This window comes from Ascaphus truei, chromosome 4 (assembly GCF_040206685.1).
Source record: "Ascaphus truei isolate aAscTru1 chromosome 4, aAscTru1.hap1, whole genome shotgun sequence".
NCBI classification, from domain to species: Eukaryota; Metazoa; Chordata; class Amphibia; order Anura; family Ascaphidae; genus Ascaphus; species Ascaphus truei.
Genome location: NC_134486.1, coordinates 363,140,566 through 363,212,654, shown reverse-complemented (window position 1 = coordinate 363,212,654; position 72,089 = coordinate 363,140,566). Strand labels below are relative to the sequence as shown.

Below are 72,089 nucleotides of genomic sequence, written 5' to 3'. Positions count from 1 at the left end.
GGCAGTGGGGGAAGGGGATGGCGACTTCTCCCGGTGGGCGTCGCCATCTTGGTTGTGACGCGAGGTTCGCACAATGCGCAGAGGTTGGCAAGGGTAGCGGTGGCCATTACAAGTGTGCAGGAGCTCTGGGAAGTTGCGCAGGCGCAGTTAAGCGTAGCGGCGGACATTACAGCTTCGCACAGGCGCAGGAGAGATCGCGCACGTGGTTCCCATAGGAAAGTGGACTACATCTCCCAGCAGCCTCTGGGGAATGCCCTATGATCCCTGTCACCTGCAGCCAGCCAGCCACTGAGACTGCAGATTCTCTGCAGCAGGGAATTGGAAACAATGTTGTGTGCAGACAGGGATTGTTCAGTCAGACTGAGGATACAGAGGGGGAAAGAAGGGGGGCAGAGAGCTGCGAGCTTCTGCCCTAGGCCAGAAATCCCCAGGCTGGAGCTGAGGCTCTGACTCCCACTAGTGAGGGTGGGTGGTCACAGGGACAGGCCCTAGGATAGGGACCTGTCACATTAGAGAACGAGAAGGAGCTCTGCGTGTAGGGAGGCAAGTAGCCCCTACATTAGGCCCTATACCCCAGGCCCAGTTAGGCCCTGAGTCATTGAAAGGTTGGAGCTGCTACAGGGACATGCCCTAGATAGGGAACGGATCCCCTCAGCAGTCAGGTGTGTTATTAGATAGTCAGGGACACAGCTGTGTGCACGTGGCCTGGCAAGTTTGGTCTGGGAACAGACCTCTTCAGGAAAGAGACAGTCTTCACGGTGGCAGCGTCTGGCGGGACATCATCCCACGCGGGGGCAGATTTCATCGCAGGATCAGCGGATCCTTTGTGAAGATTCATTATACCGAGTGTGGACACACTCGGCAGGTACAGTCACCAAGTGCACCACCATTACCGGTACCACACAGGCACTGATCACGCCTAAGGTTGCATAACTCTTGGGACACTTGGGACTCAGGGAATAAGGTGTGGGGTACAAGGCCCTGCGAGGTGTTTGGCTAGTTGTGTCTTCAGTGGGTGGAGTGATAAGATATTATCATAGAGTTATAAGTCAGTACATTAGAGCGTTAAGATATATGTTATGTTCAGTAAAGCCCTTTGCTATTTCACATCCAGTGTATGTGTTCATTTGTATGTGTCCTGCGCGGAACAACTCCCGCTCTGCTGGGAGCCATCGCAGGTGGAGGCGCTGCACCATATAGTAGTAGTAAGAGTAATTCACCCTAGGTTCCCTGTGGCGGAAGCTCAGCCCTCCTGGTTGCCAAACAGGTATAGCACCACACTGATAAGTAGTCAGATACACCTATCCACCTCAATCTCACTTAGGCTGGGGGTAAGAGGGCTACATATGTATGTGTGTGTGTGTATGTGTGTATGTGTGTGTGTAAATATATTTATCAAAGTTGCACAATGTTAATAAATAATTTATTCTCGCAACATGTCTTTTTTTTTTTAAATGCAAAAATATTATATAATTTACACACACACACACACACACACACACACACACACACACACACACACACACACACACACACACACACACACACACACACACACACACACACACACACACACACACACACACACACACACACACACACACACACACACACACCACTTCAACGTGACACACACAGTAACCCAGTGACACACACACACAGACCACTTCAAAATGACACACACAGTTACCCAGTGACATACACAGACACTGACAGCTTCCCAAGTGACACACACACAGTGACTGCTTCCCAGTGACAAACACACACAGAGAGACAGCAACCCAGCAACACACACACAAGTACCCTTCCAAGCCTCTCGCTCACAGCAGCACGGACCGTACACACAAAAAGTGTGCGTCACGTGCACGAGCGTTCGCACAGGCGCGCGCACGCCCACTATATTACGGGCCTTAAGCAAAGAGTGTATTCTCAAAATGTGAAATGTGTTTCGGAAAATCTGTCAAAATGTTTAATCTCAATGATAATGTTGTATTGCAATGTTCCAATAAAATATATATATATATACAGTACATATTTATATATATATATATATATATATATATATATATATTTTTTTTTTAAAGAGTGCCTATTTTAATCAAGAGATAAATGCATTGGGACAGGTGCTGCACCCCGAACACTGAACGAGCCACCCCTGGGGTCATGTCACCAGACCCCTTACCCAGTCGGAGCGATAGGATCTCCCCCCAGGAAATCCATGCTCCCTGGGATACTGTAAATTGCTGCATTTGAGATATTCTACAATTCTTTCTTTCTTCCAACAGTGTTTCCATTCATTTCCCCAATGCTGACATCAGCCTCACTGCCCTGTAGTAACCTGTCTCTTCCTTGCGTCCACTTTTTGGATCGGAAATACTCTTTATGAGAAAAGTTAGTTCTCGACACAATGCGTTACTCAAAATGGCGTTGGATAGCGAAACGTTGTAAAGCGAAACACATTTTCCCATTCGAACACTGTTTAAATGAAAGGTTCCGTTCCTGAAGGCATTTTTAACACAAATATTTTATGCAGGCAATAAGATATGCAGCACACACATAAATGATATAGTGTATATACTGTATTATATTTATAATATAGTATAATATAATATTATATAGTATAATGTAATATATATATATATATATACACACGCTCTTACGACGCTTTGCAACGTTGTTTATGTGTATGTGTGTACGCACATACACAAACAACGTTGTAAGAGCGTTGGATAAGCCATTTTGGCGTTGGAAAAATGAATATAGGTATGCATTGCACAGCGTTGGATAAGCCATTCGTTGTAAAATGAAGCGTTGTAAAACAAGGACTGCCTGTATATTATGTAGCCCTTTTTCTGACACTCTAAGCGACTACGGGTAACTGCACGCACCTGTGGCTCCAGGAGATCTGAGCCTCCGCTAGCTGGGAGCCTGGGGTAACACTTATTAGCGCAGCGCCTCCACTTACCCAGGATCCCCGTGATGTTAGATTCCCCTGGGCAAGAAACATATACATACACGTGTGATGCAACCAACTTTACTGTACTCGCAACATTACATTAGCACTTCATCATATTAATTCACACCCAGCATATATCCTAACACATAACCTATAACGCAATATAACCTTATACGTGAGTGGCTCGGCCACGCTCTCAACGAGTATCGTCCTGTACAGTAGTGGCTCAGCCACGCTCTTATTGTCCCGTCACCGCGTGCCCCACACACCGTGTCTTTACACTAATAGGAAGGAGCGCTCCGTGTATTAGGCCTTTGGTCATTCACTAGTGTCCTCAAAGAGTTTAGCCTAAGGCGGGATCAGCGCCTGATGACCGGTGTTGGTGCACTTGTTGTTACAATATACCTTCCGGTCACGGCGGTGACCGGTACCTCTTCACAAAGGATCCGATGCCTCCGACCCTTGACCTCCAGATGTCGCGGTGTCCAGCCGTCTGATCCCAGATGACTGCAACCGGCCGCAACTCTGTGCTTTGTCCCTAACTAATGTATAGTAGGGTGACAATCACTTCCACTACAGGGCGTCCCTGCAGTACAGCAGCCTACTGTGACTCAGGGGATGCTCCTATGGGCCTGAGGGGATAGCTGGCCTATGCAGGCGGGTCACGGACCCCCTGCACTCATACTACCTCCTTCAGCTCCGTCCAGATCTCCTCTGACTAGCGTGGTCTCTCCCCCACGCTTCCCTTTCCTGCTCCCGTCATCCTATCCTTCTGATTGGTTCTTTACATCAGGTGACTGCCCAGGGTCTCATGGGAGTTGTAGTTTCTCCACGGAGCCTCTCTGCCTTAATCTGCACAGACACACAGCTATTGCATCAGCCACTGCCTGTCTAACTCTGCTCTGACACACTGCAACACTGTTGCAGAAACTCCACAGGCCTCTCACTGAACAGTCAAACACCAACTGAACACACATCCTTACAATTATATTCAATGTTGTTTCATTAAATGTGCATTCAATGTGAAATGTGCAAATAAATGTAAAGAAAATCAAGTGCATATATATGCAATGTTAGAAAGAAGAAAACTGATATAAAAAAAAAAGACAAAAACAATCAACATCAATAATCTCAAGAATAAACTCTGAGATTTTCAGCTAAATGGAAAAATCACTTCATTTACTCGAAATGGGGAGAGAAAGAAATAGAGGCGTCGCTAACACAAAACAGGTTAAGAAAATATCGGCTGGGATAAAGCAATTACTGAGAAGGTGCCAATAAATGAAGCAATCCCAAAACGCAAGAACAAGTATTGAATTGCTGAGCTGTGCAAGGAACACCGCAAACCTATAACTGAAGCTGTAAGGAAATGTAACTGCGATATGGTGTAGAAGTCTAAAGATGATAACTAAAGCTTAAAGAAGACAAAGGGATGACATGGTTGGGATAACGCAAATCATCACACTCAAACCAGACGATGGATCAACAATAAAAGGCTGTGCATTTATGATAAAGAGAGTTGAGGACTTCTACATGAAATTGGACGAAAACACAGATAACACCGCGCATAATCCAGCAGAGGAAGAGTGAGAAGGGACCACCATTGATGTTCCATACGTCCTTCCAGAAGAAGTGACAAAAGCAATAAAATCCATGAAGAATGGGAAGGTTCATGGGGAAGATGGAATTATTACTGAAATCTTGAACAAAAGCCAGGGAAGAAGTAAAAAAAAATAATTGCAAAGATTTTTACGAATATACTCACTAATCAGCTGCAACAGACCCTTGACTTTGCCCAGCGTAGAGAATAAGTGGGATTTCGCAGTGGATGCAACACAATAGACCACACCCAGGGTTGCCACCACTCCAGATTTGACCCGGAGTCTACGGATTTCGGCAATGTATCTCCGGGTAATGGGTTTACCTGTGAGAAGTCCGGGGCGGGGCCTCGGCTCTTAGCGGCAGCAGCGGTGGCGGCGGGTGCATCTACAGGGTCCCATCAGCATGGCTCCGCGACGTCAAATGGTGTCATGTTGCCATGACAACGAGATTGTCACACAGCATCACGTTGCCATGACAGCGGGACGTCACGTGAAGCCTCAACCCCATAAGGTGTCCCATTGTCATGACAACTTGACACCGCTTGGCGCCACGATGTCACATGACATCACATTGTCCTGGCAACGCCTCACCATTTGAAGATACAGAACCATATTTACTGGACCATACAGGAGGAGATGCCGCCGCCGGAGAAGGTAATTGAAGTAAATATATAAATTGTGACGGTAGGGGGTAACCAGTCTATACAATAAAGGTTGTATAGACTCCTCCTTTCAGCCTCCACCCCAGCCAGGGGAATCCTCACAAAGCTGATTAGCAATCACGTGATGACACAAGCCGTATGCGTTTAGTCAGCTGAAGCTGACTTCATCAGGGGTGTGTCCTAGGAAGTAGCCATGAATATTTAAAGACCAAATCGCAAGTCCTGATTGGTGAATCCTAATAGGACATAATTAAGATTCAATAGTGTGAATATAGACATGAAGACATAATAAATGGGTAATACAATTAACAAATATTACTAACCATCATAAGATAAATGGATAAACATAAAAAATAATATATATATATACAGTATATGTATTCTTTTTTTTATGTTTATCCATTTATTTTATGATGGTTAGTGATATTTGTTAATTGTATCACATATTTAACCTGGAGATTTATTTCCCGTTTTTGCAACATACAGTATGGTAATATACATTGAATAAGGTTTACAATCATTCTTAGTATGACAATTGATAAGGGTATTATTTCTTTATATGAAGTATGAGAAGCTAGAAGAGTGAATCATACAATTAAAAGCTTTGCAGATATGGCATTTCTAACAACTTTTTAATTGTGCTACTTTAAAAAATTGTATTACAACTCGGATTACTTTTTAGAAGGCTATGTGCCAACATATTTATTTTAATTAGTTGCTTTTTTTTGCATATGAGCTTTGGTTTATTATGTAGAAATGGTCCTAAAATCAGATCCAATTAAAAAATTATCCAATGTTTGAATAAACACTGGTATATCTGTTAATGGCACTGTCAGTAAGCTGAATTACAATTGGTATTTTTGTATTTTTTTTGCTTGTCACCATAATCCTCAAGAAACACCCTCCCCCCCCCCCCCCCCCCCCAGCAGGTCAGGTTTTCAGGATATCCCAGCTTCAGCACATGTGGCTTAAACAGTCCCAGCTTCAGCACAGGTGGCTCAATCAGTCTCTGCTTCAGCACAGGTGGTTCAATCAGAGGCTCAGTCGAACACTGAGCCACTGATTAAGCCACCTGTGCTGAAGCAGGGATATCCTTAAAAGCTGACTTGTTGGTGGCCCTTGAGGACTGGAGTTGGTTACCCCTGGCACAGAGTATGCAGCGTATGCAATGTGCTATTTTAATCACTGGCTCACACCGGAAGAAAACCTGCGGCCGCAATTCCAACACGTCTGAATTTCTCAGCAATTTCACTACAATTTCATCGTTTCCCTGAAATAGAAAACTACTAGGTAACCTTTACAAACGTATGTGCATAGGGTATAAAAGAAAAAGTATTTAAGAAAATGTTGAGAAAAGTACATTGCAGCAGTGTTTTCAGAAACACTCTATTAACAGATATCATCTTTAGGATTGTTTTTTCAAGTACAGTACAATGCAAAACCACTTCCACATAGTATGAAAGTCACAACGCCAACCCTACCCACTTCCCGGAAAACACTGCATTAGTGAAGCTAACCAAGCCATATGATGCAGCATCTTAAGAAAGTGTACTTGTCCCACCCTTGCGAATATACAGTATGACATAAAGTAGCAGTCCAAGCAGCCGTCCCCCCCACCCCCTTTAATATGTGCATCAATACAATCCACACAATGATAAGTAATTAGCTAAGTTGTCGATCGATCCGTTCTCCTGTGATCGATCGGCGAAGATTCGGCTCGGGGGTTCACTAAATGGCTGTCAGTGCAGCAGAAGAGGACCAAAGATGCAAAGTTCTGTGGGGAAGATCATGTGACCAGGCAGTCACTAGATACAATTGGTGCACTGCTAGAAATGGGGCAGGGCTCAAAAAGCGGTGTGCCAGAGCCTGTTTCAGAAGAAGAATGGGATGTGACTTTGTAAATGGTTGCTATAAAAACAAAAAAATGCTTGTTACATTATAATACATTAAAAATGTCATTAAAATTGTTTTGTTTTTTCTCAATAGTACAGAATTGATTTATTTAAAAGAAAACACACGTAGGATATTGCTTGAACTGCAGCTTTAAAGTGATTGTCTTACTTATTTGTATCTTGGGATAAAAATGAGCATGATTGCTTCTTTTCGGGGACATTCAAGAGTATCAGCTATTTATGTTTATCTCTTTGACTAATAAGGACATTATAACTACTTTGCAAACAAAAGACAGAGCAAATGTAACACGTTACATGGGACTTCGATGACAAGCAAACTTATCCTCCAAAATACACAAGATACAAATTGGTGCACTGCTAGAGAGGGGGCAGGGCTCAAAAAGGGGTGTGCCAATAACTGTTTCAGAAGAGGAAGGGGATGTGACTTTTTAAATGGTTGCTATAAAAACAAAAAAGGGTGGGGCTAAGGAGAGGATGAAACAGCATGGATCTGAGAGCAGAGAGGTGTGTGTCTCGGGCGTGCGTGTGTCGAGCGTGTGTCTGTTTCGAGCATGTCGCACCTTTCACCATTGTGTCCTGTATTTTTGGAAAAGCCACCTCGTAACCCTGGCACACAGCACGTGTGACCCTATTCAATGCTGTCTCACTGATTTGACACCTTCCAAGTTAACACCCCCGGTTAAATTTAACCCACTGTACATGCCATTGTTCTTTCTTAATTTTTTTCTAGGCAGGGCTTCTAATGGGCCTGCACGTTATTTGGTGTGTATGGGGCCTGCAGGATATTGGTGTGCATGGGGCCTGCAAGATATTGGTGTTTATGGGACCTGCAGGATATTGGTGTGCATGGGGCCTGCAGGATATTGGTGTGCATGGGACCTGCAGGATATTGGTGTGTATGGGGCCTGCAGGATATTGGTGTGTATGGGGCCTGCAGGATATTGGTGTGCACGGGGCCTGCAGGATATTGGTGTGCATGGAGCCTGCAGGATATTGGTGTGTATGGGGCCTGCAGGATATTGGTGTGTATGGGGCCTGCAGGGCATTGGTGTGTATGAGACCTGCAGGATATTGGTGTGTATGGGTCCTGCAGGACATTGGTGTGTATGGGTCCTGCGGGATATTGGTGTGCATGGGGCCTACAGGATATTGGTGTGTATGGGACCTGCAGGATATTGGTGTGTATGGGGCCTGCACGTTATTGTTGTGCATGGGACCTGCAGGATATTGGTGTGTATGGGGCCTGCAGGATATTGGTGTGTATGGGGCCTGCAGGATATTGGTGTATATGAGACCTGCAAGATATTGGTGTGTATGGGGCCTGCAGGATATTGGTGTGCATGTGGCCTGCAGGATATTGGTGTATATGAGACCTGCAAGATAACGTTGTGTATGGGGCCTGCAGGACATTGGTGTGTATGAGACCTGCAGAATATTGGTGTGTATGGGGCCTGCAGGACATTGGTGTGTATGAGACCTGCAGGATATTGGTGTGCATGGGGCCTGCAGGATATTGGTGTGTATGGGGCCTGCAGGACATTGGTGTGTATGAGACAAGCAGGATATTGGTGTGTATGAGACCTGCAGGATATTGGTGTGTATGAGACCTGCAGGATATTGGTGTGTATGGGGCCTGCAGGACATTGGTGTGTATGGGACCTGCAGGACATTGGTGTGTATGGGGCCTGCAGGATATTGGTGTGTATGAGACCTGCAGGATATTGGTGTGTATGGGGCCTGCAGGATATTGGTGTGTATGGAGCCTGCAGGACATTGGTGTGTATGAGACCTGCAGGATATTGGTGTGCATGAGACCTGCAGGATATTGGTGTGTATGAGACCTGCAGGATATTGGTGTGTATGGGGCCTGCAGGATATTGGTGTGTATGGAGCCTGCAGGACATTGGTGTGTATGAGACCTGCAGGATATTGGTGTGCATGGGGCCTGCAGGATATTGGTGTGTATGGGACCTGCAGGACATTGGTGTGTATGAGACCTGCAGGATATTGGTGTGTATGGGGCCTGCAGGAAATTGGTGTGTATGGGACCTGCAGGACATTGGTGTGTATGGGGCCTGCAGGATATTGGTGTGTATGGGGCCTGCAGGATATTGGTGTGTATGGGACCTGCAGGATATTGGTGTGTATGGGGCCTGCAGGATATTGGTGTGTATGGGGCCTGCAGGATATTGGTGTGTATGGGACCTGCAGGATATTGGTGTGTATGGGGCCTGCAGGATATTGGTGTGTATGGGGCCTGCAGGATATTGGTGTGTATGGGACCTGCAGGATATTGGTGTGTATGAGACCTGCAGGATATCGGTGTGTATGGGACCTGCAGGATATTGGTGTGTATGGGGCCTGCAGGATATTGGTGTGTATGGGGCCTGCAGGATATTGGTGTGTATGGGACCTGCAGGATATTGGTGTGTATGAGACCTGCAGGATATTGGTGTGTATGGGGCCTGCAGGATATTGGTGTGTATGGGGCCTGCAGGATATTGGTGTGCATGGAGCCTGCAGGATATTGGTGTGTATGGGACCTGCAGGACATTGGTGTGTATGGGACCTGCAGGACATTGGTGTGTATGGGGCCTGCAGGATATTGGTGTGTATGGGGCCTGCAGGATATTGGTGTGTATGGGACCTGCAGGATATTGGTGTGTATGGGGCCTGCAGGATATTGGTGTGCATGGGGCCTGCAGGATATTGGTGTGTATGGGGCCTGCAGGATATTGGTGTGTATGGGGCCTGCAGGATATTGGTGTGTATAATGTAACCCTCTCTGCGTGGCTTCTAGGGAGATTACATTGGTGTGTTATGTATGGCTACTCCACGTGGGTTACCTTGACTCAGGGGCTGAATTCAGAACCATTCAGCTTGTTTCCCTATGTTGAATACTGAGGTTAAACTCTAGGTGACGGCTGTCAAACGCTGGCCGCTGGCCCACTAAACATCATCAAACAGCCCGTTCAGCAACTTGCAGACAGCAAAACTCCAATCACCCACCCAATCGTTGCACCACCTCAATCCCCAGCCTGATTACCCCAGCACCAGAATCACCCCCACCCCCATCATCCGCCAGATTACACCATGACCCCAGTCACCCGTCTGATAGCTGCACAACCCCAATCACCTGCATGATTGCCCCACCACCACCCCAATCACCTCTACCCGATCGTCCCAACACCACAATCATCTCCACCCGATTGCCCCACTACCCCAATCTCCCATTCAAGCTCCAACCCACCAATCGCCCACTTTATCAATGACCACCTCAGAGAGGGGGGAGGATGGTGGTAAGAGAGGGGAGAGAGAGAAGGGGACTGAGGGGGCAGAGAGGGGAACTGGATGCTGAATGGGGGGGAGACAGGAGATGGAAGAGAGAGAGGGCAAGAGAGAGAGAGACAGGATATGGGAAGAGAGGTGAGATAGGAGAAAGAGAGGAGTGGGAGAGAAGGGGTTGCAGGGAAAGAGAGGGGATGGGGGAGGGAGGGAGTTGGGATGGGTGAGAGAGAGGGGGAATGTGGGATGAGAGAGGAGAGATGGGAGAGAGAGTGGAGATGGAGGAGAGGGAAAGGGGCTGGGAGAGTGGGAATGAGAAGAGGTGATGGGAGAGAGTGGGGATATGGAAAGAGAGAGGGGGAATTGGGAAAGAGACAGGATGGGGAGAGAGAGGAGATGGGGAGAGACAAAGAGGTGATGAGGGGATGGGGAGAGACAGAGGGAATGGGGGAGAGAGAGGATGGGGGAGAGACGGAATGGGGGGAGACGGGGGATATGGGGAGAGAGCAGAGGGATGGGGGAGAGTGAGGAGATGGGAGAGGGATGAGGGGATGGAGGAGAGGAAAAGAGGGGGAGAGAAATACCAGTGATGATTTTTTTTTCTTATGTAGCTAGGTTATTTTAGTATTCTTTAGATCAGGAGAGCGCAAACTTTAGGAGCTGTGCCACCCTGCCAGCTCGCTCTCACGGAACCTCTACCTGGTTTGGCAGCGTCAAATGATGCCGTGGGGTCACGAGACCCCATTGCCATGGAGATGGCATGTGACGTCACTCTGCATGACACTGCGGCGTCATTTGACGCCGCGTTGCCATGGCGACGCGTCACAGCAACACATCTAATCCCCGATAAGTGAGTTGCAGAGGACTCACGCGAGCCCCCGGCATTTAATTTCAAAGCCTCGGGGAAGAGCTCGGGGCTTCTGCAACCGCCTGCGCCACCCCAAAAAATCCCCCCACTTTGCGCCCCACCGCTGCTTTAGATGAGAGTTTAAGACTTTTTGCAAGCCCCTGGCATTTCCTATTGGTTTTTAAAGTGCGAGAGTGTCTGTGTCAAAATCGAAATCAACTAAAGGGAAACCTGAAGGTGAAAGGAAAGTCTTCCAAGAAAAATGGGAGCTCGTGTGTTTCTCCTGCGAAGTTAATCGAAATATCACTTGACTAATATGCTGAAAAACTATTGCTTCTCCGTAAGAAGCTAAGGCGGCATTATGAAATTCATTTAGATATGTATGACAGTAAGTAGACAAGTTGTCGAAGTGCCTGAGTCTGCAGGGAAAGCTAGCTTTGTTGTGTCACACTTAATTGCGCAGTCTTCCAAGCCGTTCAGTGGTGACGGTGCTTTTGTTACAGAATGCATAATGAAGGTGACTGATATCGTTTGCCCAGACAAAAGAAAATGTTTTGAGACCATTAGTCTCAATACAATCGCTAAGAGGATCAACGAAATTGCTGGAGATTTGAAATCTCAATTAGAAAACAACAGCACGCGAATTAGAAGCCTATTCTATTTCAATCAACAAAAATACAGCTATATGGGGCGCAGCTCGCTAACTACGTTCATAGATGCAACGAAGAACTACAGACTTAGCCGGGCTTACTGTCCTCGGTGCCGTAATTGTCACTGTGCCGATGCGGCAGCACTGCGGCTACAGATCTCCACCCCTGAGGACAGTAAGCTGCCCAGAAGGATTAACACTGCGGGGTTCCATGCTTCTGAATAGGACCCCGCAGGGTTAATCCTTTTGGGCCGTCCTGCAGGGAGAGAAAACCAATACAGTATTACCTTTTTAGACGAGGTGCGCAGCGACGTCCGGCCCCTGTCTGCAGCTGCCTCTAGATCCGTGTCTACGAGGAAGGTTAGAGATGCAAGCTGTATTTCCCTTCCCTTGATTGAGGTAGATGCCCTTATACAGGGTTCTACATCATGAGGGGGCTACATAGTCATATTTGGGCAACTACATAATCAAAGGGGCTATATAGGACAGAGGACACTGTCGAGCCCCCTTGATGATGTAGATGATCAAATATGGCCTTATAGCGAGCGGGGACACGTATCCAGATGGTTGCAGACAGGGGCCAGACAGGGCTGCTCAGCTCTTCTAAAAGGTGAGTATTCGTTGTCTCTCATTGGGTGGGCAACATTGAGATGCACTAGCTGATAAAAATTCTAGTGGCTAATTGCTCATACTGACTGTGCTATCCCTTTCCGATCAGCAAATCTAAGCCCTACTTAACTACAATTGCGCATGCGCGGGTGGCAACGTGACGTCACACGCATCGTGTTGCCATGGCAATGAGATGGCGTGGCGCTGGAGGATGAGGGCGGCACCAGGTAAGTGCCTACGGGTGATACGACAAAAAATAAATGCTGCACACCAATGTATAATAAAGAGATTGATACAGTTACCGGTGCTCCCATCGATGTACGATCGGCTGCGTCCAATCCACGGCATACAATGAAAATAGAAGGTAGGCCACACGGATTTCAAAAATAGAAAATATTTATTATAGCATTGTAGACGGACGTTCATGGAGGTACACAATTGGAGACTTTATAAGGTGAAATTATAATAGGCTTTATTGTGCCTTTTCCTTTTCATCAGGAAACCATCCAAACACAGGGGGGGGAACAAAGCTTCTATTCACTTGGGAGTAGTTCTAGTGAAATCCTATGCAATTAATTCACATCTCCCTTAGTAAAGCATGTCTCGCAGCCCCAAAACATATAGCATGAAATAAGCAGATATAAGCAGTCTCTTAATAATGAAAGTCTTATCTGTTTCTTGCTGTAGAGTAAGCTTCTCTGCTCTCCTGGAACCGCACCCGTGCGTGCACAGAAAATATCAGCATCCAGGTTTAGAAGTCTTATTTGGTGTCTTGCAATCAGCTATGCTGGGCAGAGCTCAAGACCGGTCAGCTCCAGAGATGTGTGTTCTCTTGGTCAGTCTCTCCTGGGAGACTCAAGAACACTCCTCTGTCTCCAAAGGTCAGCTCTCATTCAGAGCTAAGGAGTCACTTCCTGTCTCAACAGACAGGCTTTTGTAAGCAATCTAGATCAGGCAGGTGGTGTTTATTAATTGACTACCAGCAGTTAACCACCACACTGCTAGATTAAAGGCACATTACTTGAACAGGGATTACTCCCCTGTTACAAGCATACACAACGTTTCGACCTAATAGGTCTTTGTCATGTGCAAAAAAGTGGCTTAATAAACAAAATACCAGTGAACCTTTAAATAACACCCACAATTATCCACAATACTTCCTGCACAAAATACTTTGATATAACACATATGTGGAGATGCCTACTCTTAATTCATCGACTTTAAACTAGGCTCCTCCTCTCTTACTATCACTTTTTCTATGCATGAACCAATCAAATGTCACATCTTTAGAGAGTCACATGACTCCAGTGCCCCGTCGTATCAGCTCGTGGGATGCACCCAATGCGTGTCATCTTTCCTCCAATCATTGATCCGTCTCACTCCCACGTAGTCACGAAATACACTCCTCTTCCTGGCGTCTTCAGATCCTTGGCAACCAAGTCACAGCGCGTCTTGCCTCCTGGGTATGTAATCCAAAATTGGAATGATTGGAGGAAAGATGACACGCATTGGGTGCGTTCCAGGAGCTGATACGACGGGGGACTGGAGTCATGTGACTCTCTAAAGATGTGACATTTGATTGGTTCATGCATAGAAAAAGTGATAGTAAGAGAGGAGGAGCCTAGTTTAAAGTCGATGAATTATGAGTAGGCATCTCCACATACAGTCATGTGAAAAAGAAAGAATTCTATGGTTTTACATATCAGGACATAATAACAATCATATGTTCCTTAGCAGGTCTTAAAATTAGGTAAATACAACCTCAGATGAACAACAACACCTGACATATTACACCGCGTAATGATTTATTTAAAAAAAAATAACGCCAAAATGGAGAAGCCATGTGTGAAAAACGAAGTACACCTAATGATTCAATAGCTTGTAGAACCACCTTTAGCAGCAATAACTTGAAGTAATTGTTTTCTGTATGACTTTATCAGTCTCTCACATCGTTGTGGAGGAATTTTCGCCCACTCTTCTTTACAACGTTGCTTCAGTTCATTGAGGTTTGCGGGCATTTGTTTATGCACAGCTCTCTTAAGGTCCCGCCACAGCATTTCAATCGGGTTGAGGTCTGGACTTTGACTGGGCCATTGCAACACCTTGATTTTTTTCTTTTTCAGCCATTCTGTTGTAGATTTGCTGGTGTACTTGGGATCATTGTCCTGTTGCATGACCCAATTTCGGACAAGCTTTAGCTGTCGGACAGATGGCTTCACATTTGACTCTAGAATATTTTGGTATACAGTGGAGTTCAAGGTCAACTCAATGACTGCAAGGTTCCCAGGTCCTGTGGCTGCAAAACAAGCCCAAATCATCACCCCTCCACCACTGTGCTTGACCGTTGGTATGAGGTGTTTGTGCTGATATGCTATGTTTGGTTTTCGCCAAATGTGGCGCTGTGCATTATGGCCAAACATCTCCACTTTGGTCTCGTCTGTCCTAAGGACATTGTTCCAGAAGTCTTGTTGTTTGTTCAGATGCAACTTTGCAAACCTAAGCCGTGCTGCCATGTTCTTTTTAGAGAGAAGAGGTCCTGGCAAACCTGCCAAACAAACCATACTTGTTCAGTCTTTTTCTAATTGTACTGTCATGAACTTTAACATTTAACATGATAACTGAGGCCTGTAGAGTCTGAGATTTTTTGTTTTTTTTGCAATTTCTCTGAGCATTGCACGATCTGACCTTGGGATGAATTTGCTGGGACGTCCACTCCTGGGAAGATTGGCAACTGTCTTGAATGTTTTCCACTTTTGAATAATCTTTCTCATTGTAAAATGATGGACTTTAAATTGTTTGGAAATGGCCTTATAACCCTCTTCCCAGATTGATTGGCAGCAACAATTGCTTCTCTAAGATCATTGCTGATGTCTTTCCTCTTTGGCATTGTGTTAACACACACCTGAATGCTCCAGACCAGCAAACTGCTAAAACTTCGGCTTTTATAGAGGTGGTCACACTTGCTGATTATCAATTAATCAAGGGCATTTGATTAGCAGCACCTGTCTGCTACTTAGCATCTTAATTCCTATGGAAGCAGTAAGGGTGTACAGCAGGGCCCCGCTTCTCGGCGCTCCGCTGTTTGGCGATCCGCTGATATGGCGGCACCGAGAAGGGGGCCGCCATGTTGAATTTAAAATCGCGCATGTGCAGAACGGGCGGGTGCGCACGCAGACCGCCGGTTGCGTGCGCAGACCGCCGGTCGCACATGCGCAGAACGGCAAAAATGCCGGTTTGCGCATGCGCAGCACTGAAAATCGCTGGATCCGCTTTCCGGCGATTTTCACTATACGGCGGGCCTCTGGAACGGAACCCGCCGTATACCCGGGCCCTGTTGTACTTAGTTTTTCACACATGGCTTCCCCATTTTGGCTTTATTTTTGTTAAATAAATCATGACACGGTGTAATATGTCATGTGTTGTTGTTCATCTGAGGTTGTATTTACCTAATTTTAAGACCTGCCAAGGAACAGATGATTGTTATTATGTCCTGATATGTAAAACTATAGAATTCAAAGAGGGTGTCCTTTCTTTTTCACATGACTGTTTGTGTTATATCAAACTGATTTGTTCAGGAAGCATTGTGGGTAATTATGGGTGTTATTTAAAGGTTCACTGGTATTTTGTTCATTAAGCCACTTTTTTGCACTTTACAAAGTGCCTAAGGGTGGCATTTTTTTAAATTCGACACTGCTCACGTTGGAGCTATGTCAGGGGATCTGCATTATGGATGTTGTAGTGAAGTGTGGTCATTTCCTTTGGTCTCTAGCTCTGAATCGCCGGCAGATTCGTCCCCAACTACACGACATGAATGAGGTGTGTGGCAAATTGCCATAACATACCGAGGTGAGATGGCTAAGTCGTTAGTCTTCGTGAATGTATCGATATTTTCATGAGTGCCAACAAAAAAAATCCTGTGCCTGAACTCATTGATGAAAAATGGATAAGGGACCTGGCATTTTTCCATCAATTTGTCTAACCATCTGAACATGCCAGACAAATGGTGGCTCAACTGTATGACCGTTATCCGTCTCTGTATGTGAACGCAGCGATTACTTTGGCATTATTTGGAAGCACCTATATTTGCTGTTTTCAGTGGTGAAGATGAACAAATCGAGAGCATGATCAAGTTCAGTATTTAGAATTGTATCCAGTCAATCCCTATTGCCGAATTTTGCTAAACTGCTGGCTGCTAAACGGTGTCGAGTGTCACCGCAGAAGTAACGTCACGTCGGTGCAATCAACATAAGCTTAGTGCCGACAAACAAAGGCAAATATGTTATTTTCAGTTTATTTTTACTTATAGTTACATTTAGTGTAAAAATGTCACTTATTCAGTTAGGCCGTAGGTTAGAGGTGCTTTTTTTTATTTCCTTCTGCCCACTGATGATGCGGCCCGAGTCTTGCAGTCGGATTTCAAAATTGTGCCCCAGCCTATTCTGACTTTGACGGGCCTGCTCTAGGTGCAGATTGCCCCAAAATGTTGGTAGTGACTATAGCAAATAACCCAGCTTCTCAAGGAAGATTCAAGCAAATGTCAGAAAAACTGTACTGCAATGCAGCAAAGATGCAGACTCCGAGGCTCCTAAGAAGAGTGACTATTTGACTGTAATTAGACTCCAGTAAGGCTACCAAATGTTCGGAGTTACCTTGGACTGCTCCGTACTGATCAAATCACCCTATTTATCAATGGGACTCTCTGGCATTTAGCTGGGGATGTACTCTGTTGTAATTTGTCACTGAAAACATTTCCGTCCTCCCAAGTTAGTGCAAGTTTTAGGAATCTCCTGCATTTGCATCCCAAATCTCCTTAAGAGGAGCTTACACCTGTTGGGCCAACATGGGCAGTCCCATTTTGTACAGGCCTACATCAGTGCACAGATAATGCAATGATAAAAAAAAAATTTGACACCATAAGAGGCTTGTTTAAAATCACCAAAAAGTGTGTTTTCTTAAAAACAAAAAGTATCACAGGTTACGTTTTTAGAGCTACTCGAATGTACTCTGCTCTACCTCCAACATGCTGCTGGCTCATGTAAAAAGCCCTGGTTGGGCCTACCACAAATGTAGTAGCTTTAGCTGCAGTCACGAGGTGTAAGGCCCGTAATATAGTGGGCGCGCTTGCTCCGCCGTGCGCGCGTGCGGCACTTATAGTTGGCTGTGGATAGCCAGCCGTCCTCTTCTAGGGTCGCGCGCGCGCACGGCAATGAGTGTGGAGCCAGCCGATCGGGGGGCAAGACTCAGAAATTAATCTTTTCGCGCCACTACCACTCAGAATGAGACTGCAATGTGTGTGTGTGTGTGTGTATGTGTGTATATATATATATTTATCAAAGTTGCACAATGTTAATGTAACCATGCTGTAAAATGGCTGCAGTCATCTCTCCTGCTGACAGTAAGGCCTGGTAAGTTATGGGCATGCCAGCAGTAATCATGGAGGTTTGCCCTCACACCCTGGTGAGGTGCCCTATGTATGATGGGAGTGGTCACAGGCTCTGACTCCCTGGTTGGGGATGTCAGAGTTGTGTCAGCCCCCAGAGGATACATAAGGCACAGCACTGATCAAAAGTTAGTTCAGAGGTTGTTGCTAAGTAGTTGGAGGAGTTCAAAGTTGGTACACTGCAGGACTAATGAGACTGTGACCAGGGACCTGGCGCAGAGTAGATATCCCTACGGGGATAGGGAATCCCTACATTAGGAGGACAATACCTTTCAAAGGGAAGTACGGTGAACAATGGAGGGCTAAATTCACCCATTGTGGAGGGCAGTTGGCCCACCGTACTAATAAAGATGACTGATAAAAGATACCCTCGTGTGTAAGTGTGGAGTGATTACGCAGGGGGCTGCACCACAGAGGAGTTCCTCACCAGGACCATCCACAAGCAGACGCTGGGATCCTGATGAGGTGGAGGCGCTGCACTGGATATAGGTAGGACTCAAGCACACTACCTCAGCTGCCTGTCTGGGTTGGCAATCCCCACACAACATCATGCGGGAGACTCAGGAGTCCTGTTGCCAACAGGTGCACCACCAGACATCACACTGTAATGGGGACTGGTTAGACCACATGGGCCAATATGAGATTGGGTGGGTCAGGCCGGTCCAGAAAATCCGTTACATTAATAAATAATTTATTCTCACATGTCTTTTTTATTTTTTAAATATTATATAATACACACACACACACACACATATACACACACACAGCTTCCCCAGTGACACACAAACACATAGACCACTTCAAAGTGACACACACAGTTACCCAGTGACACACAAACACACACACACACTGACAGCTTCCAAGTGACACACACACACAGTGACTGCTTCCCAGTGACAAACACACACAGAGAGACAGCTACCCAGCGACACACACACAGTACCCTTCCAAGCCTGTCGCTCACAGCAGCACGAACCGTACACACAAAAACTGTGTGTGTCACGTGCATGAGCGTTCGCACAGGCACGCCCGCGCCCACTATATTACAGGCCTAGGCTTAGTCCCCGGTGGAGGCTGCTGCACACACGCCTGGTGCCCTGGCGGTGCGTGCACAGCTTAAAATTGTGATCTGCGGTCTGTAGGGAGCGATTGGCCAACAACGGGGGTGGGCGTGGCCATGACGGGCAGGGCCATCACGCCAGGGACAACACTACACAAAGCATATTATAATAATAAATAATAATAATAAATAAAATAAAGCAAGCAGCAAGCAAACCACAAGATGCAGGGTTGGAGCACAAAGAACTCAATTACTACACACACAGTTTTTCCCTCTCAGTGTTTGAAATAGCTAGTATGCCATTGGCCAACAGTAGCTGTGTTCCTATTGGCCCAAGCTATCTCCCCTCGTATTGGCTCCCAGCACACCATGTGACCACGTCGCCACACAAGGAACACAATCTTGTTGTATTCCCTGCTGGCTTACGCGCCACAGCGCCTCGTGAGCCGACAGGGAAGGAGACACTGAGGTCTGCCACTACCGAGGTGAGTCACTTGTGTGCGGCGTGCATGCCGCCGTGCGCACCGCCATCACAACCGGGGACCTGGCATCATGGTAATGGCAAAACAGAGTAGGGGGAGCAAGGGATAAGTAAAAGCACAGATGGAACAGATAATGACGAGCAGTATACTACAGTTGGTATACCACAGTTTAAACCCAGTGGGGGGGAGGTTAGGATGGTAAATGAATAATCAAAAGACGTAAGCTGTCTAATAAATTCCTTGTGCAAACACCATCCCAAGTTGGTATCTTTGTAGTGGATGGTGCCCCTTCTGCAATGAAGTGCAGGGGGGGAACTTGGTAACAATAAATATCAATAAGTACTCACACGGCCCAGTGTGAGTAAAGGTGCAGGGCAGATGTCTTTCAGGTAAACACCTATGACCCCCGTCAGGGGTATTTCAGGGGTGCTGCGCACACTCCTGCTGGCAGGCAGGAAGTTCAATGCGGGTCTTTTTCTTAATCTTCCCGTTCTGGGTTCCTTCCCCTCCCCGTTTCAGTAAGGGGCGTGGGTGAGGCAAAAATGATATAGAGGGATCAATAATGCTTTTAAAAACATAAAAGTTTATTAGACATAAAGTGGGATCCGCAAAAAATGCACTCACATAGTATATACAGTTTCCTGGTGCGCTCCCGTGGCTGTGGTTGGCAGTGGTCCCGGCCGCTCTCTACTCCGCGTCCGGAGTCGGAATAGGTGGCTGTTCCTGGCGCGGCTGTGACTGCAAACTGACTCCTTCAGCTACGGAAGCCCCAAAGTTCCAAACTTGATCACTGAATTAGAGCAACGCGTTTCGCCGATTGGACGGCTTCCTCAGGCTCATTCATGGTAATGGGCCAGATAGAGGACTGGAGGGGTCTGTAACATCGCCCAGGACTTCCCACAACTTGGATTGTCCCTAACCCATTTTATTTTATTATTTTTTCGAGGGTATGGCCCTTTTATTGCCTTATTTGTTGCCATCGGTTTTATTATATTATGTTACGTTTACATTTTATCCTGTTACATAGCCTTGTATTGTGTGAGATGGCAGCGAGAGGAAGCCGGGGAATTTAAATGGAGGCTTTTACCCCCAGCTGCAACTCCCAGCCTATCCTCATTGTTAATTTTCTCTGTATAAGGGACTAACTTTTCTGTGTTATTTTGTTATACGTTATATTGATTTCATTTGATGTCCTTGCTGTACCACATGTGTAAAATGAAGGCAGAAGGACGCCACATCCTGCCACTTCCTGCTGTTCACCCTGATGTCCACCACATTTCAGGACCATCGCTGAGTTGTTTCTGCTAACTGCAATGTATGTAATCACCAAAAGGGCTTTTTGACCCAACTGCCACTTGCTGCATTTCCCCCCTCCCTCTCCCCAGCCGAAAAGCTTGGCGCCACTATATCAGGAGCGGCCACCCCACTTGTCCCCGCTTCTGGTTTGGATAACTTGTTTGGGGATGCTTGCGCATATTGGGCAATGCCATTGGCCACTTGTTTAAAGCTCAAGCTCTCTGATTGACTGAACCCATTCTCTCCGATTGGCTGGTTTAAAAAAAAACAAAAAAACTCACAGTGTTGGCTGACTGTTTAGAGCTCCAAACTCTTTTTATTGGACGGTTAAGAATGCTGGGTTGGCGTGAAAGGAGCCTGGCCACACCTCTGATTCTGATTGGCCCATTGTTTAAACCCCCGGCTCACCTGATTGGACTCTTTCTCCATGCTCACAAGACTTTCCTTTCGCAACCCCATGGACTTACCACCTCTGGCTGCAGGCACCAAGCGGAGTGCAAACAGCCTCCCCATAACTTTGCGTAACCTATTCGTTTCATGCCTGTCTTGCCTGGCTGATTGTGAGCTTATGTGCTCGGTGAAGCTACCCACTGTATTTTTCTATTTTTAAGTTTCACTTTCATTTTTGGAAGTTCTGCTTTCTGGCGTGTGCTTTGGGAGCTCCCTGGCCTCTGGCTTGGTAGCAGGTCCCATCGCCCCGAGAAACCACTATGTCTTTTTAGCAAGTGATCACAGCTCCCTCGTGAGTTTGTGTGTTTCCTGGTAATGGGTGGAGAACCTGGTGGATAAGAGCAGGTGCTACTGGAGATGACGTCTGAGTGCTCATCGATAGCCTCATCTGTGGTCTCAGGTTGTGGTTCTGTGCATTTTTGGGACATTTTGCTGTAGCCGGCGCTGGATTCCCAGGCGGTCGGAGGATTCAGGCGCTATGTCGGCTGGCAGGAGTCTTGTAAATACTTGTTTTACAGGTCGGCATTTTGGGGGACTGGTGGTCATGGACGTTACTTGACATACGTCGACTCTAATGAGGATATAGCTAATTATGGTGCAATGGACACTATGTTAATAGGTTGCACTGAGAAAGTGACTTTCCTAATTTGTCACTGTGGTATGCCTCACACTGAACCTTGCAACTACATCTACATCCTCCCTTGAATGGGCATGGTTTAAATTTTTTGATTTTCAAATTGTGCTATTGAGACTTTCTACTTATTACACTTTTTTTTTAAGTTCTTATACTAGATATTGGTTCACATTATGAGAACCTTTGCAATATAGCCCCTGTTACTAATGGATGGAAGTATTTTATTTAGGTGCTGCTGGCATCAAAACTATATGGTGCTGAAAATACACAAATATATTTGCAAGTAGGGCTCACTAATTTGTTCTATTTTGAATGATAAAATAGCGATCAAGACCTACAGACGTCAACCGTGTTCAAATGAGGATGATGTCAACCATCAATCATCTATTTTTAGGCCTTATTAACATTACATTGACTGGAAATGAAGCCAAATGGTTTCAAGGGCCTAACTGTTGACAACAAGGCCAGTAATAATTAATCACCTTCCAACATTTGGCACATTAAAATAGGTACACTTTACTTGCTACATCAGAGCAAGATAAAAGATCTTCCAAGCAAGTGACACCTCTGTGAAGGTAGGAGCTATGTGGCTAGCATATTAAAGGTTAAGCCCAGCCATTGCCTCTGTCTGTCTAGATGGATAAACAGGATTGCCCCTTTATATCCATCTTATTCTGATTAAAATATACTGTGAGATGTGTAGGTAACCCTTTATTGAATTTAAAATGTGTTTCTGTTTCTCCTTTGTGTGCAGGCTGGTAATGTACTTACCCAGCCTGCACACAAAGGAATCTGGGGTTTGTGTTACCAAGGCGGGGAGGTGCAATGCTTGGGAACATTGTGAGAGTGGGGATGGGCGGCACGCAGGTCTAAGAGATGTTGGCTGGAAGACCAGAGCTTTTGTCCATCCCAGACACTGAGGCGCCTACCTGTGCGGGAGATATCCGGTCAACTGCGAGAACCGTGGCTGGGTATGAGCCCTGCAGCTGCTGTTCCCGTTGGCCGGTGTGAAATCCCCGCTCACCTTAAGCCCACCACCGTGGGCTGTCCTATATGCACAGTCACCAACTCCCCCTCGCCGCACGGATTGGTCCACCACAGGCGAGCCCTCGCTCTGTGATTGACCAGCACGTAGCATCTGCACTGTAATTAGTTGACAGCTCCCCTCTGTAGACTTAGATAAAGGCCGAGGTCTATGTAAAGGGCTGCCGATCTCAGTTCCACAGTTGTTCCTGGAGTTAGCGTGTAAGCTAACTTAGTGGTGTGCTGCAAGGCTTTGCGGAGACACCTCAGAATGAAAAAAAAACGAGTTTGCAAGAGGGCGCTGCTGGAGCAGCCGCAGGGGGGATGTTTCCAGCGCCCGGCAGCAGCTCAGCAGTATTACTCGGCTCCGACCGCGGCGACTCTCAATCTGGAGGGCAAGTGCTAATGGGACCGGAACTGCAGGAGGTGCAGAGGAAGTGCAATAAGATCGCGGAAGACAACGTAAGTATCACACGATACAATGAATGAATGACAGAATTACGTTGCTGACAACCCTCGCGCAGCTCCCATTGTGCTGAGCACTGTTGTAGTGCTGAGCATAAAGTTGTACTGTTGTATAGTATGGTGTAGTGTAGGGGAGCGCAATCTTTTTTTCCCTGCGCCCCCCTGCCGGCTGTCCTCCTATCCTCGCCCCCCGTCCTGCTTACCATGGCTCTGACGACTTGGCGTCATGTCGTCACGTTGCCATGGTAACACAACGTCACATGATCCCGCGGCACCAAAAGCGTCTGAACCAAGGTAAGGAGAAGTTTACGAGGCCTTGCAGCTCCCCTGGCATTAATTTAAATGCCCATTGGGAAGCGCGCAGGGCCTCTGTAAACCCCGCACCCCCCGCAGCGAGTCTTCCCCCACTTTGCTCACCCCTGGTGTAGTGTGGTGTAGTGCAGTGTAGTGTGGTGTAGTGTAGTGTAGTGCGACTTACCGTAAAATGACATAAAAAAGACTACACTACGATGCAGCATTGAAACGCAAAGATATTGTGTACGCAGAAGAGCACGAAAATAGCGGTAGGTAAATTTACCATAAATTAAGCAAATACTCGTCGCTGGAGGAAGGACCGCACTGCCATATTTGCTTGTAAAGCAACAACCGAGTGCTTTACAGGACCTAAGAAGAGAAGATACCCACAAGTAGATGAAGCTGTGCTTCGTTTTGTCATTGAGACACGTGCAAGAGGATTGGCTGTCACACGCCAGGCAATGCAAGTAAAGGCAACAGAAATTGCTAAATCTCTCGGAATAGATGATAGAAATTTCAAAGCAAGGAGAGGTTGGTGTGACCGATTCATGCGTCGGGAAGAACTATCAGTCAGGCGCCGAACATCTATCTGTCTAAAGCTTCCAACTGACTTTCAAGAGAAGCTGCTTAACTTCCAGCGATACGTCATTGAATTAAGAAAAACACAAAACTACGAGTTTAAGCCAAATCGCGAAATCATACTGTCAATCCTTAAGGTGCTAAAGAGGTCAAGATTATGAGCACGAGTTATGAAAAGCAGTGTGTCACTGTGATGCTATGAACTACTGCCGATGGACGAAAGTTGCCGCCTTATATCATTTTAAACTGCAAAACGATACCCAAGAACGAGATATTTCCCAAAGATGCAATTGTGCATGCACTAAAAAATCGTCTGGAGTACATGTCCAGGAGCCCTACATAACACACCCAGTATGTTAGTTCTTGATGCGTTTCATGGATATTTATCTGAACAGCTAAAGAATAAGCTCGCCAGAATGCACTGTGACTTGGTGGTTGTTCCTGGTGGCGTGACTAGCCAACTTCAACCCCTCAATGTTTCAGTAAACAACCCATTTAAAGATCATCTAAGGAAAGAGTATGAGGCATGGTTGCTATCTGAACACCTTCCTTTGACACCTTCTGGTAAGATTAAGAGGGCATGTGCACCAAAACTTGCAGAATGGGTGTCACCTGCTGGAAGAAAATACCAGAAACAATAGTAGAGCACTCATTTAAGAAGTGCTACATCACAAATGCACTTGATGGTTCAGAGGATGATCTTTTGTGGGAAAACACTGACTTCAACGACTCCCAAAGTGATTCAGAAGAATCTTTAGACTCAAACTCTAACTCTGAATATGATACTGAAGAAGAAAGTGATATGTAATTATATGGTAAATGTATGTTATTGTCTGCTAGTAAAAACTTTTTTTCTGCACATGTAGTGTTTCCCCCCCCCCCCCCCCATTTTTTAAAATTAAATCAAGGGTGTGTCTTACAATCGAGGAAGTACGGTATATGCAAAGATAATATCACCAAGAAAATACGTTATTGAAAGGTGCTAGTAAGCCATATTGGCCCCAGAAAGAGTAAGACACTTCATAGGCTGTGATACAAAATATATGGGTGGCTTCGCTGGCTGATACTATATATGTCAGATGCATTTACCAGAACACCCTCCTACTATCTCTGTAAGCTCCCCCTATTTACCACTTAGATTGTAAGCTCTTCGGGGCAGGGACTCCTTTTCCTAGTGTTACTTTTATGTCTGAAGCGCTTATTCCCATTATGTGTTATATTATTATATCATGTGTATTACTGCTGTGAAGCGCTATGTACCTGGATGGTGCTATATAAATAAAGATATACATACATGCCCAACATATAGGATGTTAGTGACAACACTTAGATAGGTATCAACCTCAGGGGCACTTTCTGAGGTATTGTCAGTGTCTACATGTGGGGAATGCAGGTTTTTGTTACACCAGAGACTTTAGGATTTGTTGGATATACTGTAGCTGTTCCACCTGAAGGGATATGGGCCTATTAAAAAAAGAGATGGAATACATGTATTCATCTCGGAGGGGAGAAGGATAAATATAATATGCACTCATCAGATATAGAATTTGGAGAAAATATAGACAAAAAGATCTCACCCGGGTCAGGTTGGTGCTAGGATCCTATGCCCCCACCGCTAGGCATAAATAATCAGAACAATAGTACAATATTCATCTTGGAGGGGAACTATTATACTCAGTTAGGCTTCGTCCATAGTGCAGGATACGGCACAAGCAATGTAGCTCGCGCCGAAACAAACACTAGGATGCCAATGCATATGTGCATAGTGCGCGTGCACATGCGCTACAGGGAGAGCGGCAACAAGTTTGTATTTCTAGTGTGACGCCGGGTCGAGCGCGGAAGCTAGCGCGTTCTTCTATGGACGAAGCCTTCACAGTTCAGATGCTCCATCAGCAAGTATTTAAACTGGATGAGAGGGGCAGTGAAATGAGTCAGGAGAAATCCAACCTCCCCTTCCAAGAGGCAGAAATTGGGTGAGACTTTAGGGCGAGAAATATATCCAGGGTAACACAATGCAACTAAAAAAAGAACAAGGATCAATAACACAGGTAGAAGAAGGCGTACAGTAAGAACAGGAGGGATTAGGAAAAGCAGTAACAATAGTCTTCGGACATTATGTACAAATACTTGTCGTTTGGGGTATAAAAGCCCAGAACTAATTGCAATGATAGCCAGGGAGGAATTGGATATTGTGGCTTTTACTGAATCATGGGCGAATTAAAATCAGGACTAGGACATAGCTATGCCAGGCACCCCCAATTTCGAAAAGGAAAGGGTAGGAAGAAAGGGAGAGGCACTGGAATTTATGTGAATGGCAACATCAAATGTACTTTAATACAAGGTACTGGAGAAAAGACAGAGACCAGTTTGATAACCCTAGAAACTGATGGGAAGGTTGTTGTTTTTTTATATATTGGGGAGATCTACAGACCTCAAGGACAAGAAGAGAAATTGGACAGGGTGATAGAGAATGGAAATACCGCTAAAAGATAGAATTGTTGAATATCTCAAGTGCATCAATGCACAGTACACTATCCCAGGCGGCATGGATTTACTTGGGATGAGATTATATCAAACAAATCTGATAGATTTTTTGGGGACTGGGTGACTAAAGTAATAAATCTGGATGGAGCGGTAGATGTAGCTTAGATTTTAGGAAGGCCTTTGAAACTGCCTCACATAGATGACTGATAAGCAGGTTGCATTCGATTGAATTGTAAGATGATTGAATGGATAAGACATTGGTTGAAGGGTTGGCGAGAGTGAATGGTGGTGGATTGAGTACATTCAGAGGAGGGGAATGTGACCAGTGGAATATCTCAAGGGTCTGTATAGGAGCCGGCTTTCAGTAATATATTTATTAGTCACGTTATAAATGGTCTTGCAGAGAAAGTATGCCTTTTTACAGATTAAACAAAGATCTGCAACAGGGTAGACACTCCAGGGGAATGGGGGGGGGGGATGTGTAAACAAAAAGATGAATAATTTAGTAGATTAGAGCAGGGGTGCGCAAACTGGGGGGCGTGCCGGTTACAGAGGCACCACACTCTTCAGCATGAGGCCTCTGTAACTCACTTACCTGAATTCAGCCGGCTTCAACTCAGGCAGTGTTAGGGTTAAATCTATGCCCTTGCTGCAGTAAACAACTTCCTTGAGTGACGGGGGGGGGGGGTTTGGGAGTGGGGGGGGTTAAAGGTCTGGGAACTGCCCACACTTGGGGCTCAGACCTGGTACCCTACTCAGATAACAAAAAGGGTCTGCAGCCATATTTGGGTTCTCTCTCACTCCTCAGTAAGAGAGGTGTGTTCTATCCTCTTCCCTCTGGGTGAGTGGGATGTACTTTATCCTGGACAAGGGACCTGGTGCCAGGCCTTCCCACCCGCAGGGGAGTGGAAGCAGCTACCCCCTGCTCCACCAGGGAGTGTGGGAGATTGGGATAGAACTTTGGGGCCTCAAGCCCTGGGGGTTGAGTCCAGGGACCAAAGAGAGTAGAGTGTGCTATAGTGTATGCTGTGTGAAGACTAAAGAACCAGTTATCTGTTTTATACGCCTGCCTGAGGCTGCAGTCTGTCAGGGGAAGTGCGAGATGCACAGGGACTGCACCTACCTATGATAGACCCTGTGGGATTGGAGGCGCTGTACCAACGGAGAAGAGAGCTGCGGATCACCAAAAGACTGTCCTGTTGATTCCCCAACTAACATCGTCGGAAGCTCATGTTGGCGGAAGCTCGGTCTTCTGTATACCTGCAGTTGAGCACCACAACACCGTGTAACAGTGAGATCTCCCGTCGGGTGGGGGAACACCAGTTATTCATATCTTACACTTGAATTTATAGATATGTACAGTTGTGTGAAAAAGAAAGTACACCCTCTTTGAATTCTATGGTTTTACATATCAGGAAATAATAACAATCATCTGTTCCTTAGCAGGTCTTAAAATTAGGTAAATACAACCTCAGATGAACAACAACACATGACATATTACACCGTGTCATGATTTATTTAACAAAAATAAAGCCAAAATGGAGAAGCCATGTGTGAAACACCCTTACTGCTTCCATAGGAATTAAGATGCTAAGTAGCAGACAGATGCTGCTAGTCAAATGCCCTTAATTAATTGATCATCAGCAAGTGTGACCACCTCTATAAAAGCTGAAGTTTTAGCAGTTTGCTGGTCTGGAGCATTCAGGTGTGTGTTAACACAATGCCAAGGAGGAAAGACATCTGCAATGATCTTAGAGAAGCAATTGTTGCTGCCCATCAATCTGGGAAGAGTTATAAGGCCATTTCCAAACAATTTAAAGTCCATCATTCTACAGTGAGAAAGATTATTCAAAAGTGGAAAACATTCAAGACAGTTGCCAATCTTCCCAGGAGTGGACGTCCCAGCAAATTCACCCCAAGGTCAGAGCGTGCAATGCTCAGAGAAATTGCAAAAAACCCAAGAGTTACATCTCAGACTCTACAGGCCTCAGTTAGCATGCTAAATGTTAAAGTTCATGACAGTACTATTAGAAAAAGACTGAACAAGTATAGTTTGTTTGGAAGGGCAGCCAGGAGAAAGCCTCTTCTCTCTAAAAAGAACATGGCAGCACAGCTTAGGTTTGCAAAGTTGCATCTGAACAAACAAAAAGACTTCTGGAACAATGTCCTTTGGACAGACGAGACCAAAGTGGAGATGTTTGGCCATAATGCACAGCGCCACGTTTGGCGAAAACCAAACACAGCATATCAGCACAAACACCTCATACCAACTGTCAAGCACAGTGGTGGAGGGGTGATGATTTGGGCTTGTTTTGCAGCCATAGGACCTGGGAACCTTGCAGTCATTGAGTCGACAATGAACTCCTCTGTATACCAAAGTATTCTAGAGTCAAATGTGAGGCCATCTGTCTGACAGCTAAAGCTTGGCCGAAATTGGGTCATGCAACAGGACAATGATCCCAAGTACATCAGCAAATCTACAACAGAATGGCTGTAAAAGAAAAGAATCAAGGTGTTGCAATGGCCCAGTCAAAGTCCAGACCTCAACCCGATTGAAATGCTGTGCATAAAGAAATGCCCACAAACCTCAATGAACTGAAGCAATGTTGTAAAGAAGAGTGGGCCAAAATTCCTCCACAACGATGTGAGAGACTGATAAAGTCATACAGAAAATGATTACTTCAAGTTATTGATGCTAAAGGTTGTTCTACAAGCTATTGAATCATAAGGTGTACTTAGGTTTTCACACATAGCTTCTCCATTTTGGCTTTATTTTTGTTAACTAAATCATGAAACGGTGTAATATGTCATGTGTTGTTGTTCATCCGAGGTTGTATTTACCTAATTTTAAGATCTGCTAAGAAATAGATGATTGTTATTATGTCCTGATATATAAAACCATAGAATTCAAAGAGGGTGTACTTTCTTTTTCACACCACTGTATATAAGTACAGAATTTACACTCTAAACAATGTACAGGTGGTCCTCAGTATCCAACGATCCGTTTTCCGTCGAACGGCTTATCCGATGCCCCATAATGCAGTCTGCTGGACGCATTATCCAACGTTGGAACCGCTTATCTGACGCTCACCGCAGCGGATTAACATAAATCCGCAAAACGACAGTCCGCTATCCGACGGCGGTTTGTGAGACGGAGTCCAGCGGATAAGCGAGGACCGCCTGTATATAGAGACAGCACATTAATCCACACAGTTTACACGCTAAAGTCGAGTTGATGGTGGCATCGAGGGCTTGCGCCACCACGTGCCCTTCTGCTGCCCCAGCGATGTGTGCAGTAGGCTACAGGAGATTGGGGAGACGATTAGGGGCATGGCGGTGGCGTGGCGAACGCGTCACGAAGCTGGTTTGCCCTCATTGGCTGAACAAGCTCACGTGACCCTGACATCACGCGACTGCAGCCCAAAATCACAGATTTACTTGTCGGGCCAAAATGTAGCAGCGTCAACGCGGTACAGCACCGCGGGCACCTGAGGAACTGCAATAGGAAATCAGCTAAGAGTCCCGAAAGTGCACATGCACGCACACAGCAACGCCCCAACCATGATCGCGGCCTAATATAGACAAAGAACACTAATCCACAGAGCACACACTGTAATGTCATACACACCAAACAAAGAAAACGTTTCCTCTGTGTTTGGGCAGCATGGTAAGGGCTGGAGGGAAGCCGCAGAGGGTTGAAGGTCCTGCCTCTCCAAACCCTCATGCCTACTCTTTGCTGCGTGCCACTCACTGGTGCCAAGCTAGGAATTCTGGGATGTAAAATCTCAGTGCTTGGCATTGGGTGACAGCCGCAGAGCCCTGAAAAATCACGCCCCAGAATTCAAAGTGGCACTCCACCACTGTGGCTCTGGCCCATTAGAGTGTAAGCTCTGTGGATTCGTGTGCTGTATATATACACTACATTAGTGTCAGTTCTGTACCTATATACATATCTATACATTAGAGTGTAAGATATGTATCTGACACTGTCAGTGTTGATCAGCATGGTGCACCATTTTGGTGGGGAGGCTCGTGGGGGTTCTTCTCTCATTTATATGTAGCCCTCTTTCCCTCTGACTAGACGGGTCTACTGGTGCTGGCTTTACCTGCTGGCTCACAGAGATCTGAACCTCCCCTACTGGGAGCCTGGGGCAACAATATAATAACTGGCAGCGCCTCCACTTGCCCAGGATCCCCAAAGTGTGAGATTCCCCTGAACAAGAACAATACCAGTAGCTCACAGATTATAATGATAACCTTTACTGTATATGTTACACAAATAAACATAGATAACCTTTTGACTCCCGTGGCCCCGGGCCACACTTCACCGTACAGGTGTTGTCCCACCACCGTGTATTTCCCACACCGTGTCCAACGTAACAGACCAGTCCCTTGGTCACTTAACCCCTGAGTGTCCCCAAGGAACCCACCCCCCAAGGCGGTATCCGCGCCTATAAGATGTGTATGTATGTTGGTGCACTTATGGAAATACCTGCTGGGTGCACCAGCACCCGAGCTGCTGACTCTTCAAAAAGGATCTGCCGATCCAGCGCAGTCTCTCCCGATGAGTTCCCCTCACAGGGGATGTCTCCAACGTGCCCAAACTACAAGTACAGGATCCTTAGCGCAGTACTGTGTCCCTGACTGATACTAATCACTAACCAGACAAGGTCCCTATCTAAAGGGCTGTTCCCTGTAGCAGCCACAAACTAGTGGTGTCTCAGGGCCTGCACTGAGGCCTAGGGGGAATTCAGGCCTAATGCAGTGGGTCACTGACCCCTGCACACACCTCCTCTCCCCTTGATATCCCAGCACCCACTCACTAGCGTGGTCTCCGTTGAACACTTCCTTATCCTGTCAGCAGGGATCTCTTAAGCCCTGTTGACTATCTGAGGACAGGTGACTCACTCGGAGGCTCATGGATATGTAGTTTCAGCCTATAGCCTCCTAGGATTGGCCCAGCTTCGCGCGCTTACCACTGTGCATGCACGAACTGCCTGGCGGGGTCACCGCAACTCGGACTCCACTGCGCAGGCACGAGCTCTAAAGATGGAAGCACACTAAACCATACAGCGCCGGGAGCCCCCGGCAACACAGCCGCCCCTCCTGCAACCTCGCAGCGCTCACCGGAGTTAGAAACGGGGACCTGGTACATATATATGTCTTTCTTGACATAAGGTCTCCAGAACTTAATATTTGTACGCCTGAAGAAGGGACAAGTGCAGTCCTGAAAGCTTGTACTTTTTAACCATACGTTAGCTATTAATTATAGAAGCATTACATGTGATGGTGTTTTTTTTTTTACATAGGTTTAAAGCATGGGGTATCCAGAGTTGAATTTGAATTGATTTCAGCTCCAGGAATCCCATGCTTCCATCCTGAGATATTTACCTCCGCAGGGGATGCCAGTATCACTGCTCAGTTTAAATGTCGTTAAAAGGTAGTATCTCGGGAAGCAGGGAGTCCTTGGAGCTGTTATTAACTCGTTCAGCTCCGGAGGCCCTCTGCTTCAAACCAATTTTTTTTATGTGTCACCAGGAATGCCCTTTAAAGATATCACTTCTGTCCGTTTGTCTATTCTACGGGCAAACAGAGTGCCGTCCTCTATTTGTGTTTACATAAATATTGTGAGCCTCTCTGTGTTTTCCCTCACGATATGTTATCTGTGGAACTCCCTCACACTCAGTATATGCCAAGCAGCTTCTCTCCCCACCTTCAAGACAAACCTGAAAACCCACCTTTTAAATTAAGCATTTAAATAACCTGAATTTATGGCTATTGTCCCACAGTCACTCCTGCCAAGCACTGCCATCTACTGCACCTATTCCCTCACCTGCTGAGTTTCTCAACATACCGTTGAGAGCGAGCGCGCATGCGCGATCAAACACATTGCGACAATGTGTTTGACCAGCGTGAGCGCTCCACGCGCAGCGGCTTGGCGAGACAAATTATTTTGAATTTGTCACCCTTGCCCTGGTCACGCGCGCAGTTCAGCCAATGAGGGCGAACCAGCATGGTGACGCCCCAGCCACGCCTTCCCGCCAGGTGAGTGAACAGAGACCACATATTGCTCAGGTGACAGGTGTGCGCGCCTACTTGCGCTGTCGTGCACACACTCTGTCCGCAACATTAGGCCTTGATTATACCAGCTCCGACAGGGCGCGCGCTCCCTCAGGGCAATGCGCACAACCGAAACCTGCACTGCAGGCAGGAGGCATCGGGAGGCAAAAAGGGAGACGTGGCCATGACGTCACGTGAGCTGTTCGCCCTCATTGGCTGAACCACTCACGTGACATGGCCGTCGCTCAGGAAAATCTATTTCTAGGATATGCTCTAAATTTGCACGCTTGGCCGCCTCGTTTGCGCGCTCTCAGTGCAAAACATGCATTTGTTTTGGCGTCCTGGTGTGGCCGCCGCATTTGGTATAAGCACGGCCAAGTCTATGTCCTGAACTATTTTTTCCATGCAGTTTTTAAATAAAAAATAAAAAAAAAACACAACAAAAGAAACACATGGAAATATTATGTTTTATATACATGTTCAGTTAAAGCTTTTGCAGCATTTCCATTTTTGTCCCTAACCAAGGAGGTTAAGAAGTAATGACAACCAGACCCTATGCAATTATGTTCTCAACACGGTGTGATGTGTAATTATTTATTTATTAGTGTTGGGGGGGAGGTGGTGTTATTCACATGCATGTGTCTGCGGCCCTTCCTTGTCATGGTGCATGTGCAGGCCTGCTCTGTGCATGATGATGATGAGGCAGCAGCACCTCTGCTGCAGGAAGTTCGCGCCACGCCCAGGACCGCGCGACTCCCAGAAGAGAGAGAGATATAGCACGCGGGCGGGGCGGGGTGGGGGGAGCTGCAACTCGGTTGCCACAGCGACAGTGACGTCATCTCACCCTGGATCTCATTGGAGGAAACCCCGTGGCCCAAGCCGTAGCCCTGCAGTTCAACCTACCTCCCTGCCTGATTTCCCCCCCCCCCTCCCGAGGCCCCACCCGAAGCTCGCGCGCTCCACACCGATTGGCCAGCGGGGCTCGGGGAACGCGGAATCGGCGGGGTCTCCCGCGGCTCCTGATTGGCTGGCCTCCACATTGTCCCTGCCCCCCCATCGCCAACGCCTGGCAGTGCAGTTAGGTTGAGACGACAGGTTTTGTTGCGCGCTGCGCCTCTCCGGGGTGTTTTTTCCTCCTCCCTCTCCTTCCTTCCTCCGCCGTCAGGGCGCACGCGGATCACAGCGGACTGGTGGAGAGCTCATCACGGTGAGTCCCCGGCTCCCTGCTCACCGGGGAGAGCGGCCGCGGGGGGAGAATGGTATGGAGGGAGGGGGGGTGGGGGCACAGCCAGCCGCTTCCCTGTGTGTGTCCGTGCGAGGGAGGCACCGAATCCCGCCCATATACCCTCTGCTAGATATATATGTGTATATATCTCACCCATACCCTCTGTCCTATATATCTGTGTATGTGTGTATATATATATATCCCATACTCTGCTCTATCTAACCGTGTATATATCTATCTGTATCTGTATGATTGTGTGTGTGGCATTATACTACATGTCATTACATTAGAGTATGGTTAGCACATTGAGTGGATGTTTTCCCTTTTATTTTATTTTGTATGCCTGTCGTTTGTCTATATTAATATATATATTTATTTATTTTTGTGGCCATGTTTTCCTGTAAATGCGGCTACATTACTGTGGGCATGTTTCTTTCTCTAGCTGTATTCTATGTAATTAAATATCGATCTTCCTGTGTTAAGAATGGAGAACAGCAGCTCCATCTCCCTGATTATTATTTTTCCGCTGTCTCTTCCTGCAGTGATGGGATACAAAGAGGAGGGGGTCCCCAGACACAGCTGTATATGCCTCCATTTCACACTAAACAGCTGGGCTGTCTGCAATCAGAATATTTTCATATCTGCCAGTTCATTGTATAATTTTGTTAATCGTATGTGTTATATATATATATATATATATATATATATATATATATATATATATATATATATATATATATATATATATATATATATATATTATAAAAAAAAATATATATATTGTCTGGTCCGAATGAAGCAGAATGCTCCTTAAGGTCATTGTCTTAGTATTTAGTGCATCATTTGCAGGTGGACTGATATGGCCGAGATAACCCAGATCTGTGTATGAATGGTAGTGTCTGTGCTGTGGCATTATGCGGTGACATTGTGTGTGACATCTCTGATCAGCTCATTCCCAGGTGGCCTGATCTGACCATTGCTTCGTCCCTGCCATCCATTGCTTCAAGTACATCTGTACCAGTGGTAGCACAACCCTTTGCTGTGCACAGAAACCTCGTGTCCAGAATGTAATTTTTCCTCTCCCCTCCCCCGAGCATTTCTGTTTCTGTAAGCCCAGCATGTGTCCTTACATGCATTACAATATTACAGTAAACTGCAGTGTGGGTTGTCGGATGTTCAGTGTAGGGTCTTGGTTGCAGTGCTGGTTGATGCCTGGCTCCCCTGAGGGGAGGGAGTAAAGATGGGAGAGGCAGTTAGGGCGGGGATGGACCAGAGAGCCTGGAGACAAAAGGCAGGGCAGCCAGATCCATTCCTCCTCCTCCTAGTTTGATTTCCATTTCAGAACTCCTCCCATTACACTGACTCATGCTTTTTAACTCCTTTGCAGCCAGTTAGGCAGGCATTGCAAATCTACGGTCAGTCCGTTTCCTGCCCAACGACAATTTGTTTCTCCTCTCCCCCCCTCCTCCCTTGCAGACAGTGCATGTGTGACAAGGTGATCACAGGTCTTAAATTCTGTGCTTTTCATGGTTGGTGGTTTCACACCCCTTGCATTGCTTCAGGGATCCCTGTGGCCTGGCTTGTGTCTAGGGCGTAACCCTGAATAAACCTAAACCCCTAAATTATTGCAACAAGAACAGAGTATGGGCATGTTAATTGCTCATAAGGCCTGCCTCATCTGTCCAGTTACATTTGAGTGGAGAGTGCAGTAATGCCAATTTAAATCTTTGTGTGCAATTTTTGTTCAGAATTATATTTCTGGACTTTATTAAAAAAAAAATATTTCTATTGAAAGATGGATTATTTTTATTTATTTTTTGGTTACTTGATTTAGATCTTTGTGATGAGTTTTCATACATGCCGTCAGTATATAGTTTAAGTTTTAGATGTTCCACCTCATGACCTTGTATTTCTGCAAAAAGGGGGAGACACGACTGAAATAGAATATGGTAATGGTTACAGATATTGACAGCTTAGGTCCGTTGCATGTTTGCTGTCTTTTCCCAGCACTCCCGCTCCCACCCCCCCCCCCCCCTACACACAATCTGTTAATTTTCGTGCAATTACTGTAATCATAGCATTTACTCCTCTGTTCATTGTCTGCAGGTTACGGCTGCCTGATTTTGCTAGCCCTCCTCCACTACCTCCCCTCGCCACTTGTCCACCACCCTCCATCTCTCCTTCTATCGTCTCTCCTCCCCAACGACTCCAAATCAAGCCATGGACAAGACTGAGCTGATCCAGAAGGCCAAGCTGGCAGAGCAGGCCGAGCGCTACGATGACATGGCAGCCTGCATGAAGTCTGTGACAGAGTACGGCGAGGAGCTATCCAACGAGGAGAGAAACCTCCTTTCCGTGGCCTACAAGAACGTGGTGGGGGCACGGAGGTCCGCCTGGCGGGTCATCTCCAGCATCGAGCAGAAGACAGAGGGTTCGGACAAGAAGCTGCAGATGGTCAAGGAGTACAGGGAGAAAGTGGAGTGCGAGCTGAGGACCATCTGCGAAGCTGTGTTGGTGAGTTGGACGAATAACTTTAACCACTTAGCTGCTGGTGGGGCTGACAACTAATTGCACTGCCAGCTCCTCTGGCAGTGAAGCGGTTAAAGGCATTTGTGGTAGTAGTCTTAATGCTGCTGTCACTAACCCTTCAATGCTAGTAAAGGAATGTGCACCAGACCCCACCACTGAAGGAGCTAATGGTTTTTATAGTGGATACCTTGTGTATGTTAGCAGCTGCCTCCTATGATGTGTATAAGTACCTTCCTCAAACCTCTGATACAGCTCTTACAGGAAAATGTAGCAAAACCTGCACACTCGGAGCGTCTGGCTGCTTCAGCCCCAGCTGGGCAAGAGAGAACGTGTTTAGACATAGTGACTCGGCTGCAGAACTCCTCCGCCCTTTATCAGCTGTACAGTTCTGTCAGGAACTCGGCCTGGTATAAAGTCCTTTTTAATGACTCCTAGCAAATAAGCAATGTTGTCTGGAAACGCGTGCACTGGTTGCTGGAGACATTATAACCCATGCCGGTTTTTTAGCAATGTGGGTGGCTGAAATGAGGACACTATGTTTTTGTGGTCTTCGTGGAGCCTATAGGAAAAGGGTGCTCTTAACTAAGGACCTCTGACTGGAGGTCCGACTAAAGTGCACAATCTGTGCCTTTGCATATGACGGGCTAGTCAAGCCTCCCCCTTAAATTGTGATTGGGTGGAACATTCTAAGGCGCCTCTTTGACGTGTGGTAGATTCAGTGTATCCATGACGACTGCTTCAGCCAATCCGAGGATTCGGTGCCAGTCTAGCAGGAGGCACTGGTGGTTTAAGGTGTCATGTCTGCACTGAGGGGAATGAGCCTTGTGGTTGTAAAGCGGCATCTTATGAGATTGTTATACTTCTGTAGATTTCCCTTTCATCTAATGTTCCCTAGCCCATTTCTGCATATTCCTGTAACTGTGAAGTCCCTGCCCAATATGCTGTTTCAGACGCACAGTCAGAGCATTTACATGTAGAGTCTTGTTTTATTGTCATCGGAAATGATCAAATAAAAGAGGTGATGACACACAACCTGGGCTTGGGTGAGGAAATGGCATCCATTTTAGAAGTCTTGTAGTGTAAAAATTCCCAGTAGCTTTCCCCATAGTGCAACAGCATAAATAAATAATGAATCACTGCAGAAGGCATGAACAAGCGTGTCGAGACTAGAGTCTACGGAAAAAAATAAGTAATGTATGTGGTTCAAGTCAAATCGGTAGCTGCTACTTTAAAATGGCTGGGCAAGATTTTTTTTATTTTTTTTCTCTTATTCAAATGCCTGAATAATTGATAACATCTCAATATTCCTTCGTTGTCAATTTATAGATGTGCTGTTGGCAATTCTCGGTCACAAAATATAGCTAACGTGTTTTTTTTATTAATAAAGCAAATGCATCTAAGTGTATATTGTATAAAAAATAAAATGCTCAAACTGTGTTGAAGGATATTTAGAATTGCTGCATTAATAGCCGCCTGTCATACTTTGGGCTTAAAGTAAATGCTTTTACTTTGCTCCACCCGTGTTCATGTAGAACATCATTTTATGACTGCATCATGCAACGGTAGTAAGGATATGTTTCCACGTTTTTAAATGGCATTTATTAGCTCGGTGGTTCAATAAAGTAATTCTCTTATTTACTACCCATAGGCTTTGTAACCTGTTAAATTGAAGTCGTTTTCTTACGGTCATAATACCGTTAGTATTTCTTGTGTACAGGTGGCCACATGGGTCTTAACCTTAAGAGCTGGATAATGATCCTGTGCCCTCAATAACCATGAACTGTTGTACACATTTTTAGTTGTCTTGCGTCCCTTCAATATGAGCCAAATAAACAGAATATTTGGAGGGGTTAAACTGTGGTGCTACAACATGGCAAATAGTCTCACACGGAAAGGTTTATTAGTACAGGGGGGGCCACCATCAGGTCAGGTTTTCAGGATATCCCGGCTTCAGCCCAGGTGGTGCAGTCTTCAACTGAGCCACCTGTGCTAGAGCAGGGATATCCTGAACCTGACCTGTTGGTGGCCCTTGGGTTAGAATGTATGTACAATATATCTTGAGTCCTACTTGGCACCCCATAGTGATGTGAAAAGCTGCTGCTATTCAAATGTTATCTCTATGGTGCAAATGTTGTATGGAGCATGTTTGAACACTCCCAAATAGATCTGTAAAATTATTGACTTTAATTTGCTGCGGCAGTATTTCCCTGAATCTAATTACAAGTGATGCCTCCCACCAAGCTTGCCACATGTTTGTGTGGTTTACTGTAGGTTATACATCTCCTTTCTTTTCGGTCTACTGTCTTGGCCCTTTTATTTATTATGTTTTTAGTTTTGATGCTTCAGTGTCCCTAGGGATGGGCAGTAACAAAATTCCCCACAAGACCGAAATTAGAAAAATTATGGCAACAATGATATTTATTGTAAAAATTGTCTGTTAAAGACATTGTGCTATTCATTGAAAGTATATTTCATTAATAAATCCATTTCATTATTGGAAAATATTTTTTAAGTGATATACTTTATTTAGCATTTAAGAAAAATGTTTTTTTTTTTTTATTTAGTTGCATTTTACGATTAAATTAACTAAAACGCCTCTCCCGGCTCGCACACAATTGCCACCCTCTCCTACTCCCAAGCTAGCAGTGTGAGGTATCAGCATTTCGTGAAGCGGAGGAGAGGGTTGGGGGAGAAAAGGGGAAAGGTGAAAGGAGTTGAAAACATGAGGTATTGGGTAAAAAAAAATGGGATGAGAGGATTTATGGGGAGTCAGTTGGGAGAGAGTTGGTGAAGCTAGTAAGTAAAGGGGTGCAAGCAGTGAGGGTGAGCAGTGGGGTGTGGGTGAAGGCGCCAGTAGTGGTCCTTGGGTAAGGTAAAGGGGCGTCCGTGTTTGGGGGGGCATGGTTATGGCTGCTTCATGAACAAGTGATCGCAGGCGTTTAGCCGCAAATGGTCTCGCCGCAGGGCCACTCTGCCGCCAAGGTAAGGCCCTTACCCTAAATTCCCTAATCTTGACCACTAATACCAACACTAGCTAACCCCTTACCCAAAAACGTAATGTATAGTAGAAGTGGCCAGCATCTGCAGCGGAAGGTCGCTCTGCAGCCAAATGCCGATGGGGACTTGGACCTTTTGAAGCTGATTCCTCTCAGCCCTCCTCCCTTCCTAACTCTCTTCTGGGCCTGCTTCTGCATATAAAAGCGTGGTCAGCAGGAGAAGGGGAGCGGGTGGGTGTCTATGTGATCCCAGTACTAGGGACATGGCAATACTTGCTGTCGGTTTGAATTGCCGTGGTATTATGATACGTTATATTGCTCAACTCTACTTGGGCCTTCCTGTGTTACCTGCCCTGTGCAATGATACTATGCCCCCTGAAATGACTCAGAGGTGATTGCTATTACATGGCAATTTAATCCTACCTAGCTAGGTCTTCCAGGGAGTGGAGCCATACTAGCATCACATTGAGGTATTCCGATGGCAGATCAGATGTTACTGAAGAAATGTTCTAGTAAAGGCTTTTCAATCGGGCACATTTCCATAATTGTGATGCTTTTCAAGCATCTGGAATGTTACGTTGCCCACAGTCAATAATGGAATACATTGCAGACATGTGAAGGCTAAAAAGGTGTATATCGTGGGTCTGAATGGGCACTGCATTTCTTACAGTGCTTTTGACAACTTGCTGTAGTCCATGACCATGTTACAGTTGAAATGTTTAAATCTGTTAGCTGATCCTGCTACATGTAGGATTGCTTGGATATATTCTGTGTACAAGTAAACTCGATAGCCGTTGATGCTTCCCAGGAGATTACATTTACTCTTTGACAGCACTCGCTGGTCATTAACTCTTCCATTTCAAGGCAATATGTTGCCAGCCCCTCCTGCATTGACGGGATTAAGTAGAGGTTGAGCCTGCAGATCTACTCCTCCCCTTCAAACACTGCATCAGATCAGCCGCACTCCCTTATTAGCACGGTATTTTTCTGCATTGTGCAGGCTGCTCTCGTCAGCAGTGCAGCAGCCGCGCCATCCTGATCTGCACGATCAATAACCATTGGAGCTGCAGAAATCCTGGTGTCTGTCGCACTGCAGTAACAAGCATGCTGCAGATGTACTGAGCCAGCACACTGCAAGAGCAACATGTTTTACATTAAAGTGTGGTTGTATTACCTACCATACGATTTATGCACAGCTCTGTGCTTTCAAGGCCTTGTATTCAGTTCACTAAAAGGATGTATATAATGGCCTCCTTGCAGAGGTTGTGGATTGAAGTGCAGTGAAGGAATTCAGAAGTGCTTGGAATAGACACACAATAGGGAAATTTATGCTCTGGGCCAGTTTTTCTGTACATGCAAACGGTGACATTTCAGCTGTAATAAAAAAAAGTGCGTGAGTTTGTAAATGCCTTAGGATTTTCATATATTTCAACCTGACATGTTGGGTCTTACTCTAAGTCCCAATAATAAATAATGATAACCTGATCAAACAAATGACACAAACATGATACTTAAACATTTATCCACAAATGATTAAACATTTAAAATCCGTATGTGACCCTCTTAGATTCTTCGTGGCACCCCTTTGAGCAGCAATAACTTCAACTGTTTCCTGCAACTGCTGGTCAGTTTCTCACCTCGTTTTTGAGTGAAATTTGGCCCATTCCAACTTGAACTGCTTCAACTCTGTGACATTTGAGGGCTTCCTTGCATGGACCGCTCACTTCAGGTCCTGCCACATTTTGATGGTTTTTTAAGTCAGGACTTGGCTATTCTAAAACATGGAATTTCTTCTTCTGAAGCCATTCTTTTGTAGATCTGCTTGTATGTTTAGGATCATTGTCTTGCTGCATGACCCACTTTCACTTCAGCTCACGGATGGATGGCCTGACATTCTCCTCGAATCTTCTGAAACAATACAGAATTCATGGTTGTCTGAAAAGACATCCAGGTCCCGAAGCAGACCCAAACATCACACTCCCGCCACGCTTGACATTTGAGATGATGTTCTTCTGTTTGAACGCACTATTTGGTTTTCGCCAAACATCGTTTCTCATTGTGGCCAAAATTTGACTTGTCTGTCCAGAGAACATTGTTCCAGATGTCTTGTGGATCATCTGTGTTCTTTGGTGAAATTCAGGCAGGCAGTAATGTTCTTAGAGCAGTAGTTTCCCTCCTGGTTATCCTTCTATGGACACCATTCTTGTTTAGTCTTTCTAGACTACTGAACTTCAATAACTGCTTTTCTGAGGTCCTCAGATTTCTTTTCACCGTGGCATGACCTTTCCACACACCTGTACGGTGAAGAACAAACTTACAAAGTTTCCGATCCTTTTTATTTAGTTTCCGATAGGGTGGGGCCCTGCTTCTAATTCTCCCCTTTAATTTTGCTGATAAAACCAGGGTTTCACTATTGTACGTACCCTGACTTCATTACTCATTGTCTAATTCATACATTTTGTTTCAAGACATGGAAGTGGTTCATATAAACCCTACTGGATGTTTAAGAAAAGAAATTTCTGTAATTCTTTGGTGGTTCACAAACTTGTTTTGTGTGTGAGAGCTGCCATGCATAAGGTTGTGACACATGTAAGATTAGAGCATTATATTGATGGTACATACATGTACATCTCTGTATGCAGCAGTGCTTATATTGGCCTAGGAAGATGTTAATTTCCACAATGGCCTGTTTCCTTACCATCTAAGCAATACAGTTACAAGATTTTATCTATTGATACATTTTCAAAAATAAATTGTTAAACGGATGTATGAATTTGCATTGTCTTGGGTAAAGTTACCCCATGGTTTTTGCTATTGCACTATTTGCATGGCATTGAAATGTCTTACAGGCCTCCCTTGCACTGCATGGGTTAAACAGAAGTGGTGGTGCACAACTAATTAATTTCCACTTTTCCATGGTGGTTTGGTCAGCATTTCTGACAATGGCAGCTTAATTTGTGGGAGCGTAAGTTTGCTCGATAATGAGCTGCTTTTAATATAATAAACATAAGCACATTAATTGGTTTATCCATTTTTTAAACTAGATATCCCTTTATCACCATATAATTTATTTATATACAAACAGAATATAAGTCTTTCCGAGCTTGTCTGCAGCATGGTTTTTGGGCAGCACCAGATTTCGCATCTCCCATTAATTTCATTCTGTGGGAAGATGTGGTATGGGCTGTTAATTGTTGGGTATTGGTATGTAAAGCCAATGCTAGGTCTGTGGTATAAGTAGGAAATGGGACGGGTGGAGTAACAGGATGAAGTAACCTTGCGATTGTAAAGGGTAGTGACCTTTGTATGATTTGACGTGGGTGTTTTATACATGGGGCTTTATTTGCTTAATGCTGTGTGGTAAACCCAGTTGCTGACAGGCCTAATATTCTTGAACACACTTGGGAGCTCATGATCTACACCAGTGGTTTCCAACTCTTTTTCTTTTTATTTTTGTGTTAAGGAACCCTATATGAAATTCTGAGAAACCCCCAACCCTCACTAATAGGGAATTGTCAGTGGCAAAGCTACTAAAAGCTCAATAACAGAGAGACACAAAATATATAAAATAATTGTTGGTATTGTGGACAGCTGAGTAAATCTGTGAGGGGGAATAAAACCATGGGTGTCAATATGAGTAGCTTGAAGTGAACAAGGACCGCATGTGGCAGAAACGGAGCTCCAATGGACACCGCTACCTGGGATATATGTGAACCGGAGACAAAATTGTAATTACCTCCGTGAATCCCTCTTGTAGCGCTCCGTTTTCAATGCCTCAGTCCAGCAAGCGGCGTCGGTAGTCTCTGATTCAGCTGCGTCTCGTCACCCAAACTCTCTGGAGCTCCCGAGTGCCGGTAGTGCAGGTGATCACTTCCGGTCCGTCCGGTATAGGCTCCCTTCTCTCCGCTGTGTCCGCGGAAGAATCTGTTAATGTCCACAGACTCCCATATGGTGTACCCTATTTCACTCAGCGCGTCATTCCAATCGAAAGGCAATACAAGTAGAAAAGTGGATTGGACACAGACTGCAACGTCCAAAAAGCACCATCAGCTCACCAGAATTGAAAAATTAAAAATCGTTTATTGGACTACATAAAATTGAAAAAGGACAAACAAATAACAAAAAACACACAACCTCCTACGCGTTTCAGGCTCCAAGAGCCCTTTCTCAAGTCTTTTTCTTTTTGTGTGTTAAGAAACCCTATATGAAATTCTGAGAAACCCCCAACCCTCACTAATGGGGAGTCTGACATAAGATGCATTGTGAATTCTTCTGTATTTGGTACAATTTTTGAAAATTACAGGAAACCCTTTAGGGGTGCCTGGGGAACCCCAGGGTTCCTAGGAACCCTGGTTGAAAAACACTGATCAACACAATCTATCACATGAGAACGTACTGGAGGTATGATATACTGTGATAGTTGGTGTGTATATCATGAGCTTTATTGGTAACAATCTTTAATTTATTGCTTGTATGAGTGACAGTAGTGCTGACATAGTTATGGATTTCTTTTTGCAATAGTTTTCTAGCGTTCAGTCTGCAACTTGGCATTTAGGTATGTTGCTGGTTGTATCAATGACATCGGTCTAGGGGGCCTTTGGTGCAATGCCATGCATGCAGCATCTCTTGAAAGGCAGGGCACTGATTCTTTTTAATGTCCACTTTTCCTGTACTAGTAAGTTTGTAATAACTGTATTCGTCGCACCTCAAAATGTATCAGCTGCCTTTTTACTTTTGCTATTTTGTTTGTCTTATCCTCTCACTGTTTCATTATCCGATAGCTTTTCTGTTGATCTCAAAAGAAAAATTGAGTGTTCTCCCCCTCCCCCCCAAATAGCTTGGCCAATCTTTGACATCAATTACTCGGTGTTCTTCCAGCATACTGGTGTTTAATTCACCTGAGCTTTGCTCTGTAACCAAACAGAATGAACAGTGGTCTGCAGCTGTGTTCAGTGATTGATGTCACAATGTCAAGTAAACATGACAGCTTACCAAGGGAGCAGCAATGTGCTAGCAGAGGTATCCTGAAAGACACCGCATATTAATGGTTCACACATTTCAACGGTCAACTGTCACCACTTATTTTATTTTTTTGGTGATTACAATAGTAAACAGGTTAACACATGTTGGTGTTTTTTTTATTAGTAATCTTTGCCTGCAAAACCTGTTTACCCCTTTTTGACTAAAGTCAAATAGATCGTGTCACACCCCCTGCGCGCCCTTCCCTCTACTAAATTCCTGTCGTCCATTCCTGATGGCGGGAAAACCAAAGAAAATGCTGCTTATTATTTTACCCAGTGTCTTCATGTAGGAAGTATTTGAACCGGACTTCTTGGCAAGATGCATTTCCTCTTAGTGATGTTTCGGCCTTTGCATTGCTTTGTGTGTGTTCCTTCAGATGTCTCAACACAGTTTGTGTCAAAGAACAATGTTGATTAAACACGGTAGAGACAATATATATACATTGTTTTTATACACATCTTTCCCATACTAAAAATATTGTCTACTAGTCTTAAGAGGCTTCCTGCAGACACACCAGGGTGGGAATCTGGCAGTGTTTTTCTAATTCTGGTCTCTTGGCATCTTCCAGTGGAGAGAGGAGAGAGAGAGAGAGAAGCGCTAATTAAAATTGAATAAACGGAGAGATGGTGTTTTCTTTACTTGCACTTGCATGGAGTGCTTCAGTGAAAATGAGGGCAGTAATCTTGCACAGCAAATAACTGCATAACCTGTTACCTTTTAGGTTGGTTGTAGGGGTCCATGCCACAGGAATGTGTGTGCGTGTGCTGATTTTGTGTCTCATTTCATGGAATCCCTTGCTGCAGTGGAGCACTGTTAGAAGATAATGGAGAAAGGAAGGGTTGCAGACCTGTCTGAGACATGCGAATATACTCACAAGTGATATTTTCATTTGCTGTGTGCTCTATGGGGGGGGGGGGAGGAGGTTTTGAAGTTAAACTTCTTTGCTGGGACCAAATCGCTTTTTCTTGAGACGGAAGTGAATTATGGAAGTGATCACTGCTGGCAGATGAGGCCGCCAGGCCGCGCATGCGCAGAAGCTGCCCTCGCCACATTGTTGGCTCCCAGTTGCGGCTATCATGGTGATATAGCGCATATGCACAGCAGGGTCCTCTGGCCTTTTGTGCATGCACAGGCATTGTCAGCTCGCGCATGCGCAGAAGAATACTCCGGCCGGGCCGGTGCGCACGTGCAAAGGCCTCTGGAGCTCGGTAGCCATTGGCGCGTCACGCTTGAGCAGTACCACCAGAGGAGGAGAGGACATGGAGCCAAGACCACCATCCACTGACACACACTGTCACATACGAGGAATTCACAATTGATGCAAATGGCTAATACAGGGGGTGTGCTGAGCACGCGCGTTCTAAGTCACATTTCTTTGCCTTTTTGTCAATGAAATTGTATTTTTGTTTTTAATTAAAAACATCACCAACATATACAATTTCTGTGACCAGTCACAAAAGTGAGAAGTATCACTTACAAGCACGTGTTCGGCGCACAATTCTTTTTGTAACTTTTTACCCACCATAACTTATTTAAGGTTAGGTTATATTTAAAAAATTATACATTTTTGCTCCAGTGCCATCATGTAGTGCCTGTTAATGAAACCTTTCTCTTTTATTTTTTTTATGTAATCTAGAGTTAACACCTTAATGTTGGTGTGACCTGTTGCATGATTACTATTTATTAATTTGAAATTGGATACAGTTTTTTTTTTTTCCCCTGTGGTGTGTTTTTAAAAAAAAAAAAAATTTTTTAAGTGGAGACAATTGCTTGCTTTTAACCTATTATGAGGCTTGCATATCGGCCGTTTTTCGTCTAAAAGTCCTCGTTTAAGTCCTATATGGATTTTCGGCAGAGAAAGGCCTGAGCGACTGATTTGGCTAATCTAGACGAAATCCCTAAATGTATTGCTGCTATTAGTTCACCTGCAGAAGTAAGGATTTCAAAAAAATATTACCATGGGGTGTGTGGGTTTTTTTTCTCTCCCCCTCCCCCCATTTATTTATTAAAGACCGCTGTTTCCTGGATATTGATTCCTTGCCAATACTTGACACTGCTGTTTTCTAATCCCCTGGCTACTGCATGAATGAAGCCAGCATGAGTGACATGGTTATTAGTGTAGTAGACCTATAGCTGAAAAAATCAATATTAATAAAAGTAGATACTTGGGCATACTTGTAAAAAAAAAAAAAAAATACTTTTGTTGCACTAAATGCTTTTGTTTTGGTGGTAAATAATAGTTGGTTGCTGCTGCTCTAGAGCAACATAACTGTTTTTTTTTTATTTTTTTATATGGTCTGAGTAATTTTCGCTTGCCAGGAAGTTAATTCTGGCAGTCACCGCTACAGATTTATAGTTATATGGAATATGAAATGTTTTTTGTTTTTTTTGCCTTCTTTCCTCAGACATTTAAGTTGCTGGGAGTAGATAGACAAGCGGTGTGCAAAGTCGGGGAGGCGCTAGAATTTGTGGGGGTGGGGGGTGCGCGGTGGTTACAGAGGTCCCGCACTCTTCCCCATGGCATTTAATTTAAATGCCGGGTGAGGCCTCTAATTGTCTTACCTGGTCTTTGGCGACACGAATCAAATGACGCCGCGGGGGTCACGTGAGGTCACATGACCTGCGATGTCATTTGACACCAAGTCTTGGGAGAGGGGGCCGCAGCTCAAAAGACCGTTATGCCGTAGGCCGCGGTCCCAGTGTGCACTGCAGCGCGCAGGGCGGCAGTGCGTACACAGTTCTTCATTGCGATCGGCAGTCCAAGAGAAGATGCAGAGTTTGCGATGGGGCGTGGTTGGGATTTTCCAGGGGTGTGGCCATGACCTCACATGGCTGGTTTACCCTCATTGGCTGAACTGCTGGGGGGTGTGGCCACACCTCCATCGCAAGTTGCAAATACAATATTTTTATTTTTTTTGCAAAAACTTGCCGTACAGCGCAGCGGCACCTTCTGCGCAAAGGTACTTACTGGGGGCGGTGCTTGTACGCACAGCCTCTGTATTAGGTGCCGGTCGCCACTCTACTCGGCTACCAGTGATCACCTAGTGGCAGCTTTTCGAAGCTCCTGCGGGCCAATAGGAAGTGTGATGTCATCAGTGCGACTTCCGATTGGCCTGCGTGACGCGTGAGCTTTAAACTTTAAAACCCAGCTAGCCAAGACGGAGCAGCTATCGCCACCTACTACGGAGGTTCATATCTCGAAGCAGGGGGTCCCCAGAACTGAAATTAACAAAGGTCAGCCCTGGAGAACCCCTGCTTCAACACTCTGTACAAAAGTAAAACATTTTGCAGCAAAAAAATATCAGTGGCTTGGATTGCTTCTTTAATGGCATTAAGGAAAGCGGCAGAGTATATATATGTAAGTATTTGTAGTTTCACTGCTAGAATCATTACCCAGGTACACAACACAAGACTAATAAGTTATAAAAGCCCTACTAAAAGGATAAATGTGTGCTCCTAATACTCGCCCAACTCCTTTTGGGGGGGGGGGAGGGAGGCAGGGTTGCGTGTTTATTTATTAAAAATTTTATGGGTGCAATTTCCCTAGAGTAGATAAAACTTATAGGTTAGTATTGTTTATAGAGAATGGTGGTGCATAGCACAATCAGATCCAAGTGCTGGAGTACAGGCTAAAGCATAAAACTTTGTTGGCACATGATTGAATACAAAAAAAGGAAGTACACCCTTAATGTGTTTCACGCTTTAGTGAAACCCACTGGAGTGTATTTACCCTCTTTATTTTTGTATTCAATCATGTACCCATAAAGTAAGTTTTAAGCTCTCTGGCACTAGGGTCAGTTCTTTTGCTGTACAACGCTGTTCTCAGTTTGTCTGTTATCATTGATGTGGCTGGAGCACCCCCAACAGAACTCGTCTCCGCAGGGATCTTGTGAGTACTCAAAGTTTTTTTTTTTTTTTTTTTTTTAAGTGATTCTTTAAGGTACACTGTGGACTATTTATTGTATGTACATGGTGGGGGCAGGATGTAGGCTTTTTTATTTTTATTTTTTTTATGGCTAGGGACATGGAAAATCTGAGCATATCACCTCAACTTGGGGAAGTATCTCTAGTCCAATATCCCTACTTTTCGCTCAATCAAAACATGGCACTACATGTAGCATTGCACCACATATCGAGATGTAATCACACAAGATCTTCATACCTTATCCCGACGAGTCCTTCATTTTATATATAACGAACATAACAGCTGTTTCAGACAACCTTTTTTGAAAGAACTCAGTTTTTCGATGCACTGATGGGTGTTTCAGCTTAATATTGTTTATATACTGACTAAGACATTGCTTGAAAATGATTAGTAGCGTTTCCATGGGTTGGGGAGGACTGGGGCTCTAAGAAATGGGATGCACTATAAAGAAAAAGACAAGGCTGATTTTGAGCTGTTTCTTTCCTTAAGTCATAGTCTAGATAGGAAATGAATGACGTTATGGATACTTGCTAAAGGGGTTGTCCATCTTACTAAGTGGTCTTGTGGAGGATAGCGTTGAATTAGAGCCCCACTCTGCATATATAGAGCCAAGTGCGTCCCAACGCATATAAAACCCTCCTATACATCAAGATAGTCCAACAGAAATAGAGTATTACTCAGAGATGATCTTCTTGTTCTCTTTAGTGGAGTGCAGATGGGTAGGAATAGTCACTTGCAGGGTATAGGTCCTGTTTGCCATGCGCAGAGGGATAAGCAGAGAGGAAAAAATGAATGAAGAGTGTAAAACTAAAAAATAAAAAAAATTATTGCCCAAAAAATGAAAAATTACACTGACATGTTTTGCTCAACGGAGCTTTCAGTGTAATCTTTCCTTTTGTGGGCAATAAATGGATTTATTTTTTTTACCCTCTTCGCTCACTCATTTAGTGGTACAGCGCTTTGGCTTCCTGCCAATTTTTTTTCTCTGAAAATGATCAGTGTTTGTTACGACACACATTTACTTCTGCCATAAGACACTATCGGCACTTCAGAGTAAGTCACTTCCTTCCTGTTTTGTCTGTGTGCTAAACCACATACTCCTTACTTGTATAATGAGTTGACAAGTGTTCTTGTTGGAAATTGAATTCTTAGTGCATATTCTGGATTAATTTGCAAGAGCTGTCTGCACCCCATACTTCTGAATAGGGATTATTAAACTTGCAGTGTGGTCAGGACTCCTGCCATTGAGCATAAAATAATTATTTACATGTACACCATGTTGGTGTGGAACATGATCGATTTGCTTACTCCCTCATTTCATCCCTGGAAATTGACTTTATTAACCTGGAAAATAGAAATGTTTTATAGTCAAAGATTTACAATGTTGCTGAAAAGGTCAGAGTATTGTATAAACATTGTAAGATTTACAACATGGATTACAGTTTTTGCTTTACCCATTGCTTAGGTTTTAAGCATTTGAAAGCGGGTTTTATTTACTCTTGACTACAAACAGTTATAATGGTTAATAGCAATAGTGCATGTTTCTTATTTTGATTATCACACAAAGCACAAGCTTCCACCTTTGGTCCATTAATAAAGCCATTTCCATATATTCTGTATAAAATAATCATCTTTAGTACTTGATTTTGGTGCTTTTTTTTGTAGTGTTTGGAAATGGTGGCATGTCCATAGAGCATTAACTGTAAGGCCAAGGCCCCGCTCCCTCAGTCAGCGCGCCTGCACTGCAGACAGGCGGGGAGCTGACACACAGACCGCGATATGCTGTCTGTAGGGAGCCAGGAGGGAGGGGGCGGGATCCGATCGTGGTGCTGTCCACATACACTCATAAACACTCCCCCAAAGCTCCTTCCCTGCTCCCCGCCCAAGGCGCCTCCCATCTAGCTCCTTCCCTCCCCCCCATTGGCTGACTCGCGTACCACGTGACGCATCGGTGCCGAAAATCACTAGGATCTTGCAGCATCGGCCGGCTGACGCGTCACAGTACGTAGTCAGCCCTGCCGGAAGGAGGCAGCGGGGGCAGGGACCATTCGGGCAAGGGTCTGGTGGTCCGTGGCCGCAGCGGGTTCGCAGCCTAATTGAGCGCTCCTGGAACAGCTTCTTATAAGAAAAGTATGACAAAACGGGCATATTCCAAGCATTGCTTAAGTTTATTCTGTTGTGGTGGTCTTCAATGTCAACCCCTTTGCATTTGCTAGTATACCACATAAAAGTTTTCCTGTTTTTACGCCTAGTCAAATGTGAAGGGTTCTGGGCAGCTTCAGAGACAAATGTGTTTCCTGAAGTAACGTGCCCAACATCAATTTGTGGCAACTAGAAAAGATTTCATAGTGACATACACTACCTTTTACAAACATCAAACACCTGCTAAACTTGTAAGTTTCAGAAACGGATGAAATAGGAAAAAAATGAAATTTCTGTTCACAACCACAATCCATGTGCTAGTAGGCAGATTAATTTGTAATGTCTGTGTGCCTAGCAAACAATTAAGTGTCAGATCCCTAGCTAGCAATTTTTTTTTTTTTTTTTAAGCTGGCATATTTTTTTCTTTGCCCACATCCTATCTACATTGCACAGTAGTACTTTTTTGGGGTGCAACAAATGTGCCACTCCATTGGTGTGGTGCTAAATCATTGGGGGGGTGGGAGATTTATTTTGTGTTTTATTTACATGCCTGGAGATTATCTTGAGTTCTGCCGCATAAAGGACTTGTTTCAAAAAGCAATAAAAAACAAGGTCTTTGAACTAGACTTCATAAAACGTGTGAAGCCATAGCTGTGCAATTTGTTCAGTATTAGTTTACATTAATGTTCAGTCACTTGCTGTAGAGCCAGGGCCACCAACAGGTCAGGTTTTCAGGATATCCCTGTTTCAGCACAGTAACGGTTGAAGACTGAATGTGGTGACCTGGGTCTGAACACAAAATTTTCTTTCAAAATTTTTTTTTTAATGAAGCCTTTATGGTTTGATGTTTTTATTGTCTGTCATATTTCAATGAGTAATGAAACTGGGGAGTATTTCTGCTTGCCAGTGTTAAATGCCAATTCTAATGAAATAAACAAATTGGGTCTCGGGTGTAGTTTGCCCCAGAAACGCCCTACATTATAAGCAAGTTTCATATGTCTTGTATCTATATATTTTTGAAGTGAAACTTCTTTAGTGGCACCTATTCTGATGGGGTAAAACGGGAGAGATTGGGGACAAATGTGAAACGGAAGTGACGTCACGGCTCCCCCATCCCTCCCTCCCACATGTCTGCTGTGACATGCGGCGATAGCCGCCGGCGCCGCTCCTAACGGCCACCGTTCCCCCCCACGCATCCGCTGTAACATGCGGCTATTGCCGCCGGCGCCGCTCCTAACGGCCGCCGTTAACCCCACACGTCCGCTGCCATGGGTGTACAAAGATGGCTGGCACAGAGCTTCTGGTGCTGCGGGTGTGGGTGTAGTTATATGGCGGAAGCCCCGCAAGTCCTCCGGCTGTGAGGAGGAGCCCCTGCTCAGCCTCTCTCCTCCCTAACTCCGCTTCCCCTTCCCTGTGTCCCGCTGACTGAGCGCCGCCGGGGCCGGAGGACGAGAGCCGCCATTCCCCCCACAAGTCCACACAGACATGGGAGGTTGAGGCGCATGCGCAGATTTGACCGCCGGGTCCCTCAGGCCACGAAGCTATCTGCATCCGTTGATGCGAGGCAGCGAATGCGCAGAGTCGCCCGCCCCTCGTAGCAGCGTCGGAGGCTGAAGCGGAAGCGGCGCCGAGAGTGGAGATTCAGCTGTCCCCATCCCTCCACGATCCACGCGATTGAACGAGGACAGGACAGCACAGCACGGGGGGTGCTCGCCTCTCACGGCTCCGGTAACGCGGGAAGCGGGGGTTTGAGTGCGCCGCTTTCAACGCAGCACTGCCGAGGGGGGGCTCTCAATCACGGTATCTGCCCCTCACATACGCCGGGCCCGGTCCCGCCGCGGGTCCGCAGCTCTGCCTGCATTTTGGGGGGGGGGGGGGGAGGAGAGACTCAGACAGAGCCTCCGCAGCTCTGCCTGGGGTGGGGGGAGTCAGGAGAGAGGGGGCAGGACACAGAAAGAGAGGCACTGATACACACTGACGCACGCACACTGACTGACGCACGCACACTGACTGACGCACGCACACTGACTGACGCACGCACACTGACTGACGCACGCACACTGACTGACGCACGCACACTGACTGACGCACGCACAGAGACATTCACAAACACAGAGAGACATTCACACAACACAGAGAGACATTCACACAACACAGAGAGACATTCACACAACACAGAGAGACATTCACACAACACAGAGAGACATTCACACAACACAGAGAGACATTCACACAACACAGAGAGACATTCACACAACACAGAGAGACATTCACACAACACAGAGAGACATTCACACAACACAGAGACACATTCACACAACACAGAGACATTCACACAACACAGAGAGACATTCACACATACATACACACTCACTGACTGACACACATACATACACACTCACTGACTGACACACATACATACACACTCACTGACTGACACACATACATACACACTCACTGACTGACACACATACATACACACTCACTGACTGACACATACATACACACTCACTGACTGACACACATATATACACACTCACTGACTGACACACATATATACACACTCACTGACTGACACACATATATACACACTCACTGACTGACACACATATATACACACTCACTGACTGACACACATATATACACACTCACTGACTGACACACATATATACACACTCACTGACTGACACACATATATACACACTCACTGACTGACACACATACATACACACTCACTGACTGACACACATACATACACACTCACTGACACGTGTGCCGAGCACGCGCGTTACAAGTCAATTTCTGTGACAAAAGTCAAAGAAGTTTCACTACTATGCGCGTGCACAGCACACACAGCTTTTTTGTTTAGAGTAACTGTAATTCATTACAATGTCGGCATGTTTCTGCTTATTCTCACAATCCACCGCACAGCCACCTTCATTCAGCCTGCAACAGGCTCGTGTGTCTTTCTGTGCGGTGACAGAAGTCATTACGTCAAAGTGAGAGGGACTTGCCAGCCATTTTAGTTTTGGTTCTGACACATTTTTAGGCCTAAAACACAAGCTAAAAACGGCGAGCAGGTCAAATAAAACTGATGGAAAGACACCCTTCAACTTTTACAAATCTGAAAAAAAAATTACGTTTTGTTTTTAAAACATTACTTTTTTAGGTACAATATTTTAAATATACTTATACAGATTATCTCATTTGTAGCTAGTGACTTTCTCAAGATCGCAAATCTAAAATATGGAAGTGGAGTCGGGTAACTGGTCCGGGTATGCCGTTTTCTTGGGTTGGAATAGCTTTTTATTGAATCAACAAGTTCTACATAACACAAAATATTGTTTACAAATGTTTTGAAACCTCACAGGTAACTAACTACTGTTGCATCTGTGAAAATATTCTCATGTTGGTATCACATGAAACATTAAAGGAAGCACAGAAATGCACATGTTCTGCTGTAATTGTTTCCCTCATTGAAGACTCATTGTACACAATGAGATTTACTAATACTGCTGCTGCTGCACAAAAAAAGGAGCTAGATCCCATTATACGTAATATAAATAAGAAATCTGTGCAGCTTATAATATTTTCTTTATTGACATTGCCTGAGGGTGCCAAATCCTCCGACCTTCAAGGACCCCCTGAATCTCTTGTTCGTTCTAATCTTCACCTTGCTATCAGTGTGGTGGGTTCACCCATTTCTTTTCTCTTATTTTTTTTTTTTTAAATTCCAGAACCTACTTGACAAGTTCTTAATAGCCAATGCGACCAACCCAGAGAGCAAGGTGTTCTACCTGAAGATGAAGGGAGACTATTTCCGGTACCTCGCTGAGGTGGCAGCTGGCGATGACCGGAAACGTAAGTATCTTTCACTTGTTAAAACAGCTTCTGTTGTTTAGTTTCAGCGTTGGGTTGAAACTGCCTAAAAGTGCCTTCTGGCCTTCCCCTAACAATGTTGTGAAGTAAAGCGTTAATGTGCATGCTTATACTCTGGTGTATAACGCCTTTTCTACTGTAATCCAGGGACCTTTATGGCTACTATCCCTAATCTTAGCGCAGCGGTTGTGGCCCCGCCATTAGGTGGTATTCCTGTGAATCGGGAGTTGCCTCGTTGATGAAATGTCTTCCACAAAAGGGAATTGCCCACCTCCAAAAAAAATAAAGTTGACTGGAAGCCTGATGGCTTCTGCTAATGAGGGACTTTCTTGCTGTGACTGTTGGTTAGACAGCAGCAAGTGTATAGACCAGGGCCCCAGCTGGTGTGGCCATTGAAGGGCTTCGATGAGACCTTTTTGGCCTCTCTGCTCCTGCTAATATCATACTAGTTCCTTGATCACGTGTAGTGTTTCACATTGAAACTCACTTGTAAGTTACGCTGATGTAAATATGTGGTACAGGTATTATAAATTTAAATGTTAACTTTAAAATCTTTAAATCTTAAAAAAATTATTTGCAGCCCTTCTACTCATAAATGTGTTCTGATTTGGCCCCTTTGGAGAAATAGTCGACGAGCCCTCGTATAGACAATAGATTTGGCAGACATGGCAACAACTTGTACATTGGAGATACTTCTGTGTGTGGAAACATTTGGCGTGCGCACACACACACTAACCATTTTCTCATCTTCTGCAGAAACAATAGAGCATTCACAAAACGCTTATCAAGAGGCATTTGACATCAGCAAGAAGGAAATGCAGCCCACACATCCGATTCGCTTGGGTTTAGCTCTGAACTTCTCCGTATTCTTCTATGAGATTCTCAATAGTCCAGATCAGGCCTGCGCACTGGCTAAAACCGTAAGTGCTAAATAGTTTATACTGACTTTTTTTGCAGATTCTTGAATAGAACGTCAGAATTGTATTAAAGTTTTGCAACTCGACCCATTGTAGGATGGATTTTTACAGTACATTCAATGCCGAGCCGGCACATAAATAATATATTGAGTTCCTCAGATTGTAGCTAATGCTTAAGCTTGTCGCACAATTTTGATGGGGACCTTTTCTCAGAATCTAGTTGCTACATAGTAGAGACCTTTCATTAAAAGGTTGCTCTGTGAAGGCTAATTACAGAGGTCCCTTCCTGCAAAGTATTCTAGTGCTCTCCATAGTTAATGTTCTTCTCCAAGCAATAATAGAAAAGCGATGGTTAATGACAGGGAAACAAGGGTGAGAGTTGGGGATGGGGGGGACCTATGGAAGGTCAGAGTATCGTGCTTAACTTAATCTCGCACTATAATCGGTTGTCTGTGGAAGCGTAAACCGGTCTAAAACATTTGGTCGCAGCCGTTTTGCCGCACCCAAATGGCCACCTGTGCTTTGCCTAGGCCCTTACCTGCTAAAAGCCCTTAAATTCACCCCCTAAGCGACGGGGATTCCAGCGGTGTCCACCAAATGTCCCATTCTGCTGTAAAAAGCCTGTCTTGATTATAGTATAAGTGAGCAGGCTACACAGGTAAACGGAAGGCTGAGAATCAGTCTAGTCTGCTGGGTACTGGAACAGGAGTAACTACCAATGTTTTAAAACCTATTGGTGGTTACTCCCATTCCAGTACCCAGCAGACTAGACTGATTCTCTTTTTACGCCTCCACAGACAATTGATTATTGTGTGTGTGTGTCACATCTATTTTTAGTGCAGCAACGGGAGGGGGGCTCCCTTCTCTATCTCTCTTTGTGGTTAATGAAGACCAAACACATTGAAAGTTCCATAGTTGTGACAGCCAAAACCAATTCTGTTATAACAAACACTTTTATTTTATTTTTATTTTTTTATTGGCAGTTTAAACAACTGAATACATTGCTACTTTTCATAAGAGATTGATAGAAACATTTCAAATAGAGTACTTTATATATTCTGTGGTAAAGTTAAATATTATTTTTGTTTCATGTAGGCTTTTGATGAAGCTATTGCAGAACTTGATACGCTGAACGAAGACTCGTACAAAGACAGCACCCTCATCATGCAGTTGCTTAGAGACAACCTAACAGTAAGTCCTTGCATTACAGTACCAGGCTGTCACACTTACATCTAGCGGGTGTAAAGCAGGATTTACTCCCTCGCTTAATAAAGCTATTGAAATACATCAGGGGTGGTCCACTCCATCCTTAAGGGCCACCGTCAGGTTTTCAGGATATCTCTGCTTCAGCACAGGTGGCACAGTCAAAGATTGAGCCACCTGTGCTGTAGCAGGGATATCCTGAAAACCTGACCTGTTGGTGGCCCTGGAGGATTGGAGTGGGCCACTGGCAATATTAAATCACAACACTTTAATTACATTCTTGTAATGCTTTTTCTCTGTCCATAAGATGGAAGAAATAAGATGTACCCTTCTACTTAACTGTGAGTTGGTTCACAAATTACTGGGTGCTTTTAGATTAAGTAACCAGTGATACTGCTAGAATACATAGGAAATGCTCAATCTAGACATCACTAAAAACAAACTGGTGAACAGGACAAAGGTGCGGGTTTGATATGTTCATCAACTGAAATTGTGATGCCTTAGATTTATTATATCTCTGTTCTTTCCTTGCACAAAAAAAAACATTTCTGCAGTGCCCCACACACCTAGCGCAAACAATAGCCGGATAAACTCTACGTCTTTATAGATGGTAACAGTTGGCTACAGACAATGCAGGATGCGTCGAACACGCGTATTCATATTGAAGGTTTCTGTGTTTCTACTGTTTGAAATCTTCACACATCCATCATTCCACCCATCTGCTTGCTTGTACCAAACTAGAAGATCAGTGATCACGTTAAATCTTGTCAGGCCTCCTTGTTATAGCAGTTGGGAACACAGCAGGCTGTTATGGAGTAGAGGCAGAAACGAGGACCGTAAAGCTCATAAATGTCAGGTTACAACATTTCAAGGATAACATTTTTTTAAATGATTTTGTAGTGATATTTCTAACCCCCCCTCCCCTCCCCCCCTCCCCCCCCCCCCCCCCCATCCCTTCTCAATACACTTTCCTTGGTAGTCCTGCCCTTTTTTTTTGTTTTGTATTCTTTGCACCATCTCACACTTATTCGTCCCATTCGTTTTTCTCCCCTTTCTTCTCTTCCCCACACACCCACACATGCCGCATAGGGAGGTTTCCTTTGCAGTGGGAGAGCCGTGCCCTGACTGCCACATCCTGACCTGCTCTGCACCTCTTATCCAGTTGCAATTTGCACACCAGTTTTTCCCTCGTTCACTTCCCCTTTCAGCCACAAGAAAGCTGCAGACAGCCGGAACAGGAAGTTTATTGTAACGGTCAGAATACAGCAGAGACATTAGCGAATATTTCTATATTAGCTGCCTCTGAAGTCCCTCTCCTGTGGCACTGCTTTTTTTTATTAGATGTATTCTATTTCAACATTTGTACGAGCTATCATAAGGATTTAAATGTATCTTAACTGAATACTGTTTTACTTTTACTCCTAATTTATTTTCTGATCCGGCGCCTCTGGTAATTGGGTTGAGTCCTGGTTTAGACTTTTCATACTGCAGCTTTGGGGGAAATGCCATTATTTTTATTGTATGTGCTAACTGCTAACCTTCCTCGTGCGGTTACTGCTAGAAAAGTTTTGGTAGCTTTTAAAAAATATAAATGCATTCAAGATTATCTCCTGTTGACTCATAATTAAAAAAATGGCTTAATAAAATTTGCACAAAGCAAACTGTAATCTGAATAGAACAGGGGATGTACAATACACATCGCTTTTAAGTTCATGGCCATCTGGACCAGGAATGCTGCAAAAGCGCAAATGTTTTGGTGATGCGGGATATAAATGGCTTTGTAGTTTTCAGAAATTCCCAATTGCAGCCATTTTTTCACAGGCCTTTGATTTGCTGTTTTTACAATCATGTTATAGAAAATAAATATTTCTTCAAAACTATATGAAGGATTTTACAAAACTGACATGGAAATTGTCAAATTCTCTCTTGGCACGATTTTAACTGATCTTAGATCAACCTATTTCCTCGTAGTGCAGGAACTCTGACACTATCCTGAGAGCTTTTTTTGAGTATTCCTTGCTGTGAGTTACGGTGCTTTGGGAATTTAGACTTTAAAAATAATAATAATAATAATAATATTATTGTGATTTTTGGCGTTGTGTATAATGCAATAAGTACACTTTGTTCACTTGGATGCCTTTCCCTTGACAGACTTCTTTTTATTTAAAAAATTTTTTATTATAGTTATGGACATCTGACAACACAGCAGACGAAAGTGACGCCGTCGAGCAAGGAGAAAACAACTAACCGGCACAACGGTCACATCTCTATCTGAAGAACCCTTTTTACACGTCTCCATTCCTTATTGCTCCACGTGGATTTCCTATAGCAAAGAAAGTCCATCCATGTGTAATGGAAATCAACCGTTTATAGTCTTTTCACACTGCAGCTTTGGGGAAACTCCATTTTTATTTTTATTTTCCTCCCCCCCCCCCCCCCCTTGTTTTTTTTTTAATTTTTTTTTTTGTGTGTCCCAACCTTCCTGGTGTGCGGTTACTGCTGTAGAAAAGTATTAATGGCTTCACTCATGTAAAAAAAAAAAACATAAGTAACTTCCAAACACTTATGTAGAGGACTAAAGCGTATCTGGTATTTAAATAAAAAAACAGCCACCACAAAAAAGGAAAGAAATTGGAACCACCGGTTTCTGCAAGCGACTGTGTTTTTTTTGTATTACAATGTAAAGGTATGAAAGAAATGTAGTTAACTGCTGCAACCAAACCTTGAATGTTTTTTGCCTAGCTTTGTATTGTCACATTCCCTTTTTTTTTTTTTTTTTGGGGGGGGGGGTGGGTTCGTTCCAAAAACAAAATTTGGTTTTCATTCGCTACTGTGTACCGTTACGGTTTTTCAGATCTATAAATGTTGGAAAGTTCTGGTGTATTCTTGGGTGGTTAAGATCCTTTGCAAATTGGGGTGCTTCTTGTTAAACCATTTTTTGCTGCTGGCGGGGCTTGAACTCGTGCGTCACCAGCAGCCAGTGGGTTAGTGCATTGGAGGCTGCTGACTGTAATAAATGGGGACTTTCTAACACCATGTCATCCTTTTTTATTTGCTGCTGTTCAGTTGACAACCTCTGCCTCCTCCAATAAATCATCATTACACTCCTGGCCTTGTAGTTTTGGTGTTCACTTCTTGCGTGTATTAGAAACAGCATGTGTCTCTGTAGCAGCAGTTTTTGGCCTATTTAGAGGTGTACAGCTCCACAATACACTGGAATGCAAGGGAGACCAGCCCCTGTTACAAGACACAATACCTAGAGGGCTTTTTCCATACAGATGTATCTGCCCTTATGGGGGTGTCTAGTTTATCCAGTGATATTTAGAGTTGGACCACTAACGTGTGTTTCATTTTTGTTTAGTTTTTCTTGCGCTAATCATTGATTGTAGTCCCACGAAAGCCTTGTGAAAATGTTATGCCCCATGTAACTAAAATGACAAATAAAATTCAATTTTATAAATCACTTAACTGTTGTAGGAATGTCATAGCTGTTCTGTTTTATTATTTTATAGGGTAATAACTTTATTGCATGTTTAGGTGAGACCACGGTAGGGTATTCTGACGTAACCTGCATCTTATAATATTTTTGTCCTATTTTTAAGGATACATTTGAAGATAATTTAGCAACACATTTGTTTGAATATTACATGCAAACATACAAGTCACTGGCCAAATCAGCTTTGTGGGGGGAGGGGGGGAGGGATGCTATCCTGTACCATGGAAAAAGATGATGGCTTTAACTCAAAAGGACATGCTGAGTTATACTGACTGAAGGATTGGATATGAAACTGAAAGGCGGCCATTGCGTGAACCCAGGGAAGCAGGTTCTCTGCGAATCGATCACTGGAGAACACATCCATCGGCAGTTTAGGTCATTCATTTTCAATAAAGGTAATCGAAGGCTGCATATTTAAAGAAAGGTGTTATTTATTAAAAGTGCTGTGAGTGATGCTGTTTTCTTTGCTAAAGATTGTCAAAGGAAATAAAGAATGGGACTTTATTCAAAGTTTTGCAGATAACCAAGTGTAGGAATGACCTTAAACACACACACGTCATATTTTGGCTTGGTGATTAATTAATGTTAAAGCGGCGGACTCTTTCCAATGCCCTACTTCTTAGTAAGAGACCCAACTGTATAATCTAACAGCGAGATCAGCTTTTCTCCTGGTATTTGTCCAAACCCGTATCTTGCCCACCCCATTAATCTGGAGCTTATACTTGTGTGTGGTACTGTGACATCCAGCTGGGTGGGGGAAAAGTCTACGGCATTATCACCTGAATCTGGTAACAGAACGGATTAGGAGGGATGTGGATGAAAGAAAAAATAATTAGCAACAACACTTTACAATATTATCTATTAAGGGCAGCAACATATTTGAACATTTATCACGGCTTGAGTATTAAAAGCTACCAATGTAACTGTTGTATTACTGATGTTAGATAATTAGATATATAAATATGTCCTTTTTTTGCAATGTACGATATGTAGCTTGCAATGTGAAATGATTCTTCAGTATAAACTTTTCACAAATATTTGGTGCACACTGAAGCTTGGCACACTTGTTTGTTCTCCCTAGTAAGTGAATTTATTGGGTGATTGATGTTTTGGCCCTTTGGGGATCAAAACGGCAACCACCCAATAAAGTCTTATTGGGGAGAGAAAAAGCGTGCTGGACTTCTACTTTTTGTAGAGTGCATTACTACACTGACGCATACGTTCTCCAGGGTATGAGTAAAGACTGGAAGTTTAGCACAAAACATTTTAATTTTATTTGTTTAGTCGCTGCTTTGTCAGAAGATGCACCCAGCGGAGAGTCAATGCACTTCCATAATTTCATCCTGGAGCCTTTCTCATGAGTCTCCCAAGCAGGCAGAGCTCACTATATCTTCCATGCTTTCACAGATTGGTAATAGTTTTGTGTTCCCCTATTAAAACATAGTATGGAAAAGTTCGCACTGATTTCTTCTGCGGTTATCTACAAATATAGCAACTGGACTGGGTGTGTATACTGTATGTCAGGCCTGCAAAACTCGTAAAGTGAGAAGGGCCGAACTGCTCCAAGGAAAAAAAAATTGGGCAGCACGGGTAAAATCATCACCATCTCTCCACCAGCACCCTTCATCATCATCCTCGTATCTCCCCCAGAACCCTCACTATCAACCTTTGTGATACTCCCCATCTCTCATACACACACAATACTCCCCCTCCACATCAAACACACTATCCCCTGCACAGCACACACGTCACAACCCCCTGCAACTCACATCCCTCTCCCCCTTGCACCTCTCATCACCCCCTTTGCACCTCAAATCACTTGCAAATCACCCCCCATGTACCTCCAATGTCCCCCCTCCTGCACCTCCAATGACCCCCCCCCCCCCAGCCTGCACCTCCCATCACCCTCCCCCCTGCACCTCACATCACCCATCATCCTCTTTCCCCCCCTGCACCTCACATCACCCACAGGGCTGCCAACAGAAATCGTGGGGCCCGGGACAAATGAAAGGAGCAGGCCCCCCCCCACCCCGAACCAATAGCGCACCTTCCATGAAAAAATATCTTTTAGCGCGCAACTTTTACTTAACTGTTTTCTTATTGTGATACAGAAAAAAACATTACAATGCAACCTGTTTATTTTTTATATTTTCAACAAAAGACATCTGCCTGCCTGCCTGGGTGGGTGAATGACAGTTGGGTGAATGGTGGTGGGAGGGAGACGGTGACTGGGTGGGAGACAGTGACTGGGTGGGTGACAGTGACGTACCTTGACCGGGTGGGTGCGAATTGCCGCCGGAAGCTTTCCCCTCCTGCCCCCGATATCCCTGTGGCAACTGCCTGGGACGGGAGGGGGAGGCACGGGAGGTGAGCTCGGGGGGACGTGGGAAGCAGGTCGCAGGAGGAGCTGGCTGTTCCTTCCCCCTATGTCCCACGTTGGGAGCGGCCGCAGAGGAGCTTGCTTGTTACTTCCCCCTCCGTCCCACGTTGGGAGCGGGGGGGGAGGGAGCGGGCCCTGCGCATGCGCGCTGGGACCGCAGGGAATCGCCGCCTTTTTTTAAACACTTTTTTAAAAATTTATTTAACTGGCGCAAAGACGGAGTCATCGCGGGCCGCACAGAGTGGGCAGGCGAGCCGCACAGAGAGGCCAGACGGGCCGCACAGAGAGGCCAGGCGGGCCGCATGTTGTGCAGGCCTGCTGTATGTAATGTTGCATGATTTAATCATTGGGGAAGTTGTATGAAACCTGTAAAAGATGAAGAGAGCAGATGCCTTTTACTAAGTTGGGCATATGGAGGGGAAGTAATGAGTGAGTGATAGTCCTGTGCTGCCCTCACGATGTAATGAAACAAACCATAACATTTTGTACATGCTAACCTAAGACTACATTATTTTGCCGTAAACACGATTGCGGAAAACAAACCTTGGATGAAGTCACAAAGCAGAAAAATTTGAAATGTTTTAAAATCTGTTCTGTAGTATTAAATACTGTTTTGTTTTTAAACTGCCATTTTTAATGTGTTTTTTTTTTTTTAATTTTTAAATGTGCTGATCGTTCTCTGGTTGCTACAGCAACAATTTAGAAAGTCATATCTACTTCCTCTTTTGAAATAGGCTCTGACATGCCTTTTTGTGCTCTGCCCTTTGGTAACAAAGTATCAAACAAATCAGTTACAAAAACAGCAGACTATATTACTCTGAAAGCTGCAACAATAAAGGTTATATAATGTTGGATATCGGCTGCAGCACAAAGTTAGAAGGTGGCTATTTTGTTTGGCACACAATCAGGATTTTTACAGCTTTATCAGGAGCACCCAACGATTGCCAGGTTAGGCAAGAATGTAGAATTATACATTGTCGCATGCTTTACATATAAAATGAATTTAAAAAAAGGAATGTTTTATTGTTGCTCTAAATCATTAGAATCCAAATTTTGAAAAGGAAGATACACAAGTGCCTGATTACATTAACTCAACTTTTATAGACTTGGCAAAAATCTTGAAAGCCCAAGCCCCCCTTCCAAAATACAATACAAATACTATTTTTGTGGCTCTTCCATGCCCCCACACAAGAACTTTCTTTTACCATTTTTGTGCCCAATACTCTCCAATTATATATTTCTCACTGTGATCTAGTGTTGATTGCTCAGTCTCTACCATCTGTATTCAGTAGCATAAAAATTCATGCAAAACAAGGGTTTCATCTACAATTATCCTATCCAATCCCTGTCTGAAGGCCAGTAGTAACGTGAAGAGCTGACATTTTGCCTGTGCAAGATCCTGCAAAGTGCTCAACTGACTGATCTACAAATAAAAATACCACGTGTGAGCACATTCACGTCTCCAGCAAGTCTGCAACCCGGCATTACCCCATCATAGCATCCAATGCTTCATCTGCAGCCAGGGATTCTGGGTAATAACATGCAAATTCGTACTCGCAGCGTGTCACTTTTTGCTTATTGTCCAATTTAATCCCTATAAATGAATGGCTGCCGCATTGCGCATATTTTTCAGCACGGCCTGGGTTAAAGAAGTGCATAATAGCCAATAACCCTACTCGGCTGTTTTGACCTTTTGGGTCTCATCAACTGATAGTTTGCCTCAGAATACAAGGCTCCACACTGCTCCCTTTGTCACTCTTTCTCTCCGCCACTAATTCCACACATGCAGCCCCCCAGACTCTAGAGAGAACGCTCTACAATGTCATGGTAACCCAAAACACACCCCCCCCTCCCACAATATTGCAGCCATGCTCCCACTGCTCTGTCTGCCATCAGCGGGATACACTGGGAAGTTGGTGTAAGATTCTGTCACACAGGCTCAACTTTTGTTCTGTCCAATCAGTGAAGCAATATTCCACAGAACTAGTTCCACATTCATCCAAGTGAGAATACTGAAGCTATAAATACGTTCCTACATAGGATGCACAGCAGGATTAGATGACTACCTAAATATGCAGAAATAGGCCTGATATGTACATATTACTCTCCTGAAAGATATACAACAGGGGTAGCCAACAGGTCAAGTTTTCAGGATATCCCTGCTTCAGCAAAGGTGATGCAGTCAAAGATTGAGCCCCCTGTGCAGAAGCAGGGATAGCCTTAAAACCTGTACCTGTTGGTGGCCCTTGAGGACTGGAGTTGGCCACCCCTGCTCTAGAATAATTAAGAATGTCAGTTTTCTGTGTTTATTTGTTTTTTCTGTAAAGTCAGTGTTTATTTTAGTTTTTCTGATGTTTTCATTTTATTTTAAAAAAAATCAGTGTTAATGATAAATTGACACACATCATTGTTTATCAGAGAACTTTTGATTAGTTTCCATACTCCCATTGTGTTGCCTGTGTCGCCTTCCTGTGGCCGGGCTGCTACAATAGGTGAAACGCAATTCCCGGTGTCAGCTACTTGTGACCAAGTTACGTTATCTCCCTGGGCCTCATGCACCAAAAACACATAGATTGTAAGCTCTACGGGGCATTGACTCGTACTAGCAAAAAAGGAAATGCTATGTACAGCGCTGCGTACACTGTCAGCTATACAATTACTCAAAAACAGCAAGCTTGACCCAACCTTTCTTTCTAACTATCGACCTGTCTCCCTCCTGCCTTTTGCCTCTAAACTCCTTGAACGTCTTGTATTCTCTCGCTTGCTCCACTTTCTCAATACCAATTCTCTCCTAGACCCTCTAGAATCTGGCTTCCGCACTGCTCACTTCACTGAAACAGCCCTCACTAAAATAACTAATGACCTCCATGCTGCCAAAGACACAGGTCATTACACTCTGCTCATATTACTTGACCTCTGCAGCATTTGACACCGTGGACCACCCTCTCCTACACATAGTCTTGGTATTCGTAACAAAGCTCTATCCTGGATCTCCTCTTACCTATCCCATGGTACTTTCAGTGTCTCCTGCTAACACCTCCTCTATCGATCTCTCTGTGGGGGTACCCCAGGGCTCTGTCCTGGGACCTCTCTTCTCTGTACACACTTTCTCTAGGTGACCTAATCACATCTTTTGGATTTAAATATCACCGCTATGCTGACGACACACAAATTTACTTTTCAACCCCTGATCTTACACCTACTGTATAGACCAAAGTTTCTGAATGTCTCTGCGATATCATCCCGGTTGGCCATCCGCCGACTGAAACTTAACATGGCAAAAACAGAAGTGCCCATACTTCCTCCCAAACCTGGCCCTACTACATCCTTCCACATTACTGTTGAAAGTACTATCATTCACCCAGTAGCCCAAGCACGCTGCCTACGGGTCATACTCAACTCCTCTCTCACATTCTCCTCTCACATTCAAAACATATCTAAAATTTGTCACTTTTTCCTCCGCAATATTACAAAGATACGCCCTTTCCTCTTGCTTGACTGCTAATAATCTTGACTCAGGCCCTCGTTCTCTCCTGTCTCGATTACTGTAACCTCCTGCTTTCCGGCCTTCCTGCCTCTCACCTGTCTCCCCTACAATCTATCCTAAACGCTGCTGCCAGAATCACTCTACTCTTTCCTAAATCTGTCTCCACATCTCCCCTCCTGAAATCCCTCTCCTGGCTTCCGATCAAATCTCGCATCTCGCACTCAATTTTCCTCCTCACTTTTAAAGCTTTACACTCTTCTGCCCCTCCTTACATCTCATCCCTAATTTCTCTCTATGCACCATCCCATCTCTTGTGTTCTGCTCAACGATGCCTTCTCTCTACCCCCTTTGTATCTAAAGCCTTCTCTCGTCTTAAACCTTTCTCACTGACTGCCCCACACCTCTGCAATGCCCTTCCCCTCAATACCCGACTAGCACCCTCTCTATCCACCTTTAAGACCCACCTTAAGACACTTGCTTAAAGAAGCATATGAGTAACACCATGGTTAATACTATACACCTGATACATAAAGCTTGGCCCCCTGCAGATGCACTTACGAGAATGCCCTCCTACGGTCTCTGTACATTCTTCCTACCTACCAATTTGATTGTAAGCTCTTCGGAGCAGGAATCCTCTTCCAAAATGTTATTTTTATGTTTGAAGCACTTATTCCCATGATCTGTTATTTGTATTATTTGTTATTTATATGATTGTCACGTGCATTACTAATGTGACGCGCTAGGTACATTAATGGCACTATATAAATAAAGACATACATACAAGGAAAAAAATATTACATAGGAAATGATGCTTCATTTACAGGGTTAATGGGTTTTAACCAGTAGTGCAAGGTGATCAATCTGTGGTAGTTTTGCATTAAAACCTAAAACCGGAACCCCTAAGAATAATCCCATGTATTTGCTAGCTTCCATTACACGGTGGGATTCACTACTAATCTCAGACACGGGTTTTTACACCACTTACCTACGTTAAATGCCAGTGACTTTAATAGTATTCACAGTTTGGCAAATTCATCCATGGACACATAATATTTTTCATAATATTTGCAGCAGGACTGTTTGAGCATAAATAGCACATTATTACGTCACATCCTCTCAAGTCTCAACTGTTGTTGTACTTAGTTTTTCACACATGGCGTCTCCATTTTGGCTTTATTTTTGTTAAATACATCATGACACGGTGTAATATGTCATGTGTTGTTGTTCATCTGAGGTTGTATTTACCTAATTTTAAGACCTGCTAAGGAACAGATGATTGTTATTATGTCCTGATATGTAAAACCATAGAATTCAAAGAGGGTATACTTTCTTTTTCACACAACTGTATATATACATACATACATACGTAACGGTGTTTCCCCTACCCGGTTGGAGATTGTCCATTACTACGTTGTATGGTGCATATACCTGCTAGCAACAGAAGGGCTGAGTCGTTCGTCTATGGTAGTGGGGACACAGGATCAAGCTTCTGGGGTTCATACCACACATATCTCCTTAGCAGTGCAGCGCGTCCATCTGCCGTAGGATCCAGGAACTGAAGGTGATCTCCCACGGTAGAACTTATTACCTCTCCCCTCAGTAAGGTCACGCACCAGGCAGGAGGTATATAAACAACAGGAACGGTTTATTGTCTTATGTACAGCACAGATACACGACAGGCTTCTGCACAATACAGTACTCTCAGCTCTCACTGAAGGATGATCCCTGGACTGTCACTACAGGCCAAGGGCACCCACAGCCGTCCTAGTTCTTCCCCACCTCCTTAGCAGAGGTATGGTCCACACTCACTCTCCCCCAGAGGGAAGAGCGCAAGGGAAGGCCCCAATCTCAGGCTCCCAGTTGTGTGACCTGCCTTCCTCAGAGGGGGAAGGACAACTACTACATTTAGGGCAGTACTGCCTTTAAGTACTGCCAGAAGGAGAGCACCAGGTCTGGCTCATGATTGGTGATGCCCAGGCCTGATGTCACCACCTCCCGCTGTCACTCAAATGCAGCTCCTCAGAGGGGGAAAACCCCATAACAACTACTGGCAAGGCCTGCTTGTACCAGGATTTACTTCCAGGAGGGAACAAACTAGTAGCCACAGATGGCATGGCTGCACATACATACTGAAAAAAAGACAAAAGGAAGTGTAGGCTCCATAGCATAATTCTGTATGAAAAAATAGAGTTTAATGTTAAAACTAGAGAGAACCGAGGCGCATGTGTGACGGACACGAGTATGGAAGTCTAGATCACTAGCTCCATGCCGCACATACAATAAAACAACATAAAAACACCCCAAAATCACCCAAGCACGATTAAAAAAGCTGACCAGCACTGTCGGAACGTGCGGAGATGGCACTGAAGAAACCCGCGAGTCAAAAGTGGCCGAAAATCACCGATGTCAGAGATTACTTCGGCGGGCCAGAAGCGGGAGAAATAGCGCCGGTTTCAAATCCGGACACGGAGCTCGAGGGAGAGGAGGACGGGGCCTGCAACCCAGCTTTTTTGCCGGTCAGGAGATGCGACTTCGAGAGACTGTACAATGACTTGAAGTCTCTCCTACAAGCGGACTTTAAAGAGGTCAAGCGGGAAGTGGGCAAACTGGGGGCCCGGACAGACGTACTAGAGACGAAAGTAGACCAGACCATCAAGGCCATGAAAAACACAGACAAAAAAGTAGGGGAACTCCAGCGACAGATTGAGGAGTTGAGGGACCGCCAGGAAGACGCCGAAAATCGGGAGCGGAGGAATAACATCCGGATAAGGGGGGTCTCCAAGGAGGTAGGGGACTGCGAGGAATATGTTACTCGCTGGCTTGAGTCCTTGCTTCCCGAATGCCCACCGGAGACTCGGGCCATGGACCGCTGCCATAGAGCCTTACTCTCCCGACCGTTACAAACAGCGCAGCCCCGGGACATCATACGCAGGCTGCATTACTACACCACTAGGGAGGCAGTACTGCGCAAAACCAGGGCCTTGACAGCGGTAGAATACGAGGGCCACAAACTCATGATCTTTCAAGATCTGTCCCCGACTACACTACTGAGACGGCGTAATCTCCTACGGGTCACAAAGGTCTTACGTGACCAGAATATAAGATATAAATGGACCTTCCCGTTCGGTCTGATGGTGGCGAGGAACGGGAGGCCCATAATGATTAAAGACCCTGCTGAGGGGCCGGCGTTCTTGGCCAAGCTGGGCCTGAAGGGTGCCCCCACAGAAGCGGCAGAGAGGGAAGAGACCCTGGAACCGGAGTGGAGCGGGGGAGCAGGCCCATCAAACGCTAACGCAGGAAAAAAGAAGTGAAAACCACGACTTCAGTACTTTGAAAAGTTATTAAAAGTTAACCTGTTAAAAGTTGCCTCGCCTGTTTCATCCTGGAGGGGACCGAACACTAAGGTCACATAGACGGTACAGCCTCAGCTTAGAGGGCGCATGGGAGAACAAATTACAGCGGGACTGCAGTTCTCCCCCCAACTAACCCTACGACGAAAAGGACTCTATGGCGGGACAAAGACACGAAACTTACCTTCAGGCCCCATCTGAGGTGAGGGGGGAAGATGGCGGGCATGATGGCGTCTCACTACAACCAGCTTGAGCCGCAGGACCCGGAAATCTAGCAGAGGCGGGAGGCGAGCGCGCGCTCCATCCTCCACGCAGCAGAATGAATTTCAAAATGGCGGACACCGGAAACCGGAAGCTATCACCATCAGGGCCTGGCCGAGCGGACGCCATCTTGGTGGAGGCAGAAAGGGGCGCCACGGACGCGTGATGCACCAGAGAGCGCCAGACAGCGGCAGAAAGCCCCCAAGGAGTGCCCTGGCCGTTGCCGGACGAAGAGACAGGCAGCAATCCACAAAACGAGGGCCACCAGGCAGACATTGCGAGACAGGAGGAGTGGGGGGGCGGGAAGGAAAGGGCAGTTAGCGGATACTCTAGGGATAGCCAAGAGATCTAGGGGAGGGGAGGGGACCGCCGGGGGGGGGACCGCCCACAGCTAGGGGGATAGAGTTAAGGGGACAGTGGAGTATCTATCCGAACTGGGTCAGCCTAGAAGGACACGGGGATGGAAGATAGTAGGGGCGCACAAAAGGAAAGCGAGCTACCCCGCGGAAGGTGGAGGAACGCTAAAGAGCAGCGGTTGGAATAGTAGGCCGTACAGGTCGAGTAGCGACAGCCAGACTCTCCAGGGTTAGAGCGATCAAGTGGAGGCATTCAAAAAGTTCACCATACATAGTTATAGGGGTGAGGATAACGCGCGGACACGGGGTGGGGGAGGAGACACATACCCCGGAGTCAGCATGGACCTCAATCGGGTCCAGAGGGGTAGGGACCCCATGGACACCGATAAAGTCCTTTGGGGGGCAAAAGAGAGTGGTAGAGGGGAGACCACGCGGGTTGCCATTCTGAAGGCACTGGACTTGGTTGGGGGACAGGGGGGTCCCGCAACCGACGACAACCTGTTAATGTTTTCTGTGTTATTGACTGTATGTTTTGTTTTCCCCAGTGTGTCCCCTTATGTATTACCCGGTTGTGCCGTGCCCAGCCCCTTCCCAGCCCATTCCCCACCTCCCAGGAAGTGCAAGAAAGACGCCAGAGACAACGGAGGCGGCGACGCTGAACACAAGAGGCCGAGAGATCAAAGCAACTCAGACCGAGTCCAAAGAAAGCGAGTCAGGACACCCATAATGTTTGATGAATAAAGAATTAAAGTGTATTTCACATAACGTCAAAGGTTTCAACAGCCCTGCGAAACGTAAGTTGGCCTTTAAAGAATACAAACGCTTCAAGACAGACATTATTTTCCTCCAGGAAACCCACTTCTCTAAAAACAGCTTTCCTAGATTTTTGGATAAAGATTTTAGAATAATACACATGGCCTCAGCGGCAGAAAAAAAGAGGGGGGTAGCTATAGCAGTCCATAATAGCTTGACATTCCAGGTAGACAAGACAATAGCAGATAGAGAGGGATGCTTCCTAATTCTCGTAGGGTGCATGCAGGGGCAGCCTCTCACGCTGGCCTCGGTAAATGCCCCTTGCGAGCCGGCACCGGCTTTTTTTTCTGGGTTCTTTCAGAAACTTCACAGAATAGCACAGGGAAATATAATAGTGGCAGGGGACCTCAATAGAACATTAAACCCCGACCTTGACAGATGTACAGTCACTAATCTGCCTCCCAAACAGGACATACTAAATATTACCCAAGGACTGTGAGACTGTCAGCTCGTAGATATTTGGAGAGAGCAACATCCACTGGTTAAGGACTTCACATTTTTCTCCCATCCCCACAACCGGTATAGTAGGATAGATTACTTCCTTGTATCCAATAGACTGGTCCCACGTGGTCAGACCACGCACCTATAGAGCTGCGGTGCACGTTAAACTCTTTAGACAGACTCGGAGCAAACTGGAGACTTAATGAGCTGCTACTCAAAATTCCAGCCCTCGGGAAGGAGATAGGAGACAAAATCACAGAGTATTTTGTAGAGAACGAGGGTAGCGTGACATCACACTCCACGTTGTGGGAGGCACATAAAGCTACCCTCAGGGGATCTCTGATGTCTCTGGCGGCTCGCCGCTGGAGGGAACAGGATCGCCAGATTAAGGAACTACAGGAAAAATTAGCATCACTTACTGCAACACATAAGTCCCTAAAACAAAACGCTACTTTAAAAGAAATCTCAGATATCAAACACCAGCTAAATATTCGTTTAACCTCCCAGGCGGAAAAGGAGATGAGCTGGACTAAACGTAGGTTCTTTGAGAAGGCGAACAAGCCGGACACCCTTTTAGCAAATAAGCTCCGAAATAAGGCACCAAATTACCACATCCAATCAATTCGCACACAGGGGGGGGAGCTTACCTCTAACCCTAGGCGCATCGTAGAGGAATTCAAATCCTACTATGAGGCGCTCTACGATGGAGGTAAGGTCACACACAATCAGAAAACAAGGGACAATCTCTGGGAATTTTTAACGGGGGCAAAGTTGCCGCAATTGAGCAGGGCGGAGAGGGAAGCTCTGCAGACAGACTTCTCTTTAGAAGAGTTAACAGCAGTTGTAAAGTCTCTCAAGCCAGCCAAGGCGCCTGGTCC

General features: G+C 45.1%; 1 protein-coding gene across 1 annotated transcript; it reads left to right on the top strand.

The window, feature by feature from the left end:
* The first annotated feature begins 33,837 nt into the window (after positions 1 to 33,837).
* YWHAQ (tyrosine 3-monooxygenase/tryptophan 5-monooxygenase activation protein theta) lies at positions 33,838 to 60,090 on the top strand. The gene is made up of 6 exons (XM_075598344.1): positions 33,838 to 33,996; positions 36,121 to 36,528; positions 54,366 to 54,489; positions 55,264 to 55,427; positions 56,520 to 56,615; positions 58,812 to 60,090. The coding sequence occupies exons 2-6, from the start codon at positions 36,235 to 36,237 to the stop codon at positions 58,872 to 58,874; spliced, it is 741 nt and encodes a 246-aa protein (XP_075454459.1). The 5' UTR covers positions 33,838 to 33,996; positions 36,121 to 36,234; the 3' UTR covers positions 58,875 to 60,090.
* The last annotated feature ends 11,999 nt before the right edge of the window (positions 60,091 to 72,089 follow it).

Bases quoted from the DNA above. Each gene is read 5' to 3' on its own strand.
- YWHAQ (XM_075598344.1), top strand. From the start codon at position 36,235: ATGGACAAGACTGAGCTGATCCAGAAGGCCAAGCTGGCAGAGCAGGCC. The intron at 54,490-55,263 runs GTAAGTATCTTT...CATCTTCTGCAG, and splicing joins AGCTGGCGATGACCGGAAAC to AAACAATAGAGCATTCACAA. The intron at 55,428-56,519 runs GTAAGTGCTAAA...TGTTTCATGTAG, and splicing joins CCTGCGCACTGGCTAAAACC to GCTTTTGATGAAGCTATTGC.